The sequence below is a fragment of the Chroicocephalus ridibundus genome, chromosome Z, assembly GCF_963924245.1.
Source record: "Chroicocephalus ridibundus chromosome Z, bChrRid1.1, whole genome shotgun sequence".
NCBI classification, from domain to species: domain Eukaryota; kingdom Metazoa; phylum Chordata; class Aves; order Charadriiformes; family Laridae; genus Chroicocephalus; species Chroicocephalus ridibundus.
In genome coordinates, this window is record NC_086316.1 from 1,155,704 (window position 1) to 1,216,651 (window position 60,948).

General features: G+C 46.1%; 2 protein-coding genes across 3 annotated transcripts; one reads left to right on the plus strand and one right to left on the minus strand.

The window, feature by feature from the left end:
• Positions 1-10,413: 10,413 nt before the first annotated feature.
• On the plus strand, positions 10,414-17,551 carry GLRX (glutaredoxin). Its single transcript, XM_063321273.1, has 3 exons — positions 10,414-10,717; positions 14,791-14,905; positions 17,270-17,551. The coding sequence occupies exons 1-2, from the start codon at positions 10,526-10,528 to the stop codon at positions 14,896-14,898; spliced, it is 300 nt and encodes a 99-aa protein (XP_063177343.1). The 5' UTR covers positions 10,414-10,525; the 3' UTR covers positions 14,899-14,905; positions 17,270-17,551.
• A 4,195-nt stretch (positions 17,552-21,746) lies between these two features.
• Positions 21,747-55,146, minus strand: RHOBTB3 (Rho related BTB domain containing 3). 2 transcript variants are annotated; one of them, XM_063320079.1, is made up of 12 exons: positions 54,520-55,146; positions 54,126-54,342; positions 44,273-44,465; positions 41,742-41,893; positions 39,772-39,883; positions 38,632-38,985; positions 36,276-36,388; positions 34,559-34,670; positions 30,594-30,767; positions 29,229-29,395; positions 28,134-28,230; positions 21,747-25,687 (listed from the first exon to the last, which is right to left on the minus strand). In XM_063320079.1, coding segments are annotated over exons 1-12 (1,809 nt in total). In that variant the 5' UTR covers positions 54,522-55,146; the 3' UTR covers positions 21,747-25,571. The 2 variants fall into 2 exon arrangements, with proteins under 2 accessions (XP_063176149.1, XP_063176151.1); XM_063320081.1 differs by lacking the exon at positions 54,520-55,146 and adding an exon at positions 53,125-53,326 and having other exon boundaries at positions 54,126-54,195.
• Between the last annotated feature and the right edge of the window lie 5,802 nt (positions 55,147-60,948).

A 60,948-nucleotide genomic window follows, 5' to 3' on the forward strand; every position in this document is an offset into this window, starting at 1 on the left:
TCCGCTGTCAAAAAGCAGAGTCCCATCCCTACTCCCCCTCGGCAGAAAACGCGACCTCGGGTGGACGCAGCTTCTCTGCAGGAGCCGCATCCCTCTGCGGGCTTCTGGGGGGCTGCACGTCCACCCTGCAACAGGGCAAGGAAACCTGGGGGGGCCAGGGGGAGCGGGATGGAGGGGGGGGATGCCGGAGCCCCTTGCACTAACACCACACCGCAGATCAGCAGGAGGACAGAAGCAACCTGAAGCCTTTGGCCTTGCCTTCCTTCGGGAAACTCCCCCTCTAAAGCCACTTTGGGGAATTATTGTTTTTGTTTCCAAACAGAAACCAAGTCGCAGCCCCAGGCACTGTGCCTGCTGTGAGCCATAAAGCAAGTCCTCAGGAAAACAGGGTCGGTTCTCAGCAGGCTAGCACCAACGGGACGAAATTGGGCAGCAAGCATTATTGAAAGCCCGGACAGGCAGAACTGACACATGCAAGCCTTGCTCCTACTCACTTATATCCACTTTTTTTATTACCCACAGTTAAAAAGATAAGCACATATTTTGGGCTATATTGATCGGATGCCCCAACATCAAACCAATTTACAAACTCTGAAAGTGATCTTGCAAACACTTCAGGTCTGCTTTGTGAGGATTTTCCAGTTTGCTTTTCTTGGCAAAGATAAGTGCGAATACATTCAAAAGTAAGGATAATTTTTAGCTTTGGTCTCCCAGCTCCAGCTATAAACTGACTTCCAAATAACCTTTCCACGCTCCAACGGAAAGGAGGAGGGGACCATGACTCCTTGTTTCTCCTCAAAACGATGCCTGCGTTAACACCAGGGCAACACAACTTCTCGTAACAGGAAAAAAAAAAAAAAAAGTAGTCCAACTTGATCATTTTGCAAGCATTCTCAGAAATGTTCATTCATTCGATGCATAGTAGTAGTAAGTACAGGTACGCTCCCCTCAGAAAGGCACACGCAAATATAAAGGTTTATTAGCACAGAATTCAAGAGAAATCCTGCTTTGATGTACGTGCTGTTTATTTCTCTCACAACACCTTCCTTCCTCTTACTCGGCTCCCTTCAAATGACCCGTCACAAATCCTGCGGCCCCAGTTCTTCTTTCACACTGCAACGGCCAACGGGTGCCAACAGCAGCCAAAGGCAGCAAAAGCAACGCAGCGACAGAGGCTCGCACGCACTCCCAGCGCCCTTGCCCCCGGGAAATTGCTTTGGTATTTCTATAGAATTACAAAAGCAAGAGGAAATATACTGAATTCCAGCCCTCCAGCCGTCCTGTGCGATAAATGACTCCGAGCATTTCTCAGCCGCAACGTTATTCAATTAAACAAACACTCCACCACCCAGGGAACACGATTAGACTCGGAGAGACATAAAGACGGGAAATCTACTCCACAAGACAAACACAGAGCAGGACCAGAGGACGGGAAATCACCACCTGAAGCCAGGCCAGGGGGGAGATGCTGGAGCACAATGATTCCCAGTGCCCCGGCACCGAAATCCGCAAAGGAGATACAAAAGGCGAATTTGGGCTCCTGCCTTGAGCCGGACAAAAACACTGGCGTTTGCCCAACAAGCAAACACGGACGAGACAGGGCTTTTTTTACATATGTGAAACAAACATGCGGGTTATTTATTCTGTTGGAGCAAACCCACAGCAGGCTTCGCCACAGATTTTGAAACTGCTCCGCACAAAAAAAAAGCGAAGGTTTAAGTTCACCAGCTTGAGACCTGGTGATAACAGAGTGCGGAGAGGGCAGAGCCTGGGGTTTCGTGTGTCATCTGGAGTAAACTCCCTCATCCCTGCTGCACCTCAGTTTGGGATCTTCTCAGACAGAAGTAACCAAACCGCTGCAAGCGCTTTAAAATAAAAATGCATAAACCTAACACCTACATGAGACCGATGCCCCAGCACTTCATGATCAGAACTAACAGATTTAAGATCACTGACGGCTTGTACCGTTATTACTAGAAAGACTTGATTTCTTTACAAGGACACATCAAACTTTTAACCACCCTACACCAGGGTTCATTGAGTTCCTTCTGACAGCAATTCTTCAAAGCCACAGGACGAAGCCGGTACGTCTGTTGCCTCTCATACCAGCCACGTCACTCAGAGCTTAAGAGCTGCTGCACAGGGCAGCAAGAACAGGTTGGGCTTGTGCCCTTTTTGCTTACTTCCTTTTTGGCCTTGTTTTGTTTTCACCTGGTCCTCCCAGTCCTTCATCTTATTCGACATACCCTGCAGGAGACTCAGAGAATAATTGTTTTTAGCTACCTCGAGGTGAGTTAAAAAAGGGTCCAAAACAGTGCCAGAGCATAAATGGTGTCCTCCAACAAACCAGATTTTGCCTGTTTGGTATCCGCAATGACCATCCAAGAAAAACCCCGTTTTTAGGTGGTGCGTCCTGTGCCTGTGTGAGACCTGTTCAAGTTGTCACTCAACTCAAGGTGTGCCGGACAGGGAGAATTAAAGCAGAAAGGGGTTTCCAAGGAAGATTTTGTTTTCTTTTGTTCTTTAGAAAAGCACAATACCGAGCGCACGTTCCTCCCACGGCCACAGGGAGTGGATTACGGCTGCAGACATGGTTATTGGAAGAGGCTGACCTGCAGCCAGCTTGTCCAGGTGAGTTCACCGCAAACCCTCGGGTGTGGGTAACCCTCCACCCTGCCCCTGCCGTGAACCGGCCTCTTTTCCCCCAAATCTGCTTCCAACCAGACTCCAGGTTTAGCTCCTTCTTTTTAGCAACCTTCTTCAGCCTATCGCTTTGCATTTCCCCCAGTATGGACAAAACTGCCCCGGCCTCCCACGAAACACCAAGAACCTCGGCGGCCATACCTTCCTTCTCTAAAACTGTAATTTTCAAAACCTGAACTTTGTGCTGTCAGTGGGGCCAATGAGAAAAGCAAACACGTGTTTTCCTACGTATTGAAGGACAGAGGACACCCAGAAATGCCCCCATAAGGCCACTTGGTGCGTGGGGACAAGTCCCAGACGCTGGTGGTGGTGTCCTGCACTGACACCGCCGACGGGCGTTTTGGGAAACGCCGCACTTTTTGCCCCCTGCACCCACCCCTGATGAATCGTCCTTTTCTGACCCAGAAATGGGGACGATGAGCGGTGCCGGCCCCCGGTACCCTTCGCCCCGTGGCAGCCGCGGGGCAGGGCGGGGGGACGGGCGGGGGATGCGCTGCGCGGGGGATGCGCGGGGCGATGGTGCCGCCCGGCGGAGGTTGCGCATTGCACAGGGCCGCTGGGGGTACCGTGGCCATTCCCCCCCTCCCCCGCCCCTTCCCGTCCAGCTGTTTTGGGGAGGAAGGCGGGGGGTGACGGTTTGTGCCGGGTTCAGGCAGAGGATGGGGGCTGCGGTACCGGGGTCGTGCTGTGAACGGCAGTTACAGAGGACTAAGGTAATGCGATAGGTAAGTATTTAAAAACGAAACAAAACAAGCAAACAAACAAACCAAACCAAACCAAACCAAACCAAAAAAACACCAAACACCAAACAAAAAAACCCAAACCAAATAAAAAAACAAACTCCACACCAAAACCACAAATAATAAATAGATACACAGACAGATAGATAACAGGAAGAAGGGGGCAAAAAAAAAAAAAAAAAAAAAAGAAAAAAAAAACTCCACCGAAAAATCCCACAAAAAACAAAACCAAACCCAACCCAACCAAAACAAAAAAAACAACAAAACAAACTAGAGTTCACACTTTGCTTTTGATTTGACTTTCCAGCAGAAGCCAGTGGGACTGGAAGAGTGCTGAAACATTCTGACCGAGTGGTTTCCTTCACCCGTTTTTCATGCAAAAAGCCGCTGGGAGCCAAAGCGCCCGAGCAGGGCACTCGCTGGGGACCGGGCAGCCACAGGCTCCCAGGGAGAGCAACTTGTGTCTAGGCAAGGGTTCTCTGGCACCCGTCCTCTGCTGCAATTGCATCCCACAGGATGCCATTCTCCATTGCTTGCACTATCCCGTAGCCACATTCGTCTCTACCAACAGGAGTTAAAACATCCACCCTGACCAGGTAACTGCTAATATTCACTATGGAGGGGTATAAAGAGTGACACAAGAGGCGAGATGGTCAATGAACTCCATAAGAGTCCCATGGCATCCCTGAGGCCCCAAGGTGCTTTTCCCTTGGTCACCCCACCAGAGTGGCCTGACGGTACCCCTGAACACACGAGGGGGTGGCAGGCGGCCTGCCTAATTCTGGCAGAAACACAGAATATACTGGTTGTTTCCCAAGTCTAGACAATTGTCACACTATATTTCTGGGAAAAAAAATAAATGTAAAAATCTAGTTGCAATTATAGGAACAGAGAGAGCAAGCCTGGGAACATGGCTGTGCCCATGCTGTCTGTGTGTAAACTGGCAGCAATAGCACATTCCCAGCTCAAAGGATTGTTCTCATTCATACACACAACTATCTACTCCTGCCGTACCACTGGGATGCCCAAACGGTGTTAATTATCCTGCGAACTGCTGGTTAAAGGCAGGCGGGGAGAAGAGCCTGGCTGGCTTTCATAACGCTTCCCTTAACTAGACAAGATTTCTTGGGTGCTCCATACCCACCTACTGCCAGTCACAACGATACGCATCCCACTCAAAATGCCGGGAAGCATAACCTTTCATTCTAAAAATGCAACGATTCAGCACAACAAGGGGAGCTGCATCTTCTCCTAAGCTCGTAAAACAATTCTGATCACTGCGCGCCATCCTTAAGTAATTCCTACAGATACGCAGCATGCCGGTCCCTGTAACCCAGTTCTCAACCGGGATCCCAAGCATTCTGTCCCCTGTGGCGCAACGCCAACATTAAGGGAAACAATTGCAAAACTGTGGTAATGCTACTGTTTTTTTGACGGGATATTCATTGACCACTAATCAACTGTAACAAATAGCTTTCAGCTGTGCGTGTGGCTGTATCATTGGAATCCGATGAGTTTGCTGGAATTTAAAAAAAAATAATAAATCCTTCTGGGTTATTTCTCCACCGGTTTTGCCCATCTCTGGACTGTGACTCTCCTTTTGTTGGGAAGAAAAGGAAAGAAAAAAATCATTTCCTTTTATCTTCAGGTCTGTGCCTTCCCTTGCGCAGAAAGGACTTTGAAAGGTAAACTCTCAGTTCAGATTTTTCAAGGAATTAGGGCCTTTGCTTGGCAGCACAAGATGGAGCCACGTGGTCCCATTTTCAGGAGACACCTGAGATCTGGCCCTAAGTTCACAGGGCACCTCATGGACCTTGCAACCTGCCACTAGATATTCACTGGAGTGGTAACCAAGACGCTCCCATTTCCACCCCTATTTCGTGGCTGTCTGGGTGGAAGTAAGCGTGGCCGACCCTCTACTTGTACGGGGGGACTAACAGGGGTTGAGATGTGTTAAATAATGAATGTGCCTGCGTGCTTTCCACGGTCAGGCATTACTCAAAGCTCAAGAAATCCTTGATGTATAGAAGGCATTACTGGGTAGAGTCAGCAGCATCTCTAAGGAAGTCCCATGGAGAGCCAAAAAACTTTGCAAGTGCCATTGAGAAATTCAAGTGATTTGATCACGTCAAAAGCCAGGCAGGTTGCAGCCCTCCAGCAGTGAACAAAACAAAACCCAAAATGTTTATTTTCCCTGTATTAAAGGCCTGTGTTTACTTTTAATCATAGAACACCAGGTTGGAAGAGACCTCAAGGATCATCTGGGCCAAGCTTTCTTGGCAAAAGCACGGTCAGACAAGATGGCCCAGCGCCCTGCCTGGTTTCCTCTGCGTGGGTAAGACCCTGGCTGTTCACCCTCCCACTCGGCCTCAAAAGATCCAAAATACCACCCATTTCATCGAAACCATCATCAAAAGAAGTTAAAGATTAAGTGTGTGTGTCAACACAGATGTGTGGGGAGGTTTTTACACAATCTGATAGAAATATTGAGATACGAGGTTTCCAGAGTTAGTTTCACGTGTCTAAATTTAGCATGCAAATACGCAATTCAGATGTTCCAAATCTGCAGAAAACTTGCACATACTTTGTTTATAAAGGATCGGCAAAAAGGCTTACCTGGTTCAGGAGGAAAAGTTCATTCACGTGCAAAGTGTGGGTTGGTTCTTCTGAGCCATGCATTGTACGTGCATTCCTGGCGCTCAGGATTTTGGCTAGCCCAGGATGCTCAAGGCAGCACAACCCCCCAAGAGGTTTAAAAGTGTCTGTATTATAAAGTCACAGAGGTTTATACTGCCAGGTTTCTTCCTCTAATGTCTTTAATGTGGTGCTTTTCACCCATTTTGTTCCTCTTGTAAGCCTGACTCTTCTTATCATTGGGCTTCTGGTTGCTTCCTTTGACTGATTAAGCTAACTCTTTAACTACTTCACTCTCTTTCTAGGGATTGTGGTTGTTTCTGCCACCAGCTTCCGCACTTCATCTGACTCACAATCTCCCTGAAATGCAATCCTTAAAACTGGGAAAAATACAGGAACAGAGACTTTACTTTCCTTTTTGGGAAAAAAAAAAAAAAAGTTAATGTTTTGATGTAATTTCTGGGGCTGAAATCAGTAGTGGAAAATATGGTATTTGAGAAAAAGCTTGCAGAGTTATTGTTTCATGCAGTGAGATGTTGGGGTCACCCAGGATGCTTTCATTAACATTCCTGCAGGGATGACTGGTACCAGGGCAGGCAGTTGCAGATTCAACCTTCTCTCCGAAATCTGCACCCTCCCGGCTTTAAGGAGAGTATTTAATCATGGTGTTATAGGAAATGTTTTGGATGCAGAGAAGGTTCTTCACTAAGGAAGCCAACAATGTTGTGCACACTTTTCAAGCTTGTATAGGATGAAAACCTGCACAAATATATGCTAAATATTATTAACTTTTTTACACGCATTTTTTCAGAGTTGGCACTACCCTTCTCCTTCCCTTTTTCCTTATATTAGTGATGCATTTTAACCCATCCTCAGAGCAGTGGTTTTCCCCAAAGGAAGCAGACCTTCCCATTTTCACATGAGGTGTAGTGTCCTCGGTGAGTATCTCAAAGTACTGTCAGTAGCCCTGGTAGGATTTCACAGAAGATTAGTTCCCTCATGGCAATAATGCCACAAAAACAGCCAAGAAAAAGGAACTGATGTTCCTTGCTGACAATAGCCCGCTGATGGTTCCCCCCTCGGCCCCTCACCGGTGCGGTCTGGCAGTCCTCACAGCAGGCAGATGTCCGCAGACCATTCGTTCAGGGGTGGTTTTTAACCCTGGTGATGCCTGTCCCGACAGCGGCCCGTCCTGTACGACAGATGTGAGCCAAGCCTTCCCAAGCTCCCAACGGAGAGCCAGCTGCCAGCCTGCCGCATGGAAACGCAACCCGCAGCTTGGACACGCGTGGGCACCACATGCCGGGAAGAATGAGCCTTTCACCAGCGGACTATAATTCTTATTTTCTGGTCTTACGGCACGGCAGCAGTTACACACGGATTCAAACAGAGGGTTAGAGCTCTGCTAACTCCACACCGAGAGGTGATGCTACAGACCACGAGGTTTTGCTTCTCCAGTTTTAGTAGCAACCCTCTCGTTGTTCATTTAGTTTTCACCAGATATTATCAAGCATCCAGCCGGGAACCACGTGCCTGTATTATGTATGAAAGTTCAGCAAACAATACAACAAAAATAAATTCAGTGCTGAACCCAGACAAGAAAAAAATGGCATATATAAGTGGTACGTTCATCACCTCCTGTTCCCACCTCGCTTCCTTCTCCCTTCCCCCCCTGCTAAAAAAGGGGGTTTGGAAGTTATTTGCCAATACACTGACACCATCTCAAATTAACAAGATCAGAAAAATTCATGGTTTGTCCTTGTGGCTCTTGTACACTCAAAGTTTCCAGGTTGGCCACCACGCTAACTGCAATGAGAGCAGCCTTGTCTGAAAGGTGAGGAAACCTCTTGAAGGGAAAGATCCCCAGACAGGTGAGGTGGATGTCCAACGGCGGCCTCTGGAGATGGTCTCGGCATCAGCCAGGGGATGGAGAATTGGGGCTGTGCCCCCAAAGACACCGGGAACGATGGGTATCACAAAACCTCCAGGTGGCCCAGCTGGGCTTCCAGCTTTCACTGGTTTTCCTTTTAGGACGTTTTTAAAGGGCGATAAAACCAGAAGCTGACTTTTCTTCTTCAGGAAGAGAAATGCTTGTAGCCAGAATTAGACAAATTGCAGGAAATACTACTTCAGAGTTCTTATCGCTGCGGGTAGGATTACTTAGTTTACTTCCCCCACTGTGGTTTCCCCAGACCAGTCACATTTTAAATCTGTGAATTCGATGCATGAAGACTTCAAAGGCACACTCAGGTAGTGCCTACCTTTGCTGTAGTTTCAGGATGGGAAATCAAGTATTTAAACCGGATGGCACTTACTCTGAAGGCTAATGCTCACCGGCTAAAACCGACCAGCAGAGAAAATAGCCCGGGAAGAGCGTCTGCTCTCAGAAATCTTCTGTTTTCCTATAAATAAGAGGATGAAAAGTAATACTGAAAGTTCACAGTGGGGAGAAGTTACGCTGCCCAGGACTTTCTGTGGTGTAGCAAGCGCAGGGACAGTGCCTGGCGAGCAGCTGGTGCTCCAAGAGCCGCCTAAGCCCAGCTGCCTAAATTTTACTTACTAAGGACTCAAAATGCCTATTTTCCTGTGCACAATGGAGCGAGTTTCTTTCTACAATGCTGATGCTACAGAAAACTGAATTTCGGAAGCCCTGTCTGGGGCAGGGGCAGAGCTCTTGTGCCTGCCCGTCACATGCAATGTCAACTAACTGATAAAAAGACAGCGTGGGATCTGGTGCCGGTTTTCCCCTTCCGAACTCATGAAAATAAGAACTTGAATTTCTTTGTTCCCCTTCTGTGTTAAGCCTTGTTATTTGAAATAGCTAAAATAGGAGTTGGTTGCTGATATTGGCAAGTGGCCCGAGATACTCGCGGGGATTTCTCACCTCTGAAGAGCAGCTCTGGGCTCCGCAGCAGGAGAGAGGTGTGGACAGCAAAGGGCTATACAGAGGGCGAAGGGATCCGTTATACGAGGGGAGGCTGAGAGAGCTGGGGCTGCTCCGCCTGGAGAAGAGGATGCTCGAGAGGTTCTTGCCCATGTGCATCCATACCTCATGGAGCAATGGAGGCGATGGAGCCAGGCTCTTCCCAGTGGTGCCCAGTGCCAGGACCGGGGGCAACAGGCACAAAGTGAAACGCAGGAGGGTCCATCCAAACATAAGGAAAACTTTTTGTCTATTTCGGTTGTGGAGGCTCCATCCTTGGAGACACTCAAGCCCTGATGGGACTCATCCCTGAGCAACCGGCTTGAGGTGACCCTGCCCGGAGCAGGGGCTCGGGCTGAGTAACGTCCAGAGGTGTCTGCCGTCCTCTGCAAATTAAACATGTGGAAAATGCTAGGGACTCCTAGGCAATAAACAAATTTAGTTGAAAATCAAGTGGAGCAGGGCTGAGCGGTTTAACGAAAAGCTGAACCAAATATTAGGCTGAGTCTGCCCAGCAATGGTGTGACACGTTGCGTATGGTTGTTTACTGCAATAAAGCAGCTTTTCGTTGGTGAGTGGGTGTATGAGACGAGCTCTGCCGGGACGAGGGATGCTGCGGGCTGGAGACAGCCGTGGTCCCACTGTGGGTGCAAAGTCATCCCGCAGCTCAACATCCAAAGTTTGGCACAATTTAGCCCTACGGGGCTGGCCACCTGACTGAATCTTGTACAACTTTAAATCTTTGAAGGATTACAGTCTTAACATTTTTCCCTCTGCCAAGTTTACAAAATTGTACTTAATTCTGTCTTAGAACATGTGTGTTGAATCCCTTTGACTCCGCTAATACATTCCCTAAATACATTTTCAACATAGGTCTGCTAAAGTAACATTTTTGAACTTTTTTTTCAATTCTGGAACTGATTCCTTGAACACTTTTGGTTCTTAGACCGTGTCTGGTGGCAAAACACAGACCCTTTGGGAACTGAAGCAAGGCTGACAAGCCTTTTAGGCACTTTTGGAAATTGCAGGCAAAGAATCCCACCCATTGTGGAAGGTTTGCAGGGAGAAATATGTACCCACAGAACAATCAATTTTTTTTTTTCCCCCACTTCTGGGGTGGGAAGCCTGGAATTAAGTTCCCTGCAGGTTTCCTGATGTCACTACTGTACCCCCAAGGTGTTTTTAGCGTCCGGCGGTGGGTGAGGTGAGGGGCAGGACGGGCATAACCAAAGCTCGCCCCGCAGCGCAGGCACCGAAATAACACCCGGTGGCAAACCGCCTTCCTGCTTTTGTACTGGATACTTTTCTCGGCAATTGGGGTATTTATAAAAACAGATAGAGAGTGAACATGTCTGCTTTAAAGCATTCAGCCTGGTGGTGGGGTTACATCCTCCTGGGGAGGAGTTTTCAGGGAGGAAGGCACCCGTGTGGCTCATAAATAGCTGGGTCTGAGACCGCTGCTGTCCCGACCGCCTGTGAACCCTCTGGAGAAGGGCAGCGCTCCGGCTCACCTTGAAGCAGCAGCATGGCTACCTACGTGAAGAGCAGGATCAGGGACGACAAAGTGACCATTTTTAAGAAGAACGGCTGCCCTTACTCCAGGAACGCCTTGGAGTTGCTGAAATATGTCTGCGCGCCTGAATGCCTGCAAGAGTTTGATATTACTGGGTTGGAGGATGTCCAGGATTACTTACAGCAAACAACAAGGCAAAGAACCGTAAGTTCTCGCTTTCGTGTTCCGGAATTTGCTGATCCTTTTTCCCAGCTGCCCCACAGTCTGGCCAGATGTTGCCAGAGGCTGAAGCGCGGTCTCTTTCTATGCCAGACCATTTTTAAATGTTCCCCCCTTTCCCATTTTTAAAAGCGCTCCTCGTTCCAACGTCTCCGCTCCTGCTGCCGCGGGATGGGAGCTGCCGCGCCGGACACGCAGCCGGGACCGGGGGGGGCGGTGAGCAGAGCCCCGGGGACGTGCCGCCTCCTCCAAACACCCTTCGCTGCTGCGACACGCAGAAGCGTGGAAAAAGGCTGATGTTAAGGCTCGGTTCGTGACTGCGCTGGCCGAGGAAGGGATGGTGGAGAGGGGTAGGGTACCTGTGCACTTTTAGGGCAGTGAGACAAAGCTCCTTCAAACATCTTCCCGCGGCGCTGCCCGGGGCAGCACAGGTTGGCAGAGGAGCAAGAACATAGAGCTGAGAATTTGTCTGAATTTGGACATTTGCTTTCCCCGCTGACTTAGAGCAGAAAAAGCATTTTGAATTCCATCCTTGTAGCTGGCCGTAACGTGGGTGCTGTGCTCACGAAGTTTAGCAGCTGTTTATTTTGAATCTTCACTGAACATTTAGATCTGTCCGAGGGAGCAACGCTTTGTGCGAGATTTTCAGGAAGTAATTTCCTCGTAAGCGCTGTCACAGAGGGCAGACAGTTCACCCTTCAGCGTTAGTTATATCTCTGTGTAATGAACACAGCTTTTTCTTTCCCCCTAAAATTTGCCTCGATGATGCCAAAGGCCAACAGCCTCCACACAGCGAGGCGGAAGGGAAACGCTCTACACCTGGGTTTCGGGGGGATTTCTCCTGCGCTGGCTTCACATCCATTCGCGGGCTGGACTCAGCCCAGGGAAAATTTGGACCCGTAGTTCTGCTTTCGGGACAGCGGGAGTTCCAGCTGGCCTGACAGAGTGTCCCTGTGTCTGTCCCACTTGGGTGACGGCACAGCGCTGGCGTTAATGCTGCCCATACCTCCTGTAAAGTCCTCGCCCTCAGAGTCAAGCCTTTTTCCCGGCTTGTGTCTGATCCTGCCTGCTTCATTTTAACCCTTTTGGGGTGGCAGAGAGGACCATATTTCTTGCTTGACTCCCCGTCCCCATCCTGAGTTTGGGAGGGGGGCAGCAGCACCTGGGGGTGCGTCTGGATTCCCCCACCCCTCGGAGGCATAGACAGCCCCGGAGGGTCCATCATGGACCAGCTCATCACCCTCTCACCCCAGCCGTGGTGGGCGGTTTGTCTGGGCCATGTGGGCAACATCATTAATGTCTTTGCTCTCTGGGGGCTGTCGGGCTGTTAATCTGTGTCTCTTGCCTGACGCCTGGTCCCAGAAGGGCACGGTGATCACAGAGTAATAGAATGGTTTGGGTGGGATGGAGCCTTTAAAGGACACCTAACTCCAAATACCTGCCATGAGCAGGGACACCTCCCACTGGACCAGGGTGCTCAGAGCCCCGTCCAGCCTGGCCTTGAAGGTGCCACTGGGCACCTGGGCTGCTCCTCACACGTCACACGGGCCCATGCGAGGCGTCTTGCTCAGCTGCCTGGGGAGAGCATCCAACGACCAAGCGTCCTGAAGCTCAGCCCTTGGGCTCCTATACCTTGGGCTCCCACACCTCGGGCTCCTACACCTCCTATACTCCTGATACCCTTTTTCTGCACCAACCGCCAATAAATACCTTTTATGTTTCTTCTCAGCCCTCTGTAGCACTGGACCTTTTAGGAACGTGTTGTTAATCCCTTTATGTCTTCCCTGGCCCGCCATGCCATTCCCAAGCTTTGCCATATGCTGCCATGTGCCGGTGACGGTCCCTGTCGACGCCGGGAAACCTCACAGCCCTACGGCTGAGCATCCACTGAATCACAGCGGCAGCGTCGAGCAGCACTGGGAACTACGGGCATATCCCAAAAGCAGAAGTGTTTTCCCCACAGCGGGGGAATTTGGGAGGGAGGGAGAGGATGGCCAGCCTTGTTAGTGACTCAACGTACTGGAAAGCGAAACCGATTTCCCAGCAGGAGGGGGATTGGTAGGATTAGCAGCAAGAGAAAGTGGAAGCAGATTTCCAGGCTGAAGAAGGATGGTGCGAGGTTTGCTAGTGAGAGAAGTCAGTTACTGGAAGGAGAAGGTAATTTCCAGAAGTAGAGGGACGGGGGAGAGGGATGGCTGGCGTTAGTGGGGACAAAAGGGTCATGACAACACTGTTTGAAGTGCCAGAAGAAGGTTTGTCTTGGCATCTGCTGGGGTTTGGGGGATTTACAGTGACGGGAAACATTTACTCACCAAGTTGGCCGTGCAGGATGAAGGTGAACAAACTTCTCCGAGCTCTCTTCAAAGCTCTCTTCTTTCCCAGTCCTGCCAGTAGTACGTTACCTCCCTTGTCCATCCCAGTCAGAGGAAGCCTTCTGGTTTTTGCCCAGTCTCATCCCTTCCTGGGGACACCACCGGTCCCCAGGCACCCGTGGGGCAGGCAGGCTCCCCGCTGCAGCAGGGGCTCCTCGCTACCAGAAAGCACTGCAGCGTGGTCCTCCGAGCACTGCTTGTGTGCGGCCCTCGGGAGGGATGGGAGAGGTGCCCAGACGTCTCCCCCACTCCGTGCGGGGGGATAAGGGCTGGGAGCGAACGGAGCAGGGATGGCTCCTTTGGGATGTTCACCCATAAGGGGATGTGAGGGGCCGGGAGAAGAGCCGGCTGAGGTCAAGAAATCCAGGGTGAAGAGGGAAAGGAAAAGGGGGAGGATAAACCAAAACGCTGTTGGGGGGGGGCAGTGCGTCCCCTGGGCTGCCATCGGGGCTGGGGAGCACAACGCATCAGTGGGGGTCCCTCCTCAGGGTGGGGGTGCCCTCCTCCCGAAGTTACACCTGCCCATGCCCGCGCAGGAGCAGGGGAGAGGGCTTTCCGAGACGCTGTCTACAAACCATGTGCTTTTCCCCTTTGTATTTTACGCCTATTCTTGCCCATGACTTTTCTCTTGAACTCTTGAGCTATGGCCATCTCAATAATTTCACTTCTGTGTTTTCATTTCTTTTTATCTTCCCTGCCTTCAGCTGGGCTGCTTTTTCCCAGCCCGACAGTTATTTTCACTTCCCTCTGTGGAGAGTGGCACAGGCACACTTTAAGGAAGACTCAGATGCTGAGGTTCAGTAACTGTTCCTGGTCTCCAAGAGAGGAGTATTTTGGGTTTCTTTTGGGGGGGGGGTGTTTTTTGGGTTTTGTTTGACTTTGACTCTGCACTGATTGATTGCCACTTTTCTTGCACCCAGGTGACAGTTGTGAAAGGGGCAAGTCAAGGGACCAGCACAGGCAGGAAAATAGCAGATGGCCAGGGCTGTGAAGCAGGAGGAGGGCAAAAGGCCAGGAAAAGGGTACGCGGAGAAGGGGTTGTGCCAGAAGTGTAAGTTTGCAGTGGCAAGTGACTCTGATAGCAGTGGTGGCCATCGGGTGGCCGACAGCGCATCCCACCCGGCAGCTTCACCTGCCTGGGACGCGCTGGGGAGGACGGTGGGACTCCTGGAGAGCCTGCCGCGGGTTCACGCGTGGTCCACGACACCCAGCTCTCGGCACTCGGAGCTGCTCGCGCGCTTCTCGGGGGTGATGTGTTTGGAGCATTCCCAGCGCTACCCTGCAGCGTGGGTTTCTCCTCCTGCACTGTAAAAAGGGGGGACCCACTGTACCCTTCTGTGAGTGGGGAATGTGGGGACCCTCAGATGGACTTTCTGAGGTCCTCGCACGCGGGTGTGGAGAAATGCTGCAGCAGGCGCCAGTCAGAGCACATGGAGACGGATGAAGTTTGTGGAGGTCCCACACGTGCGTGCAGTACCTTCCACTCTGTAAAACGCAGCGTGTTCCCCTACCCCTTCTTTTCTAGCAGCAGGCTTTCAGGCAGAGGGGGTTTGGGACAAGCGGAGGATTTGGTAAACCACAATCTCCTCGGTATGAGGTCTGCTTCCCAGACAAATCCCCCCCCCAGCTCTTTGCCTGCAGCAGCCCAGCTCCACTCATCAACCCGTGGCGGTGTTTTGTGCCCAGGTCCCTTGCGTGTTCATCGGGAAACAATGCATCGGAGGGCTGTCCGAGCTGGAGAGGATGAGCTGTAAGCTCCCTGCGATGCTGCAGCGGATCGGTGCTCGGAAGTAGCTGCGGGGTAAGTCCTGGGCAGGCTCTCTGGCCAACAGCAATGCTTTTTCAGTGGTATTTTGAATATTTTGACAAATTTGAATATTTTTAATACTGGACCATGACTTGACGGAGCAGCGTTGTGTGCCATTACACAGCAGCACAGCGTGAATTCATTTCTGGGATTCCCAGTTGCAGTGTATACACTGTGACTTTCTTCCTGCATACTTGAAAGAAATGTCACCAAAACCTCTGACAGCGCAGGTTTCAGTTGCTAGCCTTTCCCTAGGATCCAGACAAAATGGTTCAGCATGTAGATCTTCCTTTTTTTTTTCTTCCCCCACATCAGAAGATTGACCCTGTTTCTCTCAAACAAACTCTCTGAAGTTTCAGCCTCACAGAAGATGGGCTTTTCTTATACTGTAATCAGCTTTAAAAAAGGCGTGGACACTCTGTGGGGGACCCACTGTACCCTTCTGTGAGTGGGGAATGTGGGGACCCTCAGATGGACTTTCTGAGGTCCTCACACGCGGGCGTGGAGAAATGCTGCAGCAGGAACCAGTCAGAGCACATGGAGACGGATGAAGTTTGTGGAGGTCCCACACGTGCGTGCAGTACCTTCCACACAGGGAAACAGCAGGCAGAAGATGACCAGAGCAGGGAAGAGCTCTTCAACATTTAGGCTAAGGGAGCTGAGAGGGCTTCTGGGACAAATTGCTGGCAAACAAGAGGAGAATCACGGAACTGGTCAGGTCAGAGGAGACCTCTGGAGATCTCTCATCCAACCCCTTGCTCCCAGCTGGGTCAGCTATGGGATCAGGCCAGGTTCATCAGGGCTTTACCCAGTCAGGTCCTGGAATACCTTCAAGGACAGAGTCTGCACAACCTTTCTGCCACTGTTTCACTCTCCAAATGGGCAAAACTTCTTCCCTTACACATCTGCTGTCTCTCGCCCTCCCGCCAGGCACCATCCTGCAGAGGCAGTGCCGTGAAGGCAGCCTAGGGTGCTGGTGGCCCTCCTTGCTGCCATTGCTGATGGCTGGTGCTCACCTCCCTGGCTGCCGAGACCCCCTCCTGGCCCCGTTTTGCAGAGCTGCCCTCCATCCAGTCAGCCCCAGCCTGTGTCACCCAACGAGGCGGCTCCTGATGGACAAAACTTACCTCCAGCTGAATTTCATAAGGTTCCTGCCCACCCATTCCTCCACCCTACCTAGATCCTGGGCAATGTTTCCAAATTCCTGCTGTGCAGCTTGTCCTTGCTCCCGCCTCCCGGGCCCTGCCTTTTTGCCGTACAGCCCAGCTGTGCCTCCCTCCCTCAGCCATGATGCTCTCCTGACACTTCCCCTTGTTCTCCAGAGTGCCAGGTTTTGGATAGACCTCTTTTGGAGGAGAAGGTTAGAGGACAGGACAGAGCAGCCTAAAATACGTGTCCACAATGCACAGCAGAAACAGGGCAGTAACCTAAACAAGCAGGGCAGCAGCAATAGAAGATGCAGAGCACAAGGAGGAAGATGCTGCAATGGACCTTCTCTGGTCCTCACTGCACCCAAGGGCAACTGCAGGGAATGGAGGCAAGGAGAGGGTCATGCCTTTTAGGAAGTCTCAAATATTTGGCTTTTTTGCAGAAAAGGAGGAAGAGGCATCAGGGCAGACAGCCCCATAGAAAGAGGGCAGTGGGTCCTGCTCCAGCAAGTGGTTTGGGTGATGTGTGCCACCGCTGTGTTTGTGTGGGGCATGAGTGGGAATGGGCTGTCAGTGAGTTTTTAGGGACATCATTAAGGAAAAAAACCCATGCCAAGAGTGACAGCCCAGGTACATGTAAACGTGTGGGCTGCGTAAATCCCAGTGCAAGAAGAGAACACCTGGGTCCTCCTTTAAACCATACGGGGAAAGACCGACACTGACCGGGGCCTGCCGCTCTCACTCGTCAAGCGTCCCTCCAACAGCTCGTCGCAGCACATAGAATATTGTTTTTAAACTTATATTCCGCTTCGTCAGAAGCTGAGATGCAGCTCACTGTGCAAACAGAGCGGGGTGTGTTCGTGGGTGTGTGCGCGCACAGTTCAGCTCCTGCGTGTGCGGCACAATAAGCAGCTCGGAACCATGACAGTAGCTTGAGCCAAACACACGAGCGCTCGAGTGGCTGACGACTGGACTTGTTTTCCTTGCCGAATAAAACTTACTCATTTGGTAAGGTGAGTTTAGGAAAGACTTACAATATGTGCAATATATAGAATGTGTGTGTACGTGCGCAAAACCTGTGTGCATATATACAGACACACACGTAAATCTGTGTACCGCTGAGATATATATTTCAATGTAAAAGCACTATTTACAAGTCTCCAAAGTCTGTTCTATAATGGTGTCGTATTAATCAACTTGTTCCTAACAGCGGTGACCTCTACCCATTATGCCTGCTGTTTCTGCTTTCGGGAGAGAGATGACCACGAGCCATGGCCGCCTCCTTTCGACATACATGCTTCTTGGACGTTCAAGGAAATTCTTCTTTGCCACTTCCTTCTGTGGGATCAAATGCACCTTTTCTGCAAATGCAGGTTTTTTTCCTTTCATTGATCAGTGCTTCAGTACGTCAATATCTCTTCATGCTTTCTGTAGCTGTGGAAAGAGGTCCAGAGCATGACCTGATCAGCCCAATAAAATACACTTGCTCTAAGTGGCTGCGTTCACCGTTGTGGTTCTTTTTCTACAGACCCATTCATGCACACACCCTAAATGCCTTCTTTTTCCCTCTACAAACTTTTTCCTACCTGTCTCTCCCAAATGACCCTGTGGAAATTCTCCAATGTTTTCCGTGTCGTGTAAAAAATGCCGTTGCAGTGGTCTGAGCTGGACTGCTATAACGTGCTATAATGTGTCCCACAGACTGCTATCGCGCGGGTCCCCTGAATGCTGTCTTGCAAATAGCCACTGCAGCCCGTCCGTGCATCCCCTGCCCTGGTGACCCATCGTCTTGTGGTTGACCTCCCACGGTCTGCAGAATCGTCTGAGCAGCCCGTTTTTTGGTTTTTTTTTTTGGTAAGGGTTTCGTTACAAGGCAGCTGCTGGGAGGAAGCGTTTTTTCCATTTTTCGCTGCAGTCACTCCGGGGGCAGCGGGGGTCGGGGCGGCTGCTCAGCGCGGAACGTCCCGCGGAGACGGCGCGGGGAGGACTCGGAGCCGGCCCGAGCAGCGCCTGGTCGGCAAATGGACTGACGGGAAACGCACAGCACGACTGCTGCCAAGTCCAGCTGGGTCAAGAGTTTGCTTTAAATTCTTGGCATTAAAACAACACTATCTGCGAACAAAAAAGGTTTAAAGACCTTTTCAACTTGATGATGAGGCAAAAAGCCTCAAAGTATAAAACCCGTCTCACTTTTATTTCTCTCATCCTTTTTTCCGCTCCTCCTTTTTTTATTTTTAAACAAAAAAAAAAATCAAAAGCTCGTTTTCCTTTCACTTTATTTCTCTCATCCTTTTTTCCCCCCTCCTTTTTTTTTAAAAATAAAAAAAAAAATCAAAAACTTGTTTTTAGTTTGTTTTGGTTTTTGTTTTTGTTTTTGTTTTTTTGAAGTTCAGCTAAAACCCGTGGAATTAAAGTTGCTGGTTTTTTCAAGCCTGACACTTCTGTGATTTCTAGTAAACAGTTCAACCTTTAGGATTTGCTGCGCAGACACAGCCTTAGGGGAAGAGCCCGTCGCAGCGCTGGGCGTCCCGTGTCAGCGTGGCCCCCGACCACTCATCTCTGACAAAGCTCCCCCGGGCACAGTCTCCCTCGCGGCACGAGCCTCCCCCAGCTCCGCGAGAAGCCGTGAAACCTCCTCCCACTGCAAAACACCCCGGTGACACCATCTGGGGCTGCCGGTGCTCCTTACCCTCCTCGGGAGCGAAAGAGAAGAAATCACGGGCTTTCTCCCCTGCTTGGAAAGGAAGGGGAAAGCCAAAAGCTTCGTTCTTGGCAATAAACTCCTTCTTGCTCTTGGCAGAGTAGCAATCTCCTATTTCAGCGAGCCCCAGACAACTTAAGCTGACTTGTGCAAATTTCCGCAGGTTCATGTTTTCTCAGCATAACTTAACCCTCTCCCGGGCAAAGGGAAGTCCTCAAATATGGGAAGTTCAATGCAGACATTTCCTAGATTGCATGACAGATATTTATTTTCAAGCCATTCTCAAGCAGAACTCACAGCTCCCAGTCCTTCTGTGCGGGCAGAATTTCCACTGGATTCAAAGTTTAAAATCTAATAGCAAACTTTAAACACGTTGCGATGCAGAACAAGCGCCAGGCGAGGCTGCTGTAGGAATTTTCTCATGCACGGTCACACCATGCACGTCTGGAGCTGCGTCAGAGCTGCTGCTGGGGGTGTGTTCTACGGAATTTCAGAGGACGGGCAGTAATTATTCCTGCCGATGATGATGATGAGGGAAACTGCTCAGTAACGGTTAAAACTGCAGCCACAAATTTCTATTTTTAAGGCTTGAAAAAGTCATGCTACTTCCCTTCTTGCTTAACATTTCGGAGGAGATTCATATTCGGGTAGCTTTGACAAAGTTAAATTCCGTGCCATAAACTGAGCACTCCGGTGTTGGGGTGTCTCGGTGAAAAGCTGGAGCTTTTGGCCTCCAGCAGCACCTGCTCCATGGCCCTTTCCCAAGGGCAGGAAAGACCCTATCCATGCAGCCGAGTAACTGCATACGCATTGGAAGCTGAACTGGGACAGGAAAGCAGGAATAGCTAAATACAGACGTTAGGTCTAAAAACCTTCACCTCATGAAATATTTCCATTTTAGCTCCCATAAAGGCTTAATGCTTCCTGCTCATGTGATACAGTTCGAATTTACAGTAAATGACACTGCTGGTGCACACCTTCTCCGGCGCCTGTCCGTGTCCACGGCCTGGGAACTGCAGGTTTCAGCTTGGAGATGTGTCTGGTCTTCACCAGTTTTACAGTTAAGTAATAAGTTAGGATTGATAAAGCTTAACGGTAGAAGCTGAGGTTTCTTGGGGATCTGGAGCGAGAGGTTTAGTTGGGTGCATGACAAAGGAGTCACTTTTAGCTGTCAAAACATCTGGTCATTTTTCCTGGATATTCAGATAATTTCTAAATCGTTTGCTACAGAGGCAACCAGGATGTTAATCAGAATTCCTAATAGCCAGGGGGAAACGAAGGGTGGTGGATATGAACAATGACCATTTTTATCTTGATACCACACACTGGCAGGTATGTGGTGCTTTAATGAGTCTGTTGGAGGCTGACAAGTAAAATCCACACTCTACAGTCTTACACGTCCTCCTTAGCCTCATTGGTAAATGACTCCAAGAAAACAAAATCTCTCCCTTGTCATATTTTTCTTGCTTCTAAAGAGAAATGCCCACCACCAGCCAAACAGCTTGAGTACAAACCTCACCACCACTCAAACCAGTAACTCACTGGGAAAACACCAGTCAAGGGGCTGAGCAGAAGAGGAATCCCAACTTCCAGAAGCCATACAGTAATATAGAAAGAGGTGCAGCAACATACCCCACCCCGGCAGGTAAACCTGAACACAGATCTGCACTTGTCATCAGCTCCATCTTTTTCCAGCAAGGTCAAAAATAGAAAGGAAAAACATACAGTGCTTTGCTACTGATGTTGTTTTTCTGGACCTCTGTAAGGCCTTTGACATGGTCCTCCACAACACCCCTCTCTCTAAATTGCAGAGATATGGATTTGATGGGTGGACGGTTCAGTGGATGAGAAATTGGTTGGATGATCACATCCAGAGGGTAGTGGTCAATGGCTCAATGTCCACTTGGAGATCAGTGATGAGAGGTGTCCTTCAGGCATCCATACTGGGACTAGTAGTGTGCAGTATCTTCATCAGTGACATGGACAGTGGGATCGAGGGCGCCCTCAGGAATTTTGCAGGTGACACCAAGCTGAGTGGTGTGGTTGACACACTGGAGGGAGGGATGCAATCCAGAGGGACCTGGACAGGCTGGAGAAGTGGGTCACTGTGAACCTCATGAGGTTCAATGAGGCCAAGTGCAGGATCCTGCACCTGGGTTGGGGCAACCCCTGGGAATGGGGAGCAGCCCTGAGAGAAGGGCTTGGGGGTGCAGGGGCGTGAAGAGCTCAACATGAGCCTGTGATGTGTGATTGCAACCTAGAAAGCCCCCCACACCCAGCAGCGTGGGCAGAGGGGCGAGGAGGGGATTCTGCCCCTCTGCTCCACTCTGTGAGACCCCCCTGCAGCGCTGCCTCCAGCGCTGGGGCACCAACAGCAGAAGGACACGGAGCTGTTGGAGCGGGGACAGAGGAGGCCCCGGAGATGCTGGGGGGGCTGGAGCCCCTCTGCTGGGAGGACAGGCTGAGAGAGCTGGGGGGGTTCAGCCTGGAGGAGAGAAGGCTCCGCGGAGACCTTCCAGCCCCTTCCAGTCCCTAAAGGGGCTCCAGAAAAGCTGGGGAGGGACTCTGGAGCAGGGAGGGGAGCCACGGGACAAGGGGGGAGGGTTTTACACTGAAAGAGGGAAGATTTAGGTGAGATCTGAGGCAGAAATTCTTTGCTGTGAGGGTGGTGAGCCCCTGGCCCAGGTTGCCCAGAGAAGCTGTGGCTGCCCCATCTCTGGAGGGGTTCAAGGCCAGGTTGGCCGGGGCTTGGAGCAACCTGGGCTGCTGGGAGGTGTCCCTGCCCAGGGCAGGGGGGTTTGAATAGATGGCCTTTAAAGGCCCCTTCCAACCCAAACTACTGTATGAATCTATTAGTCTATGATTCTTATAAGCTACAAAAAATATTTCCAGCCTAACTCTCAAATCTTCTAATGCACATGGGTAAATAATCACATGAGACTGACTAGAGAAAATTTTTTTACTTTTGTAACAAAATTTTACATATTATCTGAAACCTTGTACATTTAGTCACATTTAGTCAGGGTGTATTAAAAGAAAAACATACAGGAGTTTCAGCACACACCTAACAAAATAGCTTTTCTTCCTTCTAATGTTTTTTTTTCAGAAACAGTACACCAAGACCTAAAGGACGATAGCAGAGGTTTTTTAACTATCATGTGGAAAAGATTATTAGTGCAGAAAGCTTTCTTTGTTAGTGTCTATAAAGCTTAGTGCTAGATTGGGACAAGCATACACATGCACCAGTACAGCAAGAATTACACGGTGCGATCTACTGTTCAAAAATTTGTCTCCTAGGAGTGGACTTTGAGAGTTTGCTCTAATGACGGACTCGGGAGTTGAAATTCCACTCAAACCTGACTCTGAAACTGTAATCTCAAGCACTTTAAGACCTTCCGAAGGGCACCCAAATTCCCCACCGACCTCCTTCTTTGACCCCGACGCTGCTGATGCCTGGGATGGGTTGGGAGATGCTGGGACCAGGGGAAGTCCCATGGCACCAAAGGAGGTGGGGTCCCTCCGCCTGCCCCCTAGGCTCTCCCCGGTGCCGGGGCGGTCACTGGCTCTGGATGCCCTTCTGGCACAGCCTACCTCCTGCAGGACAAGACCGCTCTCGTGGTGGCCACCAAAGCAGAGGACTAGAATGCGGTAAACTGCTTATCAAAGCACAACAAGTCCATTTCCAAGAGCCCCGGGTGTTACTAACAGGATAACCCTCTGCACTGCCTGGGAAACATCTCAAACAGCAGGTTTCCCACGCCAACACGGAAGTTTTTCCTCCTCAAACATTTTACTTTTTTTCAAAACTACTTGCTTGAATAACCTTTCTTCAGCTGGTTCCTGATTTTTACTTTATACTATGGTATAAAGGTGGGTTATTTTATACCGTAGCAATTTTTACTTTGTACCATACAAAGTTATTCATAAATACCGAACTCGGTAGCGCCCTAATTCCTGTCTCTCTGTGATGGGTGTCATCCACTAAAGCCTCCACTAAAAAGAAATCACCGACAGCAACTCACCAAGCATCAAGATCTGCTTTCAGTCACGCTTCTGAACGATAAAGTAGCAGTTTTAAAAATAGCTTTAAGATAAATACATTTCTACAGAAAATCCTCATACAGAATAAAAATAAGAATTTATAATAAGAATTATTCTAAGAATTTAAATTTATCAGATGGCCTATATCTGCCAGGACAGCACTTTTGCACCTGACACAGGCGGCCTTATGGGAATACTGAGTTAAATGGAAAGCTGGTTTATGCCTGAATAGTAGTGTGCATTGATTTGTGAATAAATAATGAATATTTTTACACTGCCTGGCTTCTCTGTATAAAACCTGTAGTTACCACTGACTAAAATATATAATAGCAAAATATTTCTCTTGGTTGGACATAAAGAGTTTGCATTTCTGTTAAGCCAATATCTAAATGCCTATAAAACACCTACAGAAATTTAAAAATAGTATTTTTTTTATTTGTTATCTATACTTAAAATTAGTGGCAACGGACGAACTTCTACCAAAAACCTGGGAAAGCTTTCAAAATACTAAAAATTTCGGACTACATGCAACGCAGACGAACATTCACACATCCTTTATATCAGTTTTGTACAAGAAGTCAGTATGAGGCGTATAATCCATACTTTGGGTAATTGAGCGGCTGCCGGCAGAAGCACGTGCTGTGACTGTCAGGCGTCCAGGCAGCTGCACGCTCACTTTTGTTCACGACTTCATGCTTCAAAAACCACTAAGTTCTATTCATATCTATCCACTTAGGCTTAATTTTTAAAATTTGTACTATAGTGATAGGAAATAACCTTTTTTTCACATTTAATTTCAATACATATTACTTTCCTAGTCATTTTTTGCTTTAACATTTTCAGTTTTCATTAGTGGTCTTGGGAAAGCAACGTAATGCTCTATATTTTAGACTCCTTATATGGAAGATGTCGATAAGTACATCTCATCTTTTAAAGAACTTTAGGATCTCCAGATGAGAAATTAAAAATAAAAATGAATTCTCACTCTTACATAAAACTAACCTCAGAATTCTGAGCCTGCAGCAGCCAGCTGAGTCACAAGCTCTTTTTTTTTTTTTTTTGTGTCCAAAAATAAGAAATACCCTCTCAACCTCTGCAAAATGTCACCAGAAAACCAAGCAAAAAAAAAAGCCTATGACTCTAGGATGGAATTTGAAAAGAACAGCTCACCTATAAAACTGGTTTGAAATACAAAAACAGTTCTTACTGAAAAAAAAAGATTCAGCTGCAGCAATTTGCTGTTCCATCTTCGTCTCACAGCTGCAGTTTCCAGGTACGTTTGAGCTGGCCTACTGTGGACGTTGGGGAAACGATGAATGATACGTTCAGTGTACTTTCTTTGTTTTTCTAGGCTCAGATTACATACCAAAATTAAAGGCAGCTGCCAAAGCACAATTTAAAGTACAACAAAACTGACAATGAAGGGTTTACTTCCTCAATAAGATTTCAGGTGCAGAAAAGTACCCGTGCTCGGTAGACACCCTTATGTAAAGGTTGGGTTCATTCTGTCATTAACGTTACAACATACCTATAAGTTAGTGGCACAACAAACCAAGGATTTAGGTCAAGAAAACTCTCAATAGCGTCTGCAAGGGTCATCCTAGTCATAACACTCAGGATTTCTCTGTTACCCTTGCGCAAGACCCCAGGCAGCCAGAAAACACAATCGGGTTTGTCTCGCCCGGTGTAGTTTATGAGCCCGTGATATAATTAAATTTAAACTGCATCTCCGCTGGGGAGGGTCAAGCTCAAGGTCCCGTCACAAAAGCCGACGTTCCCCATAGGGCTGGTCATGTGGGTCCTCTCCCTCCACGACCAGCACATGGGGCATTTACGCTGTCAGTGACCAGGGGGATGCCTTGGATTACGAGACCCATTTTTCCCAAAAAAGTCACGAGTGCCACTGAGTCTTCTCCCACAAAACCTACGAAAGGCTGCTGACCCCCCTCCCGTTCCTCCCAGTCCCTAGCAGCACCGTATGGGTACGCTCTGAGCTCTTCCTGACTTTTTTTCTCAGGAGGAAAAATATAATATGACCACACTACCAAAGGTGTTCTACAGATTATTAAAGCAGACTTTCCTCTGCTATTTACTGGGAGGAGAAATTATTTCAATTTTTAGATATTTGAGAGGCACTACAGAATGTAGTGATGCATAGGTATTCCTCTGGAATAAGTCGTATGACTGTAAGAGTCTCAGTAAAAGGAACTACAGACAACTTGAAGTAGAAAATGAATAGTAACTAAAATGCTCATTAAGCCTACCCTTTATTTCGCAAACCAGCAGATGCTGCAGTAAATTTTTGCATTCTGAAATACTTACAGAACTTACGAGTTGGCTTCTCAGCTTCCCTGCACTACTACTGCGCTACTCTTGCACACAGATTTACAAAAAAAATCTGCTTTCAACAGCTGCTGTCTCAGCAGTCAAAAATAACCAAAAAAAACAATAAAATAACCAATAAAGAAAATAGAAGCGGGAACAGATGACAGTCATGACACTGTCCCACACTGTGTTTAATCCCCATAGGTGTGAAATCCTTGTGCTTGAAATAAATCTTCACGACACATTCCTCAGTGCTTTAAGCAGAGAAGTCGAGCCGTTCATTATCAAAGCAAAGGAGGTCAGTAAGCGCGCTGCAGCGCTACGGCGCACAGCGTGCCAGGGCACACCAGCATCTGGGTTTGCTCCCGGCGTGATTTTTATCCTGTGCGTAATTCCCAGTCTGAAATTTCCCGGTGGAGGCGCACTTGGGGCCCGCTCAGCCTCCTCACATCACCGCGCAGTGGCATTTCTGGGAGTGGACGTAGTTCCTGTAGTCAGCAAGCTGCTTCAGGTACAAGTGGGAAGGCCACCTGTGCATCTCTACAAAATTGCGCTCCTCCGCTAGAGAAAGGAATTAAATGTAATATTCAAACATACGGCAGAAGTGCACAGGCTGCAAAAAGTCTTTTAAAACAGGTTAAAAAAATTTAAGGACGTAAACAATTAGAAAAGCAAGGACGAGTGCTATCCGTTTTGCCTAGATCTTACTGTAGTGCGGACGTAAAAGTTACCACACGATGTTCCCTTGCTATTAAGTCAGCAATAAATAAGTTACTTAATAAAATAAATACAATACTCATTGAAGAGAGCAGAGAGATGATTCTAAAGATGAATATTCTTTATCTTTAGAAGATAACCAGGTGTGGTCATCAGCTGTGAGGGTTTTTCTCTGCTGCAGCACTATGGAGGAGGGTATTTCAATCCCTATGCCAATAGCCTGTCTCAAGATCATTAGGAAGAGCAAGGTAAAGAGAGCAATTAAGAATTCAGCAAGATTTTTATCGTTCACTGCACGTGCTTTTTGTCACTGGTGGAAGCATGTAAGAAAGGCCAACCGCTGCTGCTGGGGGAGCATGCTCCCAGCTGACCGTGCTGGAGTGTGTGTGTGCCCTGGCAAGCCAGAGCACAACGTTTCCACCCCGTCGACCCCTATTTACTTATTCTCTCCTGTTTCTTTCCTCCAGGCACCTCGGTGCAAGTGGGATGCAGCAGAGCGTGTCACCCTCTCTGTGAATCACGTGGAAGGGACTGAGAGGAAAGAGAAAAGCAAAGGGCAGGCTGCCGGGCATGTGGACACCAAATCTCAATGGAATCAGTCCACTGGCGTGCTGCCCTTTTCCTTCCACCCCGTCAGCCCGCAGGTGCTTTCCAAAGCAGCCAGCCTGGTACCAGCCACCCGCCAGAGCCTTCACAAATCTCATCTGGCCGACAACAGCCTTAGTAGCGCCCTGCATCAGCCCTGGATGCTCCACCAGTGTCAGAATCATGGAGGCAGCTCCAGGAGGTGGCACAGCAGACGTGAGCCACGGCAACACTGTACAGCCCATTCCCGAGTTATGCCGGAGCTGTTGGAGCACGTGCCGACGAGGGCCGGTGAGTGATGCTTATCAGAGCCATCACCGCGTAAGTTTCACAACAGGCTCACACAGAGCCTGATCTCCATCAGGACAACTACAACATGGAGACAGAAGCGCTATTACTATTACTTTCCCCAGCAGAAAAAAAATAAAATAATAAATGATACTGATAAATTGATAACCCACTGGAGAACTGCGAAATGACCAAGCAGATGGGCCTAGATCGAGCCCTGTGGTGACCCCAAGCCACCATGTGTCTGTGCTCTCCTGCCTCACCAAGGGGAAGCCAGAGGCAGTTCCCACCTTCGCTAAACGGGGAGAACAACCTGATTCCTGCAGCTTCAGGAGAACCTCCGTGTGGTTGAGACCAAAGCCCTGTAGTGAGGAAGACATCACAAAGTGCTTTCAAACACACCCTGTCACCTGACGCAGAAGGAAGAAAGCAAAGCAGGTCTACTGTGGACCGAACCCACTGGTGGGTGACACCCGCCAGCACAGGTGCCCTGCACTCTCATGTTTAATCCAGACCTGGCTACACAAAATGGACACTTCAGAGGGTGCGCAGATGGGCCGCTGAAAGACAAACTCCAGGTCCAAACAAAGCAGGGAGGACCTAGCTCTCCCTTCTTTGCTCATAACGATTGCAAAGTTGTCCATCATCACATATACGTATATGAGCCTTGCAAATGAGGAAAGAGGACCTTCAATGCACTTTGGACCAAGCGATCGTCTCACTGAGAAGAAAAATTGCCTTCTGGAATACTCTGTCTCTGTACCAACGGTTTGAATAAGAACCACGGGTCAAAGAGATACACCCGTCAAGATCACCTTCATCAGGGTGATGAAAAATCCCATAGGCAAGGAGCAAACCTGTCCAGAGTTACATATCAGGAAACAAATATACCGATTAGGAAAATAAATATCAGTTCCCTGGAAGAACCTGGGTTATTTACTTGGATGGACATTAGTTATTTGATTTTTGTGAGATCTGCTGGAGAATACTATAAAAATCCTACTTTCTTCAAAGAAAACCCTGACCCTTAAAAATCAAGTATTGGAGGTGATTCATTACCTTGATTCAAATGTACAAACTACACAAACTTATACACATAAGGGCATGGAGGGGTCGACATACGATGACCAAATTGCCGCAGTCAACGCAGTAATAGGTGGGAACCTGGCCCTCAGCACAGTAACCAACAGACGAGGGGATGCGTTTTCTGGCTGTGCTGCTCTTCACGTGTCGCATGCTGGTCCCACAGTTAGGTGGTGAACCATCCAGCTCAGACAGACTCTGGACTGGGCTAGACAGTGTAGTCTAAAGGATCCCTAATCATCTTCTCATGCAGGAGTAGTACTGTCTTGTACCTCACTTCTGATTTAAGCAGAACTGGAAACATTTCTTGTTTTAAAAGTAATTGATAAATTACCTGAAAGATCTTGAAATTCAGGCTTTTGACTGAAGATGAGGTAGTTAGTGGCAATAAAATGAAGAAGCCAAGTTGAAAGGCAATCAGAATTGTGAAACTGTGAGAAGAAAGGAAACACAAACAACACTTAACGTTACCATGTCTAAAACACAACCACGCCTCGCATGTCAAAATATTTCTGATTTCCACTGTCAACATAGCAGTTTACTAAATAAAGTTTTGACGTGGTGCTGAGGGACATGGTTTGGTGGTGGTTTTGGCAGTGGTAGGTCAGTGGTGGTACTCGATGATCTTAAAGGTCCCTTCCAATCTAGACAATTCTATGATTCTATGACTGGAGGAGATAACGAAGGAAAAGTCATTGACAGAAATATGTAACCAGATGGAAACCCAAAAAGTAACAATAAAACTTCCTCCCCCAGACGTGCGACCTAACCCCTCAGGGTCCTTTGGTCATGAACCTTGAAAACTTCTGTCTTCTGCACAGGAGCAGAGCTTGAGAAAGAGGAAGGTAAGGAGCGTGGCATGTTGGTTTTGTTGTCTCCTCTTTCTCCACAAAATCCTGTTCATTTAAGACAATATCCTGCTTCAGCCTTGTAAACAATTCAGGTTTTATTTTCCTCTTCTGTTTTCCAAATCCATCTTAGTGTCTCCCTTTCTCTCTTTTTTCAGCCTCTAATATTTTCTTTTCATGCTTCTTATGTATTTCACTCAATATTCTACCAGGTTAGATCTCCTTTACCACTTGCATATCACACGATTTTCTTTTTGATTAGAAGAGGAAGTAGTGCATTTTCACTTGCCTAAAACCCATATTTTCTGGCAGAAGCTGCAATTAGGCTGAATTAACGCAATGTGTCCTTGATGAAGGAAGCACACGCATTTTGGTATGACTGCACATTCTGCTATGAAAGGCTGAAGAAGGCTTTATTTTAGCCAGCCTTGTGCCACCAGATGTCCCCAATCAATGGATTGTATATCAGTGTTTGTCCTTGGGAATGGAAATTATTAAGATCTTAAAAATGTTAGCAATTAAACTACCCTCACTAATTAGAGTCAACATACATATTTTTACTTGATACGTGCGACACGTACCTTAGCTTTTTTGAGCAAACTGACAATGCTGAGACTTGTGGATGCCAGCTCCCTGCTAGGCATGCTCTGAAGCTGCGTGATAATGTAAAGCTCACAAATATGCTGGAGTCTCATTACTTGGTACATCTCTGCGCAGATCAGGAGAGACATGGCTTGGAGAATACTGGCTGAAAAACAAGAAAATGGAAGTTACATGCGTTTTACCTTTTTGACAAGACGATCAAAGCCAATTTTCACCGAGTTATCTTTTAAACTCCTAACAGTGAATAGAAAATCAAGCGGCTGTTGATCACCTTCTTCTATTTTTCACTATTATCATTGTAAGTTTGCCACGTCACTCCCTTTTCCCAGATAAACTATCTAATTAACAGGAAAAGAGTAATTAGCACTTTTTACAAGGTATGTGTAATAAATTGTTATCAATATCCTTTATCTTGAAGAGACTGAGTCAAGTGCTGTTGGTCTATTTAAAGTAAGTGATGATTAGTGAGAGGGATTTAGCTTTCTAACTTGTCTTTCAAAAAAGAACCTCTATGATACACGTACAAGAAAATATATTATAAAGGCCAAAAAGAGAATGGAGCAATCGTATTTTAAAAAATATATGGTACACTGGCTGCATATGTAAACTGATGGACAAGGAAATGTTAGATGCACTATAAGGAGAAACATATGGAAAATCTAAGAATAAGGTAGAATTATTTGAAAAGAAAACAAAAGCAAAACCACATATCACAACATCATTAATTCGTTCATTACATCAAAGCAAAATTATCTGTATTTAAATTATATTTCATATTTAGTATGTATTTTTTCTTCTCATTAAAAAAGAGAAATGTTAACACACAAAGAATACTTTAGCTCAATTTTTCTTGCTAAATACTCCAGTTGACGTATTTTTTTCCCTGGTTTCACATATAAATAAGATATCCATGTGTTTAAATAAGGTACAATTTAACCTTGTTTATATTAAACACAATAAAATATATGCTAAAAGACATGACAGTTTTGAAATTAGAAGCAGAAATAAGATTAGAAAGCATTATTATTGTGATGTAGAAAGAACTGTAATTCTTAACGGTGATTGTAATGGACTAGAAATGAAATTTCATGATTTTTTGAGTCTTGCAATGTAAGCACAGAAAACATAGAGCATTTTACTTGTGACACTTGTTCTGATTTTTACTTGAATGAGACTGATTTCTCTTTTTATTGCCCAGTATGGACAATTTCTCTTTCTTGGGACATTATATATTAAAATATTGGCATTTTTCAATGAAATAAATGCTGCTACATTACTCTCTATCAATGCCCCGCTACGGAAAAATAAGTAACAGATATATGTGTATTTTTAAATTTTCTTACCTGGGCAGCAGGAGTCGGTATAAAGATACTCTAGAAAGGAGAGGAAAGTGTCTTTGGAAACCCCATACACTGGAACGAGAACACTATTTGCTTCTAGATAATTACCATTAAACATAGCTGCCATTACCTCACAGCGAGCTACCAGAACTGCTCTGTGGGCTGGTACAGTTGCACCTGCCGGAAGCAAGATAAAAACCTGTGATGATTTTATTCACACAGAAAGACCTTGATTTTAAAGCTCATGTTCTCTTAGGAGGCCTTCAGTTCACTGAACATGATTAAGGTATTTAACAATATCCAATAGATAACTAATAACAGCCTCACTTTATACTAGTCAAAGTGTCTACTTGGTAGCCTTGTAGCCACCAGTGAACAAAAATACCGAATTTATTACGATAACCCGCCCCCAACACAAGGTATTCCAAATGGGGAAAACTTTTGTAAGTCAGAAACAGGCTTTCAACTAGTATAAAATCTGACACCACTGGAGTCGCACCAGTTTACACTAACTGAGCCTCTGGCCCATTACACAAATATGCAGTGCTGTGAATTATTATGCAAATGAGTAATTTGTGTTCATCAGTAAACCCACTGGTAATGAATGTGTGTTCCAGAAGTCAAAATTCCACATAACCACACAAAGCAGAGAAAGCCAAATTATCCCAGATGAAATTCCATTAAATCCACTAAGTATGAATTTAACGAGATTAAGTATTTTGCCTAAGTGAATTTCATAGAATCACAGAATGGTTTGGGTTGGAGTGGACCTTAAAGGCAGTACCACCAGGGCAGGGCCACCCCCTGCCCCAGGCAGGGACACCTCCCACCAGCCCAGGTTGCTCCAAGCCCCGTCCAACCTGGCCTTGAACCCCTCCAGGGATGGGGCAGCCACAGCTTCCCTGGGCACCCTGGGCCAGGGGCTCACCGCCTGTAAAACCTTACACAGAAGTTAGTGTCTTAATTTCCTTCTTAACCATAATGCTGCCGCCTACCTAATTCCTTGAAGACATCTGGCACTTTTTCATTTTTCTTGTATTTCTAATTCACCTGTGCTTCTACTTCCAAATTCTCTAAGCTGCATACAAAATGTCTCTATTTCTGGGTAGAGAGAACACGTCAGTGGTATTATATATTTATGCACGTAACGTGAGCAATACACAGATGTGATGTAAGATATGCGTGTAGTTTTGTATGTGCATGCAATTGGATATTTTCCTACTAATTAGGATGTTCAGTCACGTAACGGGTCTTTGCACGGACATAACGTGCTCCTGTTTTCAATGGTTCCCAACTTCTTTTGTTAGCTAGAAAGCTCAAAGCAACTGTCAGGATTCAAAGAATTACTTGAAGACTTTAAAATGTATTTGCCTGATCAAGACTAAAGCCTTCAGTTTCTCTTAGTAATTATTTAATTTTAATAGAGTTGTTGTGGCTAATGAATTACGGGAAAAGGCTTGTATTAGGAAAAACAGTTTTCATATTTTGTTAGTGGATAAGCTCACTCTTTTAAAAATACATGTCAACCCATTCGACAGGAACTTTTTTTTTTTTTGTGAAATATATAGTGGTGGTTTGGTTTCATCATCTTCCCACAAAGCCTTTCTCGGGAGTGGGACACTGAGAGGAATTGTTTGCGTCGTTACATTCAGCACCAGAGCTTTGTTCTCATTTTCAAAGATCTTTTTGTTTTTTTCTGCATATTGCACAGAACATCTAGAAAGAATCTGCCTGTCCTCATGTGCTTACTTTTGAGGGATTAATGTTTCACTTTTGGCTCTGAGATTTAAAACTGAAAATAATTAAACAATTGTGTAATCCTAAAAGACCATTTCTGCTTGGAGGGTGGGCGTGCACAAATCGGGAAAATCATTAGCATTTAAAAATTGTCTCATTCTTATTCTCACAAAAGCATGTGATGCTGTTTTCCCCCGTACTTTAATTTTTAATGGTGAACGCATTTAATTTAAAAAAAAAAAATCACCTGTGGCACTGCAGCATATTGGTGGACCCAAGCACGTTCTTTGCAGACAAAATGGGATCAGAAGGTGCTGCCACCAGTGCGGCTCCTGCCTGAGCCCTCGCCAAGGATCCCTGTGAGCAGACCTCACGTCACGCCACCAACAACCTCCGTAACTTCACGCTCTGTTACAGACAAGCCATCACGGAAAGCCAGCCTCTGGCCTCCCACTTCTTTTTAATCCCGGCCACAAAGTGGACTAGATAATTACCATCACCTCAACAGACTTGTATTTTTTTATTTTTTTTTTTAAAAACCACAATAATTCATATGTCCTTGAGTTGTGGCAGGTCTGAGCCCACGCCTGGCTCTGCTCGGGATGGCGCTGGGCTCTGGGCTCCGCCTGGCTGGGGCTGGGACACTGGGTGGGTTTTGTTACCTGCCTCTGGCCAGACTGACCATGTCAGATGGCGGGATCATAGAATCTCCTCCACCCCCTGCCCTGGGCAGGGACACCTCCCACCAGCCCAGGTTGCTCCAAGCCCCGGCCAACCTGGCCTTGAACCCCTCCAGGGAAGGGGCAGCCACAGCTGCTCTATTCCAGTTGAGGTTCAACAAGGGCAAGGGGGGGGTCCTGCACCGAGGGAGGAATAACCCCCTGCACGGGTACAGGTCAGGGGTTGACCTGCTGGAAAGCAGCTCTGCAGAGACGGAGCCGGGAGTCCCGGTGGACAACAAGTTGCCCATGAGGCAGCCATGTGCCCTTGTGGCCAAGAAGGCCAATAGTCTCCTGGGGGGCACTGAAAGGAGCGTGGCCAGCAGGTGGAGGGAGCTCATGCTCCCCCTCTGCTCTGCCCTGGTGGGGCCACATCTGGAGAGCTGTGTCCAGTTCTGGGCTCCCCAGTTCAAGAAGGACGGGGAACTGCTGGAGAGGGTCCAGCGGAGGCTACAAGGATCGGCAGGGGACTGGAACACCTCTCTGGTGAGGAAAGGCTGAGAGCCCTGGGGCTGTTTAGCCTGGAGAAGACTGAGAGGGGGTCTCATCAATGCTCAGCAAGAGCTAAAGGGCGGGTGGCAAGAGGATGGGGCCAGGCTCTTCTCAGTGATGCCTGGGGACAGGACAAGGGGCAACGGGCACAAACTGGAACACGGGAAATTCCATCTCGACGTGAGGGAAAACTCCTTTCCTGTGAGGGTGGCAGAGCCCTGGCACAGGCTGCCCAGAGAGGTGTGGAGCCTCCTGCTCTGGAGATACTCCAAACCCTCCTGGAGACGCCATCCTGTGCCACCTGCTGTGGGTGACCCTGCTCTGGCAGGCGATTGGACTGGGTGATCTCCAGAGGCCCCTGCCAGCCCTGGCCAGTCTGGGATGCTGCGACAGAAGTCCTTGTCAGCTTCTGAAGGGCAGAAAAAGGCACATCCACAGCCAGCACCAGCCTGAGACAGGCAGAGTGAAGGTGGTAAGGAGTCAATAACCAGTACCTCTGGTCTTTTCACTCAGAGCCAGTGTAGATGTGTCCATCAGAGTCCATGCCTCTCTGAGGTCTGATGCTGGGCAGAGCCCGCAGACATGTCCCGGTGCTTGCACAGGTGGGAACGCAAGCAAGATAAATACATTTAAAAAAAAACCCACCGTCCCCTGTGATGCAGTCTCTGGTTTAGCCTTGGTGCTGTGCCATTGCAGGAGCCTTTCCTGCAGCACATCCCTCGTTTTGCCAAGCCTCCAAGGGTCGCATGAGAATCAGAGAGGCACAAAGTCTGCTGCAGTGGGCAGGTTTATCAGCACTCACAAACCACCTTGAGAGTGGACGCTGCTGTAAAGCATCCATAAGGACAAGCGTTATCCCTAAGCAAAAACCCCACTTTCCATAATGATAGCTAAGTCCGTACATTGTCTTAGTTTTGATGGAACAGAAAATGCAGTCACTCCATTTCCCACTCTCCCACAGAGAGGACAAAAGCTGGAGGTGCAGCACTGCCCACGTCAACGGGAGCAGAGGTACCGTACCTTGTATTTTGAAGATGACATCAGCTAGGACAGGCGTATTAAAGAACAGCCTGAGAGAGGTGTTATACAGCCGCTTTATCTGGTGAGATCTGCAGTCCTTTACAGCGTTTAGCTGCAAAATAAGTTATTAATTAAACACCGCCATGTATAGCTGCCCACAGAATAAAAGATTACAAGACACCATTTATATGGGGAAACTAAACAACAGCCTTCTGCTGTCTACTTTATGTTCTTTCGCTAATGCTGCTCAGCCATGCCTCTCTCCTGTGCAACCCTCTGCAACCATCTCTATGTCTTACTTTCCCATTTCCCACCAGGCAGCAGCTCCGAGGCGTCCCTGTCTCCTGCGCTCACACCCCAGCTCTCGCCCTGGCGCTCCGACCCACCACACAACCACCCCATCCAGCGCCTCCGGGCAGGCCTGGCTGCAGCACCAATCTCCCGGACGCCAGACTTTGGACCCAAGGCTGCAGAAACACAAGGTCTGAGGTCTCCTGGGGGTCACACATCCACCCCGGCGCAATGCCGCATACAGATGCAAGGCAGGCAAAAGTTGCGCTTCTCTTGGTATTGCCCTGGCATTGCCTCCGCAGGGGCAGGGGGAGCTCACAGTCCGAAGCACGGACTTCTCGTACAATAATCCAGGCCCTCCAATACACTAAAGACAATAATCAAGACCCTCCAAACCCCAGTACCTCCAGTTAGTTTCTCAATCTTGTTTTCCTTACTTAAGAACGTAATCTAAAGCCACCAAAGGGAACATCAAAATCATATTGCCGGATTGTGAAACTCAGGTGAGATTTAATTTATGGTTAAAATTTTATCTGATTTATATAACTAATCTTTATCAAGGCAGTCACAATTCATTTCTAGTCCTCATGTCTTCAAACAAAAACTTTTAAATGTGAAATAAAATATCCCAATGGCATAACAAAACCCCAGAAGAAACAACAACAACTCAGGCTTATCATCTTAAAAAGTTTTCAGGATTTTCTAAGACCAGCCTTATGTTTTAGCTGTGGACACTTAGGACTGGCGAGCCAACAGCTGAGCGATCAGAAGCTTAAAACAGCTAAAATCTTTCTGATCTTTAGATTATGTAATCTCAAGACAGTCCAAGATTTCCCATTTAAATTGACAGAAGTACTTTGTGTGAGTTCTGTAGTTTCAGGGAATGTATCTATTTACTCTATCAACAAATGGTTGTTGAAACTAATTCTGTATTGTAATTTTTTTAACATAATAATGTGACATAAATCACATTTATCTGCTGAAGTCATCTAATATATTGAGCTATAGACAGATGTCCACATCACAACACTCAGAAGAGAAGCCATCTCTCCTGATCTACTGCAGAAGCGTAACTTTCGGCACACACTCGGGAAAGCAAAGCTTTCCTGGGCAGCCTCTATTACATGAGAACTAGCAACACATATCACATTGTTAGACAAAGTGGAAAGCTGTGAATATGAGTAATCCATTCAGGAAACCTACTTCTGTGCTTTTTACCAGCTACAGTAATTCTGCACATTAGATCATCATCTCTGTGTTTCTGTTTTGTAAGTGCCCATGAACAACCCACCAAAAAAGTAATAAAAGACACGTAAGCCAAAGAGGGCTTAAAACAAAGACTGACAAGGAAATCTTGTCTACAAAACAATTTCCCAAGAACTTGAGCAACTAATGCTAGCGGTTACCCCAAGAGAGTTAGATGTACCTTCCCTGGAGTTTTCAGGATACATTTAACTTTCTCAAGCACATGTTCAGTTTTTTCTGGATCCTTCAACTTCTTTTTTATATCTTCTTCTAATTGTTCCCACTGGAAAGCACCTGCCACAAGACCAAGTAAATTGGATTATAAATCAGCAGGGCACAGGCCTTAGCCGGCAGACAAAAGACAACAACGATGCTAAACACATCCTGCAGACTCTATTTTTTGCACATAAATCCTCCAGATCTTTGTGTTTGGGAAAGGAAAGATGCAATTCTTGCACAGTAAAACTTCCACGGTACTTTTACAAGAATGCAATCAAGTACAGACAGATCAAGGCATCTGTCTTGCTTCCAAAATTAATTTCTGGCTTCCTCCCAGTTCAATCACTACATATTGCAGGTAGACATTCAGAAAAAAGTCCTGAATGTTTTGATAGTTATGGAAGTTCTTTAAATTCTGCTCATATTGCTGGTTGCATTGCTTTGCAGGTGTCTGGACCAGAAACGCTTCACGCACAGTTATATTCTGAATACTGGTAGCCAAAACCAGCACAAAGTTTGCAGTGGGGTTTCTTTTTCTCTTGTTTTCAGAGTCAGAGCCATTATATTCTCTTAGGTCTCTCAATAACTTTCCTGAAACCACTAAAAGCGTTGGCCAGCGTTAAAACGAACATAGTTTATCCTTATACATTTTGCTGGAGTAAGTCTCAAAGACACCATGGGGTTTTTGGTAACTTTCAGCTCTGATCCCCAGGGCCAGGCAGCGAGGAGGAGTCAGAGATGGATAAAGCTCATGGTGAAACACAACTCAGCACAGCCCTGGAGGAATTCCGCAGCAGAAAAAGCACACACAGCACACGGCGTCCTTGGCTCTACCAGCTCCGACGTGTACCGTAGGGATGGAAGTGCTTGTAACCTCGTGGGCATAACGTCATGGTCCTGAAAGGCTGAAAACGATGACACTGCCACATGGCCTCTCCTCAGGCCCTGCCTGAAGTGTCTCTGAAAGACCTCGTCCCCTCTCAAAGGTATCAAACGGTGCAACGACTTCTGCAACAGCCTTCAGGTGGGGAGCTGGGACTGAGAGCGGAGCTTCAGCTGCTGCTGGGCAAAGTTTCCACCTCTTTGGCTGACACAAGCAAAAGGAAAATTAACACACCGAAGGCAGCAGACACACTTTAACCTGCTGAAATTCCAGGTTTAATCCCTTATTCATGTCACCAATAAATAAAAAAAAAAATCAATCCGTTCATGCTGAAAAACTTCTGCATCTGTTCTTTATGTTTGACACTGCTTTGGAAAGAACTGAAAGGGATGATTTCTATAACAAACTCTAATTGAAAGCTGAAAGAGTCTCCCTTGTGTCTTCACAAGCAAGCGTTCATGTCTTGGCCAGTAAGGCAGAAATACTTTTCACATGTCAGGCAGGTATCAGCCTACAGAGATTGGATGAGCTTCTTTATGGATGCAACTCTAACAATAGAATTACTTAGAACTTTTTTTTTTAATTGCATCTAAAATCAGAATGCATCATTAAAAAGCTGTCTAATTCTTTCAGCAAATATAAAATGTATATTCTTATGTACTGACAGCTTGCAAAATATTTTCTAAAGAACAAAAGGTACCTCCAAAAGAAAAAACAATTCTCTTTCACCTGAGGATTCCTAAGCAACTTCTTTAAAAAAGAGAGAAGAATATCAGTGCCATTTTAATAGACAGCTGGGATCAGGTAGGTGAGGTCACTGCCTGCACTGGATTGGTAGCAAAGCACATGTGATGTGTCAGAGCCCTCTGCACGCCGACCCGTTATCCCGGTTTTCTCTTCAGAACCACCATACCCAGAAGAGAAATGACTTGACTCTTCTTAAGTAACCCTACACTCTCATCAATGTGTTTAGAACATGCAACCATTTAAAGTATTTCAGAAGCCCAAAATCTGAAACTGTCTCAAACTCTAGATTATTTTGGCAAAGCTTTTGAATTTACAGAATCACAGAACAGTCGGGGTTGGAAGGGACCTTTGGAGAGCATCTAGTCCAACCCCCTGCTAAAATAGGTTCACCTACAGCAGGTTGGTTAACTAACTGATGGTAGCTTGCAGACTTTGCTCAGTAAATTACTGCGCGTGATTTATGTTCATTAGATGTGGAATAACAGGCAATTTAGTTTTTATTAAACCTAGGTGAAGGGCTTCTTTCATATAGACATCGTTCACCATAATCACAAGGATGAAACAGATGTAGCACCATGGCAGAACATCATCTACCAACATCACGGGCAGGCTCCTTAGGGTGATGCCCCTCCTTCGCAGGGCATTGGCTGTAAGAGAAATGAGCAGCCGGACCCGTTCCAGGGGGTACCTGAATAGATGAAGTGGAGGATGTCTGGCAGACAAGAGCAGAAGATGGCGTCCTTCACCACCACCCTCACTGGCGGGACGCCGGGTGGGACACCGCGGGCAGCCCCTTCCTCCACCGCGAAGAGGCTCTGCGCCATGTGCACGATGGAGGCATCGTGGATGTCGGCGGGGCTCTTCACCTCAAAGAGCAGCATGAAGAGGTGGCTGGCAGAGCAGAGGATGACCTTGTGGGCCTCCACCACCGTGCTGAGGTCTTCAGGGCAAAACGCCACGTCTGCGCACTGGCAGCAGCAGAGCAGGTTGTGCAGGTCCGCGTCATAGTGCGAGGCTTCGCCCTTCAAGATTGGCATTTTTTCTGCGAAAGATAACGAGTCGGGCTCGAAGCAAGTACTAACTGCAGGACAACTCTATTCCCAGAGACCTGATCAAACGAAGGACAATTTTTGAAAAAAGTATTCGATGAGAAAATTTCTTAAGTGCTGTTTGAATATGTTTAGTAAAATACTCTAAAAACAGAAATAGTATGGTAAAATAAAAAATATAAGAAATCCTTAGTTTAGTAAAAAGTGTCCATCCTTTTATGAAAACTCATTAGGCATTTACATTTGAAAGAAACCTTGCCTGTGAACCTCAAACCTAGAGGATGTGAGCAAATTTCTAGTACGTGTGATAAGAGGCAATCACATATTTAGAGGTAAGTAATTGTCAGTAATTCTTTCACTGAGCAAGTGCATCAGATGCTCAGAAACCACGTGCAGGAAATTGTTTTATTTGCAGGAAACAAAAATATTATTTGATGATACTGTGGGATAATAAAGTATGATGTAATGACTTCATATTATAATTTGCCTGTAAAGCTTTTATTAATTTACCTTTGCATTATTTCATCAACTACACCAGAAAACCTCTCCTGTTATTTTTGCCTAAAATAAATTAGAAGTTTATAGCAATGTTATGTATTGCCACCCAATTCTCCCCAAATTAATTAAGCCATCACTAAAAGATGAAGCAACTAGAGCAACATAACCAGAATAGCTGATGACAGATAGCACAGGTCACAGTCATGATTACAAAATGCTAATTGCACAAAGAACATGTCACACGTAATGAACGATACTAGAGACCAGACATCAGCGAGCACCTGGCTGTTCGAGCTGCGGTGGTTGAACTCGATGGCACTTCTGCGTCTTTTTCTTTTTCTTCATCTTTTCAGACGACTTCTGATTCAAACTTTGGATCATAAAATATTCCAGCTAAAACAGGAAATGTTATTTTTAAAAAATCCTAGTTATTTAGAACAACCTAGACATCAAACCGTGGGGAACGAGCGGGTGCTGTGTGCAGGGCTGAGCCTATTGCCACCATGAACAGTCACCGAGGTCACCGAGCCCTGACGCCCCTTTGCCAGGAGAAGGTACCACATTTAGGTGGAATCAGCACAATTTAAAAGACTATTTATTCAAATGACAGTGGTTACTTCTCTTGTATTTAACCTTCCCAGAAAGTCCAGGCACAAAGATATTTAATTTACCAACTTCCTTAGATGCTAATTACAGAATTACAGAGAATAATAACACTTGAAGGATAATGATCAAGTGCAAGTGATGGAAATAGCAACCATAACAAAAGCTCTTCACCTTCCAACTAACCACCACTGCCACGCACTACTACCATGCCCTCCGAAAAAGTCACATTACATCGCGATATTTGTGGGCACGGTTTGTCTCACTGGGACAGACTACAAGCGTCATCACTGCAATAAGAATCGATTTGAGGGGAAATTCTCCCTCTTACAGGAATGAAGAGGCACAAAGCGGGGTTCAGTTTGAGTTAATGCACGTCTCAAACACTTTTACCACCCAAGGTATCATCATAGCACACATAGTGCTTTCTGAAAACTAGAAAAATACTCTGGGGGACCAGATGTTGAGTGGATTCCTCATTTTTAATTGGGAATGAAGGGATACAATAAAACCAGGCTAATTGTTGTGCCAGATATTCCAACTTACTATCAAAACCCATGGAAACACACTGTACTTACACACTGGGGACAACAACGGCATGGACCATATGAAACTACGGCACCAAAAGAACTGCATTTTTTTATTCAAGCCCAAATGCCCAAAAGGTTCCAAAAAAGGCTGAGCTTAAAACACATCATAAAACTGAAAATGAAATATCAGCGTGAAATAATTTTGTGGAGAAGACAAGTAAATCCAAAAGACCATATTTAGAAACTGCTCAGGAGACTTCCCTGTCTTCAGGAGAGCAGAAAAAGAACAAGCTCATTAGTTGTGGGACATTTTAATAAGTCTATCTGCTTTTGTCTCGTTCCACTTCACTGCGTCTGACCCCAGGTTCTGGTCAGGCTTGCAGACTGCATCGTGACTGTGAACTGAGCAAGCACAAGAACATGCTAAAAAACCAGGCAATTCAACAATCATACCTGTCTCACTTTAGCGGTAGAACAGCTGTGAGAGTTTGAGCAATTAAAATTAAAAATATCATAATATCATGGAATAATTCAGCTTGGAAGGGACCTGTGGATGTCACCCACTCAGGGCATCGGATCAAAACTCATCTTCAGAGTGGGGTGGGATTGTTGGGTGCTTCATCCAGTTGGGTTTTGTTTATCCCATCCCAGCAAGACAAAAGGACAGGAATAAAGGGGGGAAATTCTTGCAGCATGTACTGTGACTTTCCTGAAACTTCCTAGAAGGCAGTTAAAACTGGAGCAACCTTAGTACTGTCAGTTTGGCTAGAATCACAGAATGGTTTGGTTTTGAAGGGACCTTAAAGGCCACCCAGTGGCACCCCCTGCCCCGGGCAGGGACACCTCCCACCAGCCCAGGTTGCTCCAAGCCCCGTCCAACCTGGCCTTGAACCCCTCCAGGGATGGGACAGCCACAGCTTCTCTGGGCAACCTGGGCCAGGGCCTCACCACCCTCACACCAAAGAATTTCTTCCTGATACCTAATCTCACACCAGTGGGATCTTGCCCTCGGTGGGAGGGCTCGTGGTGGGCCTCCACTCGCTCTCCAAAGCCCTGACATCAGCCATGCACCTCCCATGCATGCCACCCGTCTTTCAACCCGGCAGTTCCTCACTCACCACGTCTCCAAAGTACTTCTGTATGTAGAAGTCATTGAGAGTGTGCAGTTCGAGGTAAGTGGCTCCCAGTTCCTTGGCAAGCTGAACACCCTCGGAGGTGGTGACACAGCTCCTCCTGTCCGAAGTGCACAGAGGACAGGTGCAAGGCACTCCTGGGGTAAAAAATTGTGCAAAAAAAGCTATTTTTTTGTCAAACAATCTGGAATATTTAGCTTCCTAAATAATTGTAAAGATGTATTATTTAGAAAAGAGCAGAAAGGGAAATGGAAACATAGTCCTTTCCTAGCAAGAAATCTAAAATTACTGAAAAAAACTTCTTATTGATCAGTTCAAAATGTTAGCTGCTATGCAAAACTCACCTTACATTTCATTAGCATTAATTTACATTCAGTTTTGCTAAGGCGGAAAGGTCAAGTATGACTTCCATCAGATTTGGCTTGGTGCCCCACATCCTTACACGCACAGGTGTTCTACGAGCCCGCAGGTGTTACCATTCATTAATGTACCCTTAAACTTGTTTAATTACTGTGGCCTGCCCGCGCAGCAAGCACGCACAGTAACGGAAGGGGAAAATTTCCACAGCAGTCCCAGCTGTTATGGGCACGTAGATACTGCAGAATATGATTCAATTACACATATTTTACTTTTTACTTTTTTTTTTTTTTAAAGCCAAAATAGGTATTTTTGATGATTATGTAGGTTAACTGATAAAAATCTCTTAGCCACCCTGGCTCAACTTCTCTTAATGCCAGTAAGAACTTGCTGGCCACGGTCATGCTTTCAAATGTGCCAAGCATGCTCTACACTAATTTCTGCTGCTCAGACCTATGGATAACACGTAATAACACAGCTTTTTCCTTTTTTTTTTTTTTTTTCTTTTGGCAGCCCCATTTGCTACTACAGAGGATTAAGATCTTAGTAATTTGTATGAGCAAACTGCTGTGTTCACACATAGCTCTGAGAAACAAAAGGGTTCTGTGTGCGCACGGCAGTCTGCTCCGGCAGGTCCCAGAGCAAAACTGCTGATGGGGAGCCTGACTTCTCCCACGGCCACGTCATTCTGGGAGGAATACAGAAAAAAAAAAAAAAAAGTGGAAAAATGTCAGTAGTGGAGTCACTCAGATTGGTGATATCCCATGCTTAAATAAAAAGTGTAAGAAAAGGCATTGGGAAGACAAACATTAGTTTAGCAAGACCGTGCCTTTAGAATGGCAGATTTATCACCCCCGTATAAATCAGAGCATAAAAACATTTGATCATTATCAGTGAATTAGTAAAGGGAAGAAAATAAAGATTTAATTGTTATAGAGTTCTTTAACAGTTCTTTCTCAATCACTGAGCAAAAAGACACATAAATAGACCCTGGCAAACCTGACATTATGTCCACAGGAGACACACTTCATATAGCTTAGTACTTCTTTCTACATTATAAAGTAAACGTCTACATCTACATCCATCATGTCCGTTACTCATAGCAGGAGGGATGCTTAGAAACACTTGGTTTAGTCAAATTTGTAAAGTAAAAGACAACTCACAGGCTCAAGTTTTACACTCATTGCTTTATGAAAAAATAAGTTTTAAAAATCAGGCCCCATGACCAACTAGACCACATGAAAATCAACAAAAGCTCATTTAAAAATATTTGGAAATACAGAATAGAGTTTGTATGTTTGTTTTATTGGTATCCCCGGTACTTTTTCTGAACTTTATTTCCCTGATATAAACAGACAGGAGTCACTAACGTCTACCTAAGCCATGACCACGCTCTCGGCAGCGCCGCCCTCATCGGCTGCTGGACACTCGGAGGTCCTCTGGGTCCTTACGCAGTCGTGCGACTGTGATTTTCATATTGATTAAACAGCAGCCACAACAACAACTTTAAACAGTGATTCTAAAATTGATTTGCATTGCTCTCACAGCAGGCTACAGACCAGCCTGGACAAGGCACGGTGCGAACACAAGAGCTCTACCATACCTATACCATACCTACACCACAGCTACTGCCATGAGCCATCAACTCTGTGGATACCTCAGCACGTGGCCCCTTGTGGTACCCGAAGAGCTGGTGTCTCCATTCTTCTGACGACATCCCAGACAACGTCCAGGCTTTTCCCACCCCCTCTCCAGTGTTTGCAAGCTGGCGGACTTCGTTTTAATCTCATACACTAGAGATATTTTACACCTGAGACATGACCAGGCAGAGCTCGTAACTGTAGGGTCCATGCACTCGAATGTACGCTGCTAAATGCCACGCACTAGATTTAATCCCCCACGTGTGATGGCTCCACAAGGAGTCCTCCCAGAGGTCAAAGCAAGGCAGGATGCCTTTCATCCCCTGGGCTAATTAAGCATAAACTTCTTGCCAATGCACCAGCCTACAGAGCCATAATACATGCACATATTACTGTCATCCTGGCAGACTAGTTGTTTCTGTTAGAAACTTGGAGAAACAACCAGCTTCTCCTGAAATTACAGCACGTCTAACTTCCAAGTGAGATTTTAACTGTTACTACAGGAAACTGGATACATACCGTTTTTTCTTGCACCAATAGCAGAAATTATTACTGGAACTGAGCAGTGGTTTAATGCCTTTTTTATCATTGGGACATAACTCTCCTTTATGTCTTGAAATGAAGTCTTGTCATTGACGGAGTATTTAATCACAATAATATCAGCTCCTCCAATGAGACTGCGAGAGGTGTACCAGTCACTGTCAAATATATCCTAAACAGAAGAAAAACCGATCAAGAATTTCCTGTCTATAAAGGAAAAGGCAAACTATTCAACAGTCTGAACGCAAAACCTTACAAAAGTATTTTTAAATGGTAACTTAAGCTCTTATTTGAAGACGTGAAACAAAGAGCAGAATTCATGCTGTGTAATTTCCTTGTTTGGAGAACAAGTTGTTCATTATAATAAACAATAAATCTCTTTTATGAATTCAGGAATTCTTCAGGAAGAGGAAAAAATAGGGTTAATCTAGGAATATACTTTGCAGGAAGAAACTTCACTGGTTTAATTACTTAATCTTCAAAAGTTTTTATTAAGGAAATAAAAGCAGCTTCAGTGGTGGACGTTTGCAGCAATTCATACAAACCCATTACTTCCCACAATATTTTAGGGAAAGGGTCACACAGAACTATGCTATGTACTTATGAACCTATAAATACAAGTTCCATCAGCTGGGTGGGATTTTTATCTGCTTCACGAGAGCTTCCATTTAGCTTTAACAAGTGTTAACGTCTTCAGGATAAGGAGTTTAATCACACAACTAAACTGTCTTTTTTGACTTCACATTCAATTTGTCATCGTTCTGTGCTTCAGGCGTAAGCCTTGCACTCTAAAATTATTTTGTATCCTGTTCATTTACAACTGTCATGAGAACTATAATTTCATGATTTCTACTTTACCTAAAGGTAGCTCAGAAATACCGGTGGAAGTCTTGCATATATGTTCAATTGAAAATTCTTGACAGAAATCTGGAACTGGTCCAGAGAACTGAAAATCACTCAAAAAATTGAAATACTATGACCTCTTGGAACAGACGGACCTTATTGTGGCCTTTCAATACATAAAGTGGGCTTATAAGAAAGATGGAGACAGACTTCTTACCAGGTCCTGTAGTAAAAGGACAAGGGGCAACGGATTTAAACTGAAAGAGGGGAGGTTTAGATTCAACATAAGGAAAAAAACATTATTTTTTTTTTTTATGAGGGTGGTGAGCCCCTGGCCCAGGTTGCCCAGAGAAGCTGTGGCTGCCCCATCCCTGGAGGGGTTCAAGGCCAGATTGGACGGGGCTTGGAGCAACCTGGTCTGGTGGGAGGTGTCCCTGCCCGGGGCAGGGGGTGCCACTGGGTGGCCTTTAAGGTCCCTTCCCACCCAAACCATTCTGTGATTCTTTAACAGTCCTGTACAACACGAGGCAAAGCTAGAAGAACTTGGGATCTTGGGAAAAAAAACAGAAACGGGTAATGATGAAATACAGAAGATGTGGAAGAGAGGAGTAAGTGAGCACAGAAGAAGTGACAAAAGGGACCCAAAGGGTGTGTTGGGGATGGTCAATGTGATTTTTGAAGAGCAGGTCACAGAAATAAGAGCATTACAGATGGGAGCTGGAGAAATACATAAAAGCTTATTAATATCAACAAGTGGGTTGCATTGTCAACATAACTATTTTTGATCACTTCAAAAGAGTCATTGTTTCAGATCTGTGGTGAAGTAGCTGCCACGCTTTTAAGTACCAGAGGTAGCATGAACTTGACGGAAATGTATCAGTCGGCAAATATTTGTCTAGACTGTCAGTGCACGTTGTACCCAATTTAGATCTTGTCTATACAGAGAAAAAAGTCCGGAAATAAACTTAAAGTATAATAGCTATTCCCGTTAATGTCTTTAACAGAAGTTCTTGTTCTGTAATAAGAAAACCGCAGAAAATTCTCAAATTATCAAGAACAGCTATTCAACAATTCAACATGTTCGCAAGAGCTGTCAGAGCACTGCTCTTGTTTTTTTTTCAGAGACTATTATAATCCCAGGCTAAGGGGAATGTCCAGCAGCATTTAACAGAATCATTTAAGCTGTGCTAAGAGTATAAAGTGAACACACAACACAAGTTTAGCACCTGTAGCAGTATGACCACCAGCTACAGCGCTTTGAGACAACCAGCCAGATCGGGGCGGGCAGAACCTGACCACACAGTCAGGCAAAACCGCAGAATTTTCAAAGGACAGCCTTAATATGTTTTAGCTGATTAAGATCTCAACAGAGAATTTTTCATAGGGTTGTACACATTTAACACAGCAAAGGCTTAAGAGAAAAATACAATACAAAGCAAAAAATAATATAGAATATTTAGTTGTTCCATGCTGGCAGAAGAAAGCGTGCTGGTTCCTTTGCAATTTCCTTCTGGCTGCCTGTGTCCAAGCTCAGCCCAGGTTTGCTCATGCCCATCTCGCTGAGCTGGGTCATAACCAGCAGTATCACCAGCAAGGTCTAGGTTGCAGGCGCACAAACACAAAAGAACTCCGCCACAACGTCAAGCCCTAGTAATAAAAAATGTTTATGGCAACTTCTTGCAGAATGTAATGTGTATTTTTTACATGTAGTCATGTAAATGGTTTGCAGCTCCCTCCATTTTACAACAGAACTAAATCTCCGGTGCATAGTGACACAATTTCGTGTTACAAAATGAAAAGATTTTGGGAAGATTTCTAAGGTTCTGGTCAATAGGAACACCACCATGCCCGAGGGAAGAACCAACTCTGACGCTCGTGCTTATCTTCAGAATAAACCTGGTCCTCACATACAGCAGAGGACAGCACTTCTAGATACCAAAGTGCCCCACGCTGTGGCTCCATCCTGCCACCAGCCCCACCAGCAGCAGAGGACAGGACACCAGGTACCTGATGCACACCCGGACGTGCGCTCTGCTCTGGCCCCAGCCCTCGTCCTGGCTCTCCCAGGAAAGCATCGCACACTAAAACACCAGCCTGGAAGACCCTCCAGGCCCTAACCTTGACCGGTGGCAGCTCTAACGCTCTTCTTGTCGATGGGAACCTCAACAGAGTATGCTGAAGTGGACCTGTGTTTGTCTGCATGTGCCCGCCCATGCGTAGAACAAAACAGTGGCTTAAGAGGTTGATATCATACAGGAAAAAAAAAAAAAAACCAAAACCAAAACATGGGGATTTTTTTTTTCCTAGTGAAAATACTACTACTACTAAGAAAAGCAATTATATTTTGGAAAACAAAACAACAAACAGAAAATATGCCCATTACCTCACACGATTCCCCTCCCCTTTTTGTACTTAGCCCCACTGGCCATATTTCCATCTCTGCAGGTGTGGGGAAACGTAGCAAAATCCTTCCCAAAAACAGCCACACAGGTGTGTGAATACACCTCTGTGTTTAACTATTAGGGGAACGAATTCCTATGGAAGCGCGGTGCGGGCTTTAACAGCTCCGAAGGCACATGTGGCCGTGCACTGCAGCAGGTCTGGGGGGGTCTGTGCTTCCCACCACTCCCTGTGACACCGCTGCGTGTCGCTGATAATCCTACCAGGGAAGATTTTACCAAAGTCCATGAAGTTCTGGTGGGGATGGAGCCCATTTTCCTGGGGTAAGGGCCAGCCCTGGGTACATCAAGAAACGAAAAATGCAGAATGTGCCAACCCAATGTGTGACAACAACCAAACTCTGTTACCGTTGTGTGGTTTCCCTGTGCCCTCACATATTTGATTTAATGCCCCTGAAAGCCCATTCTTGAGTATGGATGCTACATTAAAAAACCCAGAGAAAGACATGTTTTCAAAGGTCTCGTTGCAATTATTTTCATTTTGCCCTGAAAAGCCCATTCTTGAGGATGGATGCTACATTTAAAAACCCAGAGAAAGACATGTTTTCAGAGGTCTCGTTGCAATTATTTTCATTTTGCATCAAGCGTGGCAAAGACTGCTCAGATTGCTGCTCTGTGCCAGGAAAATCTTCCAAAAAATGACTCCGACAACAAAGGGTTATTTGCCCAAGGCATCACTGACACAGAGCATTATCACTTTTAGGGAAGCTTTCATGCAAAAATGCCAGAGGGAATTTCTTTAGATGGTGAACAAGAGTTCAGATACAGGAGTAATGTTAATTCCCAGCTTCTTCTATGAGATTTATGTAGCAGCTACTCCTCATCGCGCTTCCTGCTCTTGTCATTTCCCAAGAGAGCCACTGACAGAAGGAAAAAGTAACTGCATAGCTAAGGTTATTATAATACGACCTTCTTAATTATAATTATACTGCTGTTGCTACTCCTCTCAGGGCTGATTAGAAAAAAGCTTCATTCTTTCCTTGCATTTCTCCATTATGCACGTCTCCTAATATATTCTTCCCATTAGTAAACCATACGTCTCAGGCATTAACATTGAAAATAAAGCCTGCCGAGGCAATGAAGACCTGATTTTCCTACAAAATCACATGACCCCTCCCGAGGACAATACTTGCTTTGTTAAAAATAATTTATGAATGCCTCTATGGAACGGCAGTGAAATCCACCGTGCCCTTGCAATGCCCACGCTCTTTCTAAAAGCTGCCCGTAAACATCCCCAGGTCCACCCAGCCCAGCCCACGGACTGGGGCAGCAGCTACAGCAAATGCCCTCTGTGGGGACTAGGGAGCTTGGCCACCCCCGAGGACCGTCCCCCTGGGACTTCTCGGCATCCCAGAGGGCTGCACTGGGAATATTGTAAAGTTCATCCCTGTCTAGGGATGCATTTACAGACCCACCCTCCACTAACAGACCCTTCTCCCCAGTGATGCCTCGCACTCATCAGAGCCTTTTCCACATTTTTTCAAGGTTTCTCCACAATTTCTAACCATTCAGGCCCGCGGCAGAACAAATTTTGCAGGTGCGCTCTCCGTAACTTACTAGACCTCCCTGAACTTGCTCATCTAACTGCACGTGCAGCACAGAAGGAAGTATCTTCTTCAGAAAACGAGGGAATTCAGAGCACAACACTAGAATGACACTTTTGTTTTTCACTTGAGGCTTTCCAAAAGAGCTTTAACTGGTTGAGCTGACCCAGAAACAAAATCAGTGAAGGCTAGCGTTGGCCCGTGTTGTCCTCTCATACAGTAATGCAATGATATTTGTAAAACGCAAAAATAAAGACCACAGTAGGGAAAATAATTCACCAGGATACAATCGCTTGTTGTAAACTGTCAACCTGAGGCAGCCAAGCTTAAAAATGTGAAAGGATAACACACCAAAAAATGAAAAAGTTTACAGAAAAATTAAGTTTAAAAAAAAATAATGAAAAACTATGGTTTTGTACTGAAACAGTAGTATGACTGGATTTCTAAAAATTGTGAAGAAATTAAAAAGTGGATCAGGTTCCTTTACCTACAGACATGCCAAGGGCCAGCCAGGCTGGCCAGCACAGAGAGCGCAAGGACGTTGCTGCTGGGGAAAAGCCAGATAACTACGCTGTGGGTGATGCCACGGGGGTAAGAAAGCTCACAGGGTTCAGGGAACTACTACTGTTGGTGCGGTAAGAAAAGCAGACGGGAAAAAGAGAAAAGATTCAGCGGAAGAGGTGGTTGAAAAGGGAGAAATCTGAAAAAAATAATTCACAGAACAGCTTTTCAAAGTCGCGGTTAGGGTATTTGAGCACCAGCGAATCCTGGAGAGGAGCGGAGCTCCGTGCAGCCTCCAGAGCAGGGACAAACACAGCTCGGCACCCATCGCCCTGCAGGTGCCGAACCCGGCGCAGAGAACCCTCCAAACCCCAGCTCCTCCGTTTTCTCCTCTTGTAACATTTCTGCTATGTCAGAGATTCTCTAGAAACCAGGCAGTTTTTATAAATTAGGGGAAAACAAAAAATTTTTGGAAGTGGCATTCCTTGGGGAAAAAAAAAACAACAAACCAACCGGTGGGTCACAGAGGAAAAAAATTAAAAAGAATGACAATATCCCACCCAGCCCAGGACCGAAACGTTCTTGTATCCTTATAGTCCTGCTCTGAACGAGAGAGCAAAGAACAAGAGAGGTAACGCAGATCGGAGGACACTCAGTCAAGTTTTCATTCCACCATTTCTTTTCCTGCGTCATAATTAAATGAATCAAAATATGAAATATAGCTCCTGTGCTATGCTTCATTCTGAAGTTGAGGAAGATTCTCTTGCCATCAGATATTGCAGATTTTGCCTGCACTTTTTTTCTGCAGTTTTTACTTGTACATATGCAGAAGCATAAGAAAATTCAGTGTAAACTGACTGGAGTTGCAAACTATACACAACCCAATAAAACAGCAACTCGGTCCCTAAGACTGTCAAATCTGGCATACTCAAAGTGCCAAATAAAGCAACCTTTTCCAAAGCAAATCTTAAAATTCATCTTGCAAATTACCCTTTGTAAGTTACTAGCTCCCATACTGAGGTTTACTCGCCAAAAAAATGAGAAAAACTGGGACATGCTAGTTCAACATGCCTAATGAGAGCACGAATTGAGCATTAGCAACCGCTCAGCTATTAAAATCACAATATTCAGCACTGACATTAGCACACATATACATTTTCCCTGGTTCTTTATATCTCCTCTCATCCTGGGTCTGCATTTTCTGTAAGAGCGTTTTCCAGCCCCGTGAATCAAAGGATGTGGGTCCACTCACACATCTATCCCCCGCACGAGGGAGATACCAGCAGCAGCCTTGAAAACGTAGCGCAGGAGACATCAGGCCATTGCGATACACAGTGACTGACACACAGAGATCAACATGGTTTTGGAAACAGTGACATTTTGCCCCCAGATGTTGAAAATTATGCTCTACCACTATCTCTACAACCCTGTGTCGTCTGCGTTACTGATAACATCCTCCTCAAAGTCAGCACGTCCATCCTCTACCCTGCAACTGCCATGGGAAAGAGAGCTTCTCACAAGGTGCTGCTGCTGTTGTACCTCTGCCAAGAAGCCTCGCTTCCTATCTCTGCAGTTTGGCAGCCACCTTTGGTCACCCTCAGCTTAGAAAATACTCTCACAGCAACGCTGCTGGTGTTTCAGCAACCACGTGCCCAGCAGGATGATGCCACCATGGCAGCCTTCACTGCATGGTCCAGACCTTTCACGTTTCTCGAACCCATCAGTGCACAAGCACTTCAGCAGATGCTGAAAAACTTTTCTGCAGCTCTTTCAGAGAGACATATAGTACATAGTAAGATGCCCAATATCACAGAATATCATAGAATCACAGAATGGTGTGGGTTGGAAGGGACCTTAAAGATCATCTAGTTCCAACCCCCTGCCCTGGGCAGGGACACCTCCCACCAGCCCAGGTTGCCCCAAGCCCCGGCCAACCTGGCCTTGAACCCCTCCAGGGATGGGGCAGCCACAGCTTCTCTGGGCAACCTGGGCCAGGGGCTCACCACCCTCACAGCAAACAATTTCTGCCTCAGATCTCATCTCAATCTCTCCCCTTTCAGGTTAAAACCATTACCCCTCTTCCTACCACTACATGACCTTGCCAACAGCCCCTCCCCAGCTTTCTTATAGGCCCCCTTCAGCTACTGGAAGGCTGCTATAAGGTCTCCCCGGAGCCTTCTCTTCTCCAGGCTGAACCCCTCCAACTCTCTCAGCCTGTCCTCACAGCAGAGGGGCTCCAGCCCTCGGATCATCTTTGCAGCACTCCTCTGGACCCGCTCCAACGGGTCCATGTCCCTGCGCTGAGGACTCCAAAGCTGGACACAGTACTCCAGGTGGGATCTCACAAGAGCAGTATAGAGGGCGAGAATCACTTCCCTTGACCTGCTGGTCATGCTTCTTCTGATGCAGCCCAGGATGGAGTTGGCTTGCTGTGCTGCAAATATCATCAGGAAGAGTTCAACTGAAGACACGTGAGCTGTTGACCCCTCTTGGAGACTCAAAAAGTGGAGCAGTGTCCTGGGCTGACAAAGGTAGCAGACCAAAACATGAGCAGATCCACCCTGTTCCACAATCTATCTCACAAAAGGGTCTCCCCATGCACTGGGGAGGTCTACTTGGTAAACTTGCATCCATGCTGCTTTTCCAGACCAATAGGTGTAGAGGACAAAGAGCAGGTGGGCACCCTTGACTTTGGAGACACAGAGCTATCAGTTGACAAGTTTACGTCTAATAAATTTGCCTTAAGCATATGGATTTAATCTAGATGAGGTATAAATCTCAGATAAAATGCCAATCTGCTTTTATGTTGGGCTCAGACAACAAAGGTGGAAATAATGCAAGGCCCACCATACCACCACCTCTATCTTTCAGTAACTCACAACAAGAATCCTTTTCCATGAAGAATACGACTTGAGGCAATGTCAGTCAACGTTCTGGATTGTCCTGTGCCATTTGCCAGGCTAGCAGAGGAATAGTCCTGACAGGACCATGGTGACATAGCAAACCTCAAGCATCCAAAATACGGAAAAAAATCCTGTTCTGCCTAACCCTAGAAAGGGGACAGCTTCTCTCGGAACTAATGCCCTCCTGCAGAGCCCAGTATAACTATCTGAGAAGTCTTCTACTAAGCAAAAAATGCCAACTGTTCTTCACCATTCCCAGCAATAAATCTCCTGCCTCCTTTAGCTGAGAAAGCAAAAAAACAAGAGGCCTCAGAAACATAATGCTCCAGGCAATAACAAGCTAGCTTTTCAAGGGCAAAACTGATAAGGTCTCCAGAGCTGAAGGACCTTGTTTTGTAGAAGAGCAAATGCAAATAAAACAACATAAAAACACATGAACTGCAACTCCGACCTAGGTCCTTTCTTCGCCCTTCTCCAGCTGCCCCTGCCTGCCTTCCCCCCTCCCTTTACCAGCCTCCAACCCTCCGAAACACCCTTTGAAGTCCTGCAGCCTTAATTTGCATTCAGGAGCTTTTACTCACTGCCGCGCTCCAATGGCTCCCACAAACTGCACCTGCGGGTCACGAGCAGCTCCACAGAGTAAGAGCAGGATCCCCTGGCCCTTCTGAAGCCCTGGCTGTAAGCGCAGTGGGCAGAAAAGTCCGGGAAATAGAGAATGGATTGATCGCTGAACTGGCCCAGTTACAAACTTCTGATGGCGCATTTCTGGAACTGTTAGGATTCCTGCAGATTCCAAAACAATTTTCCCTCACAGGACTGAAAAAATCAACCCAAGCAGAGAATTATGGAGCTGAAACTGATTATTGTTTTAATTTCTAAAAGCTGCTAAGCTTAATTTTTTTTAAGGCTACTAAGTAGTCATTAATATGTTTTAATTTAGATTATCAGTATCATTTCTTGCATAATCATTGATCTGCTCGTACTCCCAACTAAGTTATCTCACTTACTAACAAAACGGCTGACAAGCTGGAACGGTGCCAAAATCCTTTTATTTACCTTCAAATAAAGGAGATAATGTTAAGAGGTGATTATTCATTACAACAGAAGTAAAATGACTCCATATACTGTATTTTGCAAGACATCAAATCTTATAATCTGTTGTTTTTCAAATCTGGGAAACTGACTGCCTTTTCGTTTTCTACAGAAAAAAATAAAATGCTTTGTTTTATTGCTGACAAGTATTTGGAGAGAGTGCTTATGGTGCAATGTCACAAAAAAAGGGTTCTTGTCTACCTTGGGATTACCTTCAATATTTTGCTCAACAGCCCAGTTGAAAATATCACTTTCCTACAGAGGAGGTGGGCAGTGGCTGGTTAATGAGAAACTTTCTGTAGCACCTTGAAGACTTTGCAGCATTTGCCTGGTTATATTTTATATGCTTATTGCTGCTGGCAATAAGTAAATCAGAATGAAAGCCCACAAGAATGAAAATAATTTTTTCTAATCTATTTTCATTTGATTAAATCAGCTAATGCTGTTCAGTGTTAAAAAGAGGTAAAAAAGATTGAGACCGATCTCTTACCCAGAGAGGACAGTCGTGTACCACCAGCCTGACATTGCCGAACATGCAGGCTTGATACTCGGTAAAAACTGGGTTTCCGACGTGACTGGCAGACAAGCTGCTGTCGATCTGGGAAATGAGAGCGCTTCTCCTGAGATAGCTCCAGAACAGGCTCGGCTGCTGATTGTCCTCAGAAAACCCATCTCTTTCATTCCCAAAGGCTACAATATTAACTGACCTAAAATGAAAATAATAGAGACAAAGCTGCGTTAACAAAGATGAAGGGCAGGGACAAGAGAGGGGAAAAAAAAATAATCCCCTTAAATCAAAACTAACATATTAATCCTTCCGAATCCTCTTCCCTCCCCAGATTTTAGCACCCCCCATCCCCCGTAATCAAAAGCAAAACACATACATGATCTCAAATCCAGCAGCAGGGTGACAGCAAAGCCGAAAGGAGACCTGGAAACGCCGCTTGCATTACAGACCCCCAGCTGGCTTGGCGTTTTATTTGCCGATGCCCAGGCTCAGCCCCGCTGCTGTGACCTCCGGGGCTCCTGTCGCATTCCCTCGACCGTGGCCACCCTGGCTAACAGGCTGCCCGCAGCTCCAGGCCAGTGACCGGGATGCAGCCCCACGCCAGAGCCGCAGCAGCAGCAGTGACAGCAGTAGCGGTGGTAGAAGTAGGAGCTGCAGCAGTAACAGCACTAACAGCAGAAACAGCAGCGCTGGTAACAGCGGTAGCACTGGTAGCAGTAGCAGTGGCAGCAGTAACAGCAGTAGCAGTAGAGGCAATAACAGCAACAGCAGCGTCAGCAGCAGCCCCAGCACTGGTGTCAGCGTTACTGAGCATCTGTAGGTGAACTCGAGGCGCCAGGCAAGCGGCCAGCCGCTTGGTCACGGCCATCTGTCAGCCGGCAGGAGCTGAGCAGACGCAATGGGCAGAGCGAGCTGACGTTCAGCCAAGGCAGGGAAAGGCACTGGAGCAGGGGCTGCGTGCGCGGCAGAGAAAGGACCGACATCGCGACACCAGGGCGCTGCCACCGCTCGTCTGCTCTGGAGGAGAGACCAGCTCCGAGGGACCAGCACGGCTAAGGGAGAGGGCAGTGCGAAGATCCTTTGTTAAAGTATTTAAAGCTTCTTTTTTTTTTTTTTTTTTTAAGTTAAATAGTATCTACCTTTTCAATATTAGGTTGATAATTTCTTAAATGCCATGTAGATTTTTTAGCATTCGTGTGATGTTTAAAGCACTGTTTTCAAAAAGGACAATCTCTAATTATAATAAAATATATACAAATACCTGTAAGCAAATCCATTCTAAAATGGCACGTTCTCTGTCAGATACCACTATACACTTTAGAGGAAAAAAAAACAGTAAAAATATTTTAAGCACACTACATGATAAATAAACACCCGCTATTACGTGAACACATTCTGCTGTTAATCCCACAGGCAGGAACTCATTCAACATGGGTCTTGATACGATTATCAACAGAATAATTAACAGACCTTTGCCTGTAACAGCCCATGCTCTGGGAAAGGTACTATTCTGATACTGGCAAATGTGGGAGATGACAACTGATGTTGTCCCAACCCTGGGCTCTTCACCCGGGATGCAAAGAGCCGATCCACCCCCAGAGCCCAGATCCGTGTTTCCTGATGTCTGCGCGGAGCTGGGCGCTGGGGGAAGCTCCACAAAGCCAGCACACCTTGGCTTATGCATTGTAAGCTTTGATATTTTACAAAAATCCACTCATTGCCACGCTACGCTTCTCTCTGGCGGCTCACGATTTCACAAGAAGCGCCTGTTGGCGACTGGTATTCTCCCTTCGATTAAAGATATAGAACCTTCCTGAATCTCTGCGCGAGCCCGGAGAGTGGGGGTCTCGTCTAGGAGGCGTGGAGCTTCAGAGGTGGAGGTGTGGTGGGCACGTTGTAATGAGCGCGGTTCACCTGAAGGGCACATGCTGTTTGTTTTCACCACTTTGTACAACCACAACCTTGCGGTTTTAGGGGAATGCCCCAGTTCTCCCGAGTTGTGTTCCTTCTGTCTTTTTGCTGTCTACAGCCGGACACAACACATCTGTTCTCTTTCACTGCCCGAGGTCTCGTCTTATTTAACTACATATGGTCTGTTCTGCCTTCAGCACTATCACTGCCAAAGTTTTATACCTATTTTTTATTGATTGGCTGGGCCATTTTAAAAAATAAATGTTTTTTAATGTCTGTTGTATGCTAATAAAGTCAAATAGTATTTTTTTATATATTTTTTTTTATATTTTATATTTTATATTTTTTATATTTTTTTATATTTTTTTTATTTTAGATTTTAGATTTTTATTTTTTTAATATTTTTATTGTAAATTCTACAGGCTTACTGAAAGAAAACTACCATAAAACGAATCAAAACAACAACAGATGATTTACCAACATTTTTGTTTCCCCACTTTTTATCACATTCCAGCTTTTCAGTCTAGCTTTGCTTAGAAAACTGAAAGACAAATGGCAGGTGGAGGTTTTGTTTTTGTTCTTCCCCCCAGAAAAAATAAAGTTTGAACCCATGTTTCTTAGGTGAGTTAAAAAAACCAGGCAATCAAAGGAAGCCAGTGTCTTCTTCCCCAGATGATCCTTGGACTGTGATGTGTCTTCCTCTACACCCAAATCCTCAGTAGCGTCCAAACACCGGGTGGATGAAGTTTGTCTCATGAGAGGCAACATTCTCAGAGCCATCACGCTCTTGGAACCGTGTACTATTCATGTACTTTTAAAAGGGCACTGAATGTCCCTTGGAATCCTTAAATTTGAACTTGCAGGGGTCTGGGTGTTGAAAATGAGGAAACCTTTGAGATAAAAGCTCTTTGCAGCACTAGTGAACATAACCTAGTGTAGCTAAATAAATAAATAAATAAACATGCACGCATGTATATACACACACAAGTACATATACGTATATTTACATACATTTATACATGGAAAAAATATATATACATAAACACGTGCAGACTGTTGCACACGTAGAGAGTTGTAACACCAAGAAAAACTGGGCTGGTAAATAAGGCAGCCGTAGAAGTGACCCAATTAACCCAAACGCCAATTAGCATAGCTTAGGCAAAGGGCAGGGGCACCAACAGAGATGGAGGGGCACAGAAAACACTTGTTTTCCTCTCATGCCTTCCTTGAAACACCTGGGAAACCAATTAGGACTGCCAGAAGCATCATTTGTGGCAGATCATGCAGATGGTGGATGCGGGATTCATCTCGCCTGATGAGCAGAACTTAAAGCCTTCTGCACTAAAATGCTGTACATTTTTAGTAACACTTCAGCACTCAGAGGACTTAAAGCAACATTTAAAAAGCAAGCATTAGAACTGGATGAAAATGCTGTCTGTTCTTCTCTGAAAGCAGGTCTATAACCGCATTTTTGTCTGCATTAACAGGGGACTGCGTAATACACTTCAAACAAACAAACAAACAGAAAAAAAACCAACAGAAAAGGGAATGAGTTAACTTTTGCAGGGCAATAAACAACATCACAAACAGAGAAGTTTCTTGGCGCCGTTACCTCAGATGCTTTCTGAAAGTTCCGTGGGCGCTGCAAGGGAAAGCCATAAAAGATTGCTTAGCTGAGAGAAGAGGATTACGGAGGATTGCTTGACTGTTCCCTGTTTGGCAATCTGGAAGTTGAATATCCTATGACCAGCGGACGTTTCAGCCAGCAGGCATTTACCGTTGCTGCTGACATACAAAGGCAAAACTGCAGAAAAGGGCGTCTTTGACAGGGTTCAGAAAACAATGGCATATTTGGTCTTGTGCATTTTACACTGGAACATTATTATTTTGTTTCAAATTATTTCTGTTGAAGCTTTCATAGAATCATAGGGTCATAGAACCATAGAATCACAGACTGTGTTGGGTTGGAAGGGACCTCTAAAGGCCGTCTAGTCCAACCCCCCTGCAGTCAGCAGGGACATCTTCAACTAGATCAGGTCGCCCAGAGCCTCATCCAGCCTGGCCTTGAATGTCTCCAGGGATGGGGCCTCCACCACCCCTCTGGGCAACCTGGGCCAGTGTCTCACCACCCTCAGTGTAAAGAACTTCTTCCTCATGGCTAATCTAAACCTGCCCTGCTCTAGTTTAAAACCATTGCCCCTCGCCCTTTCCAGTGAGTATCTCAGATAAAGCAATGAAAACGAATACGCAGCCTTTGCTGATATTTTCCACAGCAAGGACATAACTTCAGCCAAATTAAGGAGAAGGACTTTTTCCTTGAGGAAGCTGCTGCCTTACTTGCACTGCTATCTTCAGGACAGTGAGGGAATTTAATGCACTTGGATTCAAAGTCGTTGCCAAGCCCACCCATTAGCTGAACCTGCAGGCTGCACAGAGGTGATGATGATGTTATAAGCAGCTTTAGGTGCATAAGAAATGACATTATTCTAGGAGAGAAGAATTTCCATATTTTTTTTTCAAAGATAGAAGGTGGCTCCAGGTAACAGTACATTTTGGTGGATAGAGGTGTTTCCTCCTAATGCTGCAAAATACAACCTGTGACAGGCTTGACTTTGTTGGCGCTTGTCCACACTAGAGATGGCTGCTGCAAGATCTGCCAGCTGAGACCTCCTGCACAGACAAAGCACCATAAACAAAAGGAGTTTCTCTGTTGTTGTAGCCATCTGCTGCATCCAAACCAACAAAAGCTGTCTGCAAGTGGGAAAGCGAGGAATAAATGTTGTGACTAACATTCTTCAGTACAGCTATGCCAGAAAAATGGTGTAGGGTTGATCAGGCTTGGAAGAATGTGGGGATTTTGTCTCCCCCATGAATACTCGAGCCGGTTTCAGAAACGGCACAGGGTGACGGTGTACTCCCCCTACCCTGGGCACCAACCTGACCATCATCTCCCATCACCCTGCCCTAGCGATAACCACCTGTGGTGATGATCATGAGTGCATCTAGTTGTGAGGGCTCCATCTGGGCCTCAGTGTGGTTTTGAGGAGTCAGAAAGCAACACCATCTCCAAGGGCTAACTTGAGCAATGCTGGTACTGTGGTCAATATGCAAACATGACTGTAGGTCAATCATCTTACCCCCATAAATAGTGAAAAGCCCAAGAGCCCTTTGAGCTCTCCTGCATGGCAACGGGCTAAACACCAGGACCCCGCCTTGAGTAGGGATGCCCGCTCAAGGTTACTTCTCGAGATTCAGAGATTCCTTGCCACAACAAATACTCACTAAGTGACTAATAGCGTGCTAAACCTTGAAATCTTAGCGAAGTGATAGAAAGGACTGATTGAGCATATAATCCTTCAGACATAAAGTGTTGACGAAGTCTGGGAGTAGGATTGGATCCAGCTCACCCAGACTCCACTCTGAGAAGGAGTTTAGAAAGCCAGGGGGTCCTTTCTGAACCTCGACTGAACGGGACAGTCTCCCTGACGGCTCTGTCTGACCCTGTCCTCGAGGCAGTAAATAACTCAGTGTGCTTTGCCATCGAATCTTGTTAAACCACTGTTGCATTTACTACCAAATGTTAAATCATTGTTTTATATCAATAAATATATCGCTGCTTCTCTCTTACAAGTGAAGTGGATCACTCCATCTGCGACACACAGGTGCCACTGGCCAGAGGTTACTGTCCTTCCAGCCCAACAGATTTCATTGTTGACTGCTTTCTAGAGGTTGCTGCTGGAGACATCAATGAAAACCAGCACAAATCCTGAGGCTTTTGTACCAAGTTGTGGATCACCATCCTTGGAGGCATTCAAGGTTTCACTGGAAAAAGTCCTTGCACAATCTAAGGTCATTAGTTGTGCTTGGAGTGGAAGACCTCCAGAGGTCCCTTCCATCCAACCTGAATTATCCCCTGACTCCACGAATCCCCTCCCTCCTGGAGACAGACCGCTAAGTCCTATCCTCCACTTCCTCTTCTTATACCAGCTTTCAACCCAAAACCCAACCTCATGTCCAGTCTTGTGGCAACTTAGTTTCTTTACAATTTTAATAAGCTTTGCAAAAAGCTTCTCAAAGGCTTTTTGAAAATGCAAGAGGATTATTATGCCCACAGGACCCCCTTTGTCGGCATACTTACTGCCCTTCCTCCAAACACCAGTGATGCTGGACTTCACTGGAGTCTCTCCAACACCTTCCCAACAGACTGTGTTCCTCCACGTGTCCTTTGATCTCCTTCTCTATCACAGACTGTATCATCTCACCAGGAACAGCAGCTGGCCCTATTGTTTTAGCATTCCCCAGACCCTGATAAAGCAGGTTTTGAACATACTGGCAGTCTCTGATGGCACATCCAATGATACACAGATCTCAGTCCCAGTTCTGTGGTTGCTTATCTGGGTTTCTGATGAACGGTCTCATAAATGTTATCTGCTCCTGGCCACTTACTAACATCTACTTTGACTATTTTTCTAGTGTTACTGTGTCAGATCAAGTAACGTAATATCAGCCCAATATTGAATCAAAAGTATGAATGGGGTGGAAAATCATCCTATGGGAGGAGAAGGAGACAGAAAAATGATACTTTTTAAAATTAAACCCAATCCAGTTGTAGCAGAACAGAGTGGTGAAAGCAAGTATGGAGTTGTGGAAAACTGCTAGCACTGTGACGGTGAGCTGTGGATTACCTGAAGCCAGCTCTGCTGCTGCAGAAGCCCAGGGCAAGGTCTGTCCTCCAGTCCTGCTGCCTTTGGCGGGGAAGGGAACAAGGTCCCGTAGCACAAGAAGGTGACCCATCTGCTACTGACATGCCCCATTCTGCTGCAGAGATGAAGGGCTAAAAACACTACACGCTGCAGCAGATGACACCCCATTCACCGTGGTAAGAGTCCCCAAC

Coding starts and splice junctions, on each gene's coding strand:
- RHOBTB3 (XM_063320079.1), bottom strand. Junction 41,894..44,272: donor TATTGGTGCAAGAAAAAACG/GTATGTATCCAG, acceptor TTTTTACCCCAG/GAGTGCCTTGCACCTGTCCT. Junction 29,396..30,593: donor TACCGACTCCTGCTGCCCAG/GTAAGAAAATTT, acceptor CTTGTTTTTCAG/CCAGTATTCTCCAAGCCATG.
- GLRX (XM_063321273.1), top strand. CDS start 10,526: ATGGCTACCTACGTGAAGAGCAGGATCAGGGACGACAAAGTGACCATT. Junction 10,718..14,790: donor AAACAACAAGGCAAAGAACC/GTAAGTTCTCGC, acceptor TTTTGTGCCCAG/GTCCCTTGCGTGTTCATCGG.